A 72089-nucleotide genomic window follows, 5' to 3' on the forward strand; every position below is an offset into this window, starting at 1 on the left:
CAGAGTGGTACCCAACGCCTCCTGAAAACCACCCCAAAAACGTGAGGTAAATCGTGGGTCTCTACACTGACTATGCTCACTGGAATCCCATGTAATCGCACTATCTCCTGGATGTATAAGCATGCCATGCGATCATAAGAATACTCCCGGTTGTAAGGAATAAAGTTTGCTGATTTCGTCAAACGGTCAACAACGACCCAGATAGCATCACACTGACGTGATGTCATAGGCAAGTGGGTAACAAAGTCCATAGTCACGTGCTCCCACTTCCATTCGGGAATCTCAAGATTCTGCAGTAATCCACCTGGTCGTCGATGTTCAGCCTTGACCTGTTGACAAACTAAACATCTCGAAACAAATTGATACACACTTCGCTTCATCCCTTTCCACCAGAATCTAGTTCGCAAGTCCTTATACATTTTCATGCTACCAAGATGAACTGATAATCGACTCCTGTGAGCTTGAGATAGAATATCATTCCTGAGCTCCGCAGCATTAGGTACAACCACTCGATTAGATAGGCACAATAAACCATCTGCCTGAAAATGGAATCCAGATGTATTAACTCCATTGGCTAGACGTGCCAAACGCTGAGTCTTAACATCAGATATCTGAGCATCTCTAATCCGAGAATACAATGCTGGCTCAGACAAAATAGTATACAATCGAATCCCATTTCTCCCTTTCTTGTGCTTGAGCGTAAAACTCAATGAACATCACTCTTGAATCATATGAGATATTTCACTAGTCTGAAGTGCAGAAAGTCTCACCTGCCGACTCAAGGCATCAGCAGTAAGATTGGCAGAACCTGGATGATATTTGATTTCACAATCATAATCCTTCAGAAGATCCATCCAGCGTCTCTGTCGCATATTCAACTCAGCCTGAGTGAATAAATACTTCAAACTCTTGTGATCCGTAAATATCTCAAATTTCTCGCCATAAAGATAATGCCTCCAGATCTTGAGCGCAAATACAATGGCGGCTAACTCGATATCATGCACTGGATAATTAGTCTCATGCGTCTTCAACTGTCGAGAAGCATAGGCAATAACATGTCCATGCTGTGTCAGAACACATCCTAACCCCTGACCAGAGGCATCAGTATAAACAACATAACCTCCCGATCCAGAAGGTAGAGCTAGTACAGGTGCAGTAGTAAGACGTCCACGCAGCTCGTGAAATGACTCCTCACAATCCGAGGACCATATGAAGGCAACATCTTTCTCGATGAACCGACGGTAATATCCAGCTAGACCCAAGAAACTACGAATCTCAGCAACCGTCGTCGGACGAGACCAGTTCAGCACTGCCTCTATCTTACTAGGATCAACAGATATCCCTTCATTAGAAATCACATGACCGAGAAACACTACCCGATCAAGCCAAAATTCACACTTGCTCAATTTCGCATACAGCTGCTTATCTCGTAACGTCTGTAAAACAATCCTCAAATGTTGTGCATGCTCATCCTTGTCATGAGAATAGACAAGAATATCATCAATGAAGACGATGACAAATCTATCCAGATACTCTCGAAATATCTGATTCATCAGATTCATAAAGACTACCGGTGCATTCGTCAAACCGAATGGCATCACCAGAAATTCATAATGCCCGTATCTGGTCCTGAAAGCAGTCGTAGATATATCTGAGTCTTGTACCCGCATTTGATGGTATCCAGATCTCAGATCTATCTTAGAGTAAACAGAAGTACCCTGTAGTTGATCGAACAGATCATCAATCCGCGGCAAAGGATACTTATTCTTGATGGTGACACGATTCAACTGCCTGTAATCAATACACAATCGCATCGATCCATCCTTCTTCTTGACGAACAAAACAGGTGCTCCCCACGGAGAAACACTCGGACGAATATATCCCTTATCAAGCAGATCCTGTAACTGCTGTTTCAATTCCCTCATCTCTGACGGTGTCAGACGATAAGGTGCTCGGGATATAGGCGTAGTTCCTGGTACTAAATCAATACCAAATTCAACCTCTCGCACCGAAGGAAAACCAGGAATCTCATCAGGGAATACATCAGGAAACTCGCTGACAACCGGTAACTGATCAATACCCGTACTACTCGTGGACATATCAACTTCATAGATGAGGTAGCCCTCCCCACCTGACTCCAAGACATGACATGCCTTCAGAGCCGAAACAAGTGGCATCGGAGGTCGCGCACCCTCACCATAAAAATACCAGCTATCACCCTCATCCGGATGAAACTGTACCAGATGCTGATAACAATCCACAGTAGCGTGATACAAAGTCAGCATATCTATTCCCAAGATACAGTCAAAATCTGCCATCGCTAATATCATCAAATTAACTACTAACACATTACCCTCAAACTCCAGAAGGCAACCCATCACTAGACGCTTAGTTACTATCTCTTGCTCCAACGGAGTAGATACAACTAAATCCATATCTAATGATACATAAGGTAATCTATGTCTCTTAACAAATCGACTAGAAATAAAGGAATGCGATGCTCCAGTATCAATTAATACAAGTGCAGGAATACCACATAACAGAAAGGTACCTGCCAACATGCGATCGCTTCCCTCTGTAGCCTGCTCCTGAGACAGAGCAAACACCTGCCCTTGAGTCTGGGGATGATAACCAGAAGAACTCTGTGGTGCTGGCTGCTGACGTGGAACAATAGAAGCCTGAGATCCAACCTGGGATCCCGATCCACTAGCAGAACCCATGCACTGAGGACAATCTCTCCGCAGATGTCCCTGCTGACCGCAAATATAACAAGCACCAGTAGCTCTCCGACATGAAGCTGCAGGATGCTTCCCTCCACAATGACTACAAAATTCTTCCTTCTTCTTCTTCTTCTTCTTTTCTGAAACGAAACATACCTCGTGAACCGCGAGATCCAGATGAAGTAGTAGGAGTAGAAGAAGACGTAGGTCCAGATTGCACAACAGATTGAGCTCGAGGCTCAAAAGATCCACTAGGCTGTCCTGGCATCATCAACTGTGCCCGCCTGTTGCTAGTCTCCACTGTTGGAGAACGCGGCGATCAGATCAATCAGGATTGATACCCGGTGCAGCGGAAGTTTAAAAATTTTATATGGAACGATTCCATAATGGGTATCAACCTTACGATTAAATTGTGTGTGTGTAAAAATTAAATAACGATTATAAATTTTTACCTCCAATCTCGAAGCGAGATTATGGACACCAACAGATTGCTCTGCTCTTGTTGTATATCCCTGGAACTGATGGACGAACTGTTCTTCAATCAGGTCCACGAACGGATATTTAATCCCTCTGATAGATTGCACTAGAAAATCTATCAGAAGTTTCTACGAAGAGATTAACGAATTTGATCCGTTAAACCAGAATGTAAATCAAAATTCACAGACTGGATTTTCCGAGCAGAGGGGAGAAAGGGGGCGGCCACTATTGAGAGAAAAATACTAGGGTTTTCGAAAATTGTGACCTGTTGTGTGTAATTTCTGTACTGCAATAACTTATTTATAATGTAGGCCACTAACAGCTTAGGGCCCATTAGTCATAAGTTCAAGCCCGACAAGCAAAGCCCGCATGTTCAGAAATTAATATAAAATTCATCGTGACTCCGATTGATAAACCGATTTCACCAATGTGCACAGAAACCATTTCTGCACCTTTTAAAGTCAAGATAAATTTTTCTGAATCCGAATTCAGTGATTTCCAAAAATGCCCATCGCTATGTCATTTTAGAAATCTTACTCCTCTACTCATAATTAAGAAGTCCAACTTCTTTGTTCATTAAATTTAACTCTTTAAATTTAATTATCTCAACGGGGATTAAAAATCCATTACTCTGTGTGACCCTCAATGGTTCAGGGATACAGCTAGCCGTGGGCTCACAACTCCTTGTGACTCGGAACAACAATTTCCGACTTGCCCATCGAATCATGGTAAGAGCGCCTAGCAACATCGCCTCATGATTCCCTAGATATCACTGATAGTGCCTGCAAGAACCAATAGATTTTGGTTAGCGTACAGTACGGTCCCTTCATCCATATATCCCGATCGAATCAATAACCATTGGTATATCGAGAGTCGTTCGAGATTCGATAACTATGCAATACATCTTGAAGATCAAATAGTGACATCGCATGTGTTACTAAGAAACCATTTCTTAAAACACATCATGTACTCTGGCCAGAGATTCGTCACACTAATATCTCCTCAGATCGCATAGGATATCCACACTCGCAAGTATGTGGTGAATCCTTGACAACAAAGCATCGACTCCTATATGTGTTGTAACTGTACCCAATCCCGACACCTGATGACCCCAATAGAGTCGGTAAACGAGTCAAAGCACAGTACTAGCATATAGAGTCTCAATGATGTTTCAAGTAGTAAGGACTAATGGTGTACAACCAAAACCGCGGACTTTATCCACTCGATAAGTGATAACCACTTGGAAAGTCCGGATAGGGTAGTTCGATCATTCATCGTATGAATATCCATTTGCATGCTTCGAACATCTCTATGTTCCTTACCAATGAAACGTGGTACTCTGCATCGCAAATGCTAGTCTCAAACTTGAGCGATCCTTATCCTCATTATCGGACGGCTCAATCGACTAGGAACAGTTTAGAATATACAGTGACTATAACATGTGTTTCATGATAGACATCTCCATGTTCTACCACATCTTACATACACTATAGTATATTCAAGGTCTTTATCAAAACAACAATAGTATATCACAATATAACAATATGAAGAAAGATAAAGTCATTGCCATTAATAAAAGTGTAAATTATATTAAACAAAAGATTGTTTATACAAAGAGTCATCAAAGCCCTTAGCCACAAGTTGGCTCACTGGGCACCCACTCTTTCAATCTCTCACTTGCCCTAAAGCCAACTAGTCATACTACGTAGACCCATTGCTTCGCGATGTTTGTCAAATAATGGTCCTGGCAAGGGCTTAGTAAGTGGATCAGCGATATTGTCTGCAGAGGCCACTCTTTCGACAGTGATGTCTCCTCTTTCCACAATCTCCTGGATGATGTGGTATTTCCTCAGTACGTGTTTGGATCTTTGATGAGACCTTGGTTCCTTTGCCTGAGCAATGGCACTCGTGTTGTCACAGTACACCGGGACTGGACCAACAACTTCAGGAATGACGCCCAAATCTTGGACGAAATTCCTCATCCAAACGGCCTCTTTAGCAGCAGCTGATGCTGCAATGTATTCTGCTTCAGTGGTGGAATCCGCTGTGGTGTCCTGCTTGAAACTCTTCCAAGAGACAGCACCGCCATTGAGCATGAACACAAATCCAGAGGTTGACTTCGAGTCATCCACGTCACTTTGGAAGCTAGAGTCGGTATAGCCTTCCAATTTTAGTTCTCTTCCTCCATATACCATGAACATATTCTTAGTCCTTCGTAAGTACTTAAGAATGTCCTTCACGGCTTTCCAATGCATTTGACCGGGATTAGCTTGATATCTGCTCGTGACACTCAGAGCAAATGCTACATCCGGTCTGGTAGATATCATCCCATACATGATACTACCTATGGCTGACGCATATGGTACATGTGTCATTTTCTCTATCTCTTCATCCGTCTTGGGACACATAGACTTGGATAGAGAAACTCCATGACACATGGGTAGATGTCCTCTCTTGGACCCATCCATTGAAAACCGTTTCAATATGGTGTCGATGTAGGTTGATTGAGTGAGTCCTATCATTCTCTTAGATCTATCTCTATAGATCTGTATCCCTAGAATATAGGATGCCTCACCCAAATCCTTCATCGAGAATCTACCTGATAACCATATCTTTGTTGACTGCAACATCCCTACGTCATTCCCAATGAGTAGGATGTCATCAACATAAAGTACTAAGAATGTCACAGCATCCTTAACTACTTTTTTGTACACGCATGGTTCCTCCGGGTTCTTGATGAAACCAAAATCCTTTATTGTTTCATCAAATTTCTGGTTCCAACTTCTTGATGCTTGTTTTAGACCATAAATTGATCTCTGAAGCTTGCATACCTTATGCTCGCTTCCCATGGATGTGTAACCCTCAGGCTGCTTCATATAGATTTCTTCCTTAATGTCTCCATTAAGAAAAGCAGTCTTCACATCCATTTGCCATATCTCATAGTCATACCAAGCAGCTATGGCAATAAGGATTCTTATGGACTTGAACATTGCAACTGGTGAAAAGGTTTCATCATAGTCAACTCCTTGTCTTTGAGTATAACCTTTCGCCACCAATCGCGCCTTGTAGGTCAATACCTTACCATCAGGCCCAAGCTTTCTCTTGTAGATCCATTTACACCCTATTGGAACAATTCCATCGGGAGGATCTACTAAAGACCAAACTTAGTTTGTATGCATCGAATCTATTTCCGACTGCATAGCTTCAAGCCATAAATTTGAATCCGCATCAGAAATTGCTTCCTTGAAGTTTCTTGGATCACATCCAACATCGGGTTCATCTTGATCCCCTTCAAGAAGAAGACCATATCGAATAGGAGGTCTAGAAGTCCTCTCGGATCTTTTAGGTACAGGCGTGTCTATCAATGGTTCCTGAGGTGTAGGATCGTTATTTTGTATTTCAGGTTCTTCTCGAATTTCTTCGAGTTCCATCATCTCGCCTTTCTTATCCAATAAGAACTCCTTCTCCAAGAAGGTGGCATTCCTTGAAACAAACACCTTTGTTTCAGCAGGATAATAGAAATAATATCCGATTGAATTCTTCGGATACCCTACAAAATAACATAAGCTGGATCGACTATCCAACTTATCTCCCACTGTCCGCTTCACGTAAGCAGGACATCCCCAAATCCTCAAGTACGAATACTTAGGAGCTTTGCCATTCCATAACTCGTATGGTGTTTTGTCCACTGCTTTAGTGTGGACGTTGTTCAACAACAATACCGCCGTTTCAAGCGCATAGCCCCAAAACAAAGGTGGAAGCTCAGTGAAGCTCATCATGGATCGAACCATGTCCAACAAAGTTCGATTACGACGCTCCGATACACCATTCAGCTGTGGTGTCATAGGAGGAGTCCACTGAGAGAGAATCCCATTCTCTTTTAGATAGTCCAAAAACTCGGTACTTAAGTATTCTCCACCTCGATCCGATCGAAGTGCTTTAATACTTTTATCTAGCTTGTTTTCTACTTCAGCCTTGAATTCTTTGAACTTTTCAAATGCTTCAGACTTATATTTCATTAAATATAAATACCCATACCTAGAATAATCATCAGTAAAGGTAATGAAGTAGGTGTGGCCATATTGAGTACCAACTCTAAATGGACCACAAACATCTGTATGGATCAAATCCAACAGATTTTGACTACGCTCAGGTTTCCCTTTGAAAAGAGATTTAGTCATTTTTCCCTTTAGGCAGGACTCACAAGTAGGTAGAGAGTTAATATCAGACATATCAAACATGCCCTCTCCCACTAGCTTGTTCATCCTCCTTGAGGAAATATGACCTAGCCTAGCATGCCAAAGGTTTGCCGGGTTTTGACTATCGTTTTTCCTTTTAATTGTTGTTACCGGTTTATCAACATAATTAATTGGAACGTCTTTTAATTTTAATCTATATAGATCGTTTTCAAGTTGTCCATTTCCAATCAAACATTCATTCTTGTAAATATTGCAAATCCCATTCACAAAATTGCAAGAATAGCCATCTCTATCAAGCATAGAAACAGAAATAATGTTTTTAATCAAATCCGGAACAAATAAAACATCTCTCAAAAGTAACTTAAAACCGTTCTGCAAAATTAAATAAATATCTCCCACAGCTTTAGCTTCAACTCTGGAACCATTTCCGAGCCTCAGCTGGGTCTCACCCATTCTAAGCCTGCGACTTCTTGTCATCACCTGCAAATCATTGCAAATGTGAGATCCACATCCGGTATCCAATACCCAAAAAGTAGTATTAAGTGAAACATTTATTTCAATATAGAACATACCCTTCGCAGTTCGCAACTGCTCTAGATATTCCTTGCAGTTCCGCTTCCAATGACCGGGCTTCTTGCAGTAATGGCAAACATCCTTGGATTTTTCCATGTTTGAAGCCTTTGTCTTGTACTTCTTCTCGGGTTCGATTTTCTTGGGTGGGGCAGAACGTTTCTTACCCTTTGTACTTGGCCCCTTCTTAGCAGAAGAAGAGGAGCCCACCAAGAAAGCCGGTTTATCCTTCTTTAATGTGGATTCATATGTCACAAGCATATTGACCATCTCTTCAAGGGAGGCCTCTATCTTGTTCATATTGAAATTCACCACAAATCCGTCAAACGAAGAAGGAAGAGACAGAAGTAGTAAGTCCACGTTGAGTTCATGCTCCAACACCAAATCAAGGGTTACCAACTTCTGTATGAGCCAAATCACTCGTACCCCATGATCACGGACCGAAGTCCCTTCACGCATGCGACACGTCATTAGCTCCTTTACAGTAGCGAACCTTTCAGCCCTCGATTGAGCCCCAAAAAGTTCCTTGAGTTGTACGTGAATGTCAGCAGCATTCACGGTGTCCTCAAATTGCCTCTGCAGTTCATCAGACATCGAGGCTTGCATATAGCATTTGGCCTTGATATCATGGTCCCACCATGTATCAAGTTTGGCTAACTCTTCCGGACTTATGTCAGCTGGTGCTTCCTTCGAAGGAGATTTTTCTAACACGTAGAGCATCTTCTCCGAAGTCAAGACAATCTTCAACTTACGGAACCATTCCGTATAGTTTGCGCCAGTCAACTTATTTTGTTCGAGGATCGAGAAAAGTGGATTACGCGAATTCATCTTTATGAAATACTGAAAAGAAACAGACAAATATCAGTGATTGTTTAAGCAATTTACTAAGACATAAAATAGGCGAAATTTATTTTATGAATCTCACTCCCACTATTTTAACGATTTCACTACCCTCTAGTGAAAACGGGAAACTGTTTTCCTTAGTGAGAACATGGAGTCCAATTGACAAACTATGGTCCCGAATAATATCAGCCAACCATAATTTTCAAAAGGTAGAGCCCAATTGCTTCCAAAGCAACCTCCACGTGTTTACCTCATGTCCAATAAGGGCCCAATAATATAACGCCGATTATTGTGACATGTCAAGATGACCCATCAATATTAAGTTGTGATGGGCGGTCGCCATGTGGATCCCCCAATAATATGAGCCGATCCCATGGGAGTTCCACCCAACTTACAACATGTGTCGATCCAATGTACAGCTTTCCGACGAACGGGCCCCCCCAATAATATGAGCCGGACCGTATCCGCGGGTAGCATCTCATACATTGATCGTTGATGGAAGGTAGGAACATTTAAACAAATTTAAATTTCCTTTATTTATCTTGATATCAATTTTAAATCATATTTAAAATGAGGGATTTTAATTTTGAAAATTTGTCTCATCATTTTTAAAATTTTGTATGCTTGTCAGATTCACACAATTTTGTCTAAAACATGCATACAACAATAATATCATATATTATATAGGATGATCGATTCCATTTCTAATCGACCCGTGGTTGCCAATCACGAGTCTTAGTCCAATCCTAGGTAATATGCAGTATGCAATGCAATCCTATTACATTGTGCTTCCAATTTACATTTCTTCGTCTTTATTGTCTACTGGGCCCACCTCCGTCTTCAAATCTTCATCTCCCACTAAATCTAATGTATTTACAATAAATAACAATGACAAGTAGGGGATACATTTTCAAGGGGTGGGAACGGGCCATAAACCAAGCCCACTTTTATTACATATGACATTCATATTGGGCCATAAACCAGGCCCATTAATAAATCCAACAACAATAAAAACAAATGTAAATTCCTAACATACACCTACAAAATTGGTCATGGCAATCGATCATCCTTATCCAATAACATTTAATTCAAAATTAATTTATTGGATAACATGCAATTGCAATTTAAATTTAAAAGGATAAAATCATATTTCATACATAAAATCTCATTTTACATACAAAATCATATTTTATCTTTTTATCAAATAAAATCATATTTTATCTATAAAATCCAATTTTATACATAAAATCATATTTTACTCAATATATCCATAAGATCATATCTTATCATCAATTGTACCAAAAATAATTAATTTCAAAATTCAATTTAACGGATAAAATATTTAAATTTTCCAAAAATTCAAATTTATCCAAAAATCAATTTTAAAATTTTCGGACTCGAACAATTCGATCCGACACCTCGTGGACCAATCAAAAACAATTTTCGATCGGACCAAAAATAGAATTTTAACATATTAAAATTTAATTTAAAAATTAAAAAATTAATTTTTTTCCTGCGGGCCGCCCGGGACATTCCCGGGCTGCCCGCGCCCTAATGGGGTCGGGCCGGGCAGCCCGGCTGCCCCTAGGACAGCGACGATCGCTGCCCTGGGCAGCGATCACATCGCTGCCCATGGGCAGCGCCGTGCGCTGCTTGGGGCAGCGACCATCGCTGCCCCCCCGGGCAGCGATGCCCGAAATTTTTTTTTTATTATTTTAAAATATTTATTTTGTTTCAAAAAACCGAGGCTTAAAAATTTTTTGTACAATCGATTAATTTAATCGCTTGATCTGAGCAACCTGGCTCTGATACCACTGTTGGAGAACGCGGCGATCAGATCAATCAGGATTGATACCCAGTGCAGCGGAAGTTTAAAAATTTTATATGGAACGATTCCATAATGGGTATCAACCTTACGATTAAATTGTGTGTGTGTAAAAATTAAATAACGATTATAAATTTTTACCTCCAATCTCGAAGCGAGATTATGGACACCAACAGATTGCTCTGCTCTTGTTGTATATCCCTGGAACTGATGGACGAACTGTTCTTCAATCAGGTCCACGAACGGATATTTAATCCCTCTGATAGATTGCACTAGAAAATCTATCAGAAGTTTCTACGTAGAGATTAACGAATTTGATCCGTTAAACCAGAATGTAAATCAAAATTCACAGACTGGATTTTCCGAGCAGAGGGGAGAAAGGGGGCGGCCACTATTGAGAGAAAAATACTAGGGTTTTCGAAAATTGTGACCTGTTGTGTGTAATTTCTGTACTGCAATAACTTATTTATAATGTAGGCCACTAACAGCTTAGGGCCCATTAGTCATAAGTTCAAGCCCGACAAGCAAAGCCCGCATGTTCAGAAATTAATATAAAATTCATCGTGACTCCAATTGATAAACCGATTTCACCAATGTGCACAGAAACCATTTCTGCACCTTTTAAAGTCAAGATAAATTTTTCTGAATCCGAATTCAGTGATTTCCAAAAATGCCCATCCCTATGTCATTTTAGGAAATCTTACTCCTCTACTCATAATTAAGAAGTCCAACTTCTTTGTTCATTAAATTTAACTCTTTAAATTTAACTATCTCAACGGGGATTAAAAATCCATTACTCTGTGTGACCCTCAATGGTTCAGGGATACAGCTAGCCGTGGGCTCACAACTCCTTGTGACTCGGAACAACAATTTCCGTCTTGCCCATCGAATCATGGTAAGAGCGCCTAGCAACATCGCCCCATGATTCCCTAGGTATCACTGATAGTGCCTGCAAGAACCAATAGATTTTGGTTAGCGTACAGTACGGTCCCTTCATCCATATATCCCGATCGAATCAACAACCATTGGTATATCGAGAGTCGTTCGAGATTCGATAACTATGCAATACATCTTGAAGATCAAATAGTGACATCGCATGTGTTACTAAGAAACCATTTCTTAAAACACATCATGTACTCTGGCCAGAGATTCGTCACACTAATATCTCCTCAGATCGCATAGGATATCCACACTCGCAAGTATGTGGTGAATCCTTGACAACAAAGCATCGACTCCTATATGTGTTGTAACTGTACCCAATCCCGACACCTGATGACCCCAATAGAGTCGGTAAACGAGTCAAAGCACAGTACTAGCATATAGAGTCTCAATGATGTTTCAAGTAGTAAGGACTAATGGTGTACAACCAAAACCGCGGACTTTATCCACTCGATAAGTGATAACCACTTGGAAAGTCCGGATAGGGTAGTTCGATCATTCATCGTATGAATATCCATTTGCATGTTTCGAACATCTCTATGTTCCTTACCAATGAAACGTGGTACTCTGCATCGCAAATGCTAGTCTCAAACTCGAGCGATCCTTATCCTTATTATCGGACGGCTCAATCGACTAGGAACAGTTTAGAATATACAGTGACTATAAGATGTGTTTCATGATAGACATCTCCATGTTCTACCACATCTTACATACACTATAGTATATTCAAGGTCTTTATCAAAACAACAATAGTATATCACAATATAACAATATGAAGAAAGATAAAGTCATTGCCATTAATAAAAGTGTAAATTATATTAAACAAAAGATTGTTTATACAAAGAGTCATCAAAGCCCTTAGCCACAAGTTGGCTCACTGGGCACCCACTCTTTCATCCACAAGACGGTAATGGTTTACCAAAGTCTCAAAAGATACTGGGTCATCACAGACGACAACCTGAGAGTAGATATCTTGGTTCAAACCTTGTAGAAAGATATCATACTTCGATGCATCACTCTCATTAATATGAGGACTGAAAGGTAGCAGATCAAGAAATCGTTGCTGATATTGATCAATAGTCATTGATCCTTGCTTCAGAGTAAGCAACTCCATAGATCGTGCTTGGCGAACAGCCGGAGGAAAATACAATTTCTGGAACTCCCGACAGAAATCCCCCAAGTCACCTGTCCTCTCTCAGTACGTGCCTGAGCAGCTTTGGCATCCCACCAAAAACGTGCTCGATCCTCTAGAACAAATTCTAGAACTTCCAATTTCTGATCTTTAGTACAATCGAAAGCACGAAAAGTACTCTCGAGTTTAGACATCCAGCTTCTAGCTTGTTCAGGATTCTCGCCTCCCACCAAGGGTTTCGGTCCTACTTGCATGAATTTATTGATAGAGTAGCGACGTCTACCCTCATGATGACGATGATGATCATCATGATGGCGGTGATGATGATGATGATGACCACCTTCCTGGCCAACACTACCGTGACTCTCGTCAGCCATATCCTGAAAAGAATTGCATATTAAAATCCCAAATGCGCAAGAATTACTCAAGACTAAACTAAATCCCAAGTACTAATCCCAAAATCTAAGCATGCTCTGATACCAAAAATGTAGTGACCCTGCATGGTATCACCTACTAACTGGCAACTAATAGCATGCATTAAACTTAATACAGCAAAATAACTTAACAGAGTAAACATGCGGAAACAAAACCATAATTTACATATCAGCTTAGTAACATAATCCAGGCTTAAATCTGTAGTGATACAACCAAATCGAAATCTTAAACAGTAAACATTATACAGCTATATCGAATCCTGCTGTATAGTAAAATCCTCAAGGCTCCTGCTCCCTAGTCCTGCCTTGAACTACCAGCTCCGTCCATCCTGCGACCTGCCCCATGGAATAGGGTGTCCAAGATAACAACTAGGACGTGAGCGCTAACGCCCAGTACATAGACATGAGTAAACATATGTATATAATGCATGCAACATGATGACTGCTACAGGGTCATCTGAAAAGTCATGCTCAGAACCGGCGCCACATGAGTGCTGCCACCGCACGGATCAACCTCTGGGTGCAACCACACTCGTCTAGTACACCAGAGTAGACAGACATAAATGCCCCCGTCGTCGCGGTACTCTCAGTTACAGACTATCGAGTATAGAGATGAGCGACTCTATAGTCAGGTATAACAAGGTATAGGCTCAACGTGTATATGCACATGACATATAGCGGTAAATCATATATCATGCCATATAATAATGCCAAATAAATGCAACATATAAACATGTATACTCGCTGGTAATCTCAGTCAATGTGTACGTACCTCTAGGCTAGTTCAAGTATAATAGGGTCCTAGGTTCCAAGCCTATATTCAAAAGTTCGTTGTATCACTACACAAGTTCTAAAAGCCTTAACTAAGCTAATAAGTACTCCCAAAACGTAAACAGATTCCCGGACCATACTTTCGTCCGTAGTTAGCCCTTTGGAGTCGCTAGTCCCGGATGACTATAACCACACCTTGGTTATTCCAGAACTTTTATTATAACCGATAGGGCCCTCAAATGTATATCTCACACTATATAACTGAAGAAAGAAACTCGGGAATTCGTATTTCAAAATGAAATCGAACGAGCCTTATTTATAGGCAAAATTCCCGGCCAGGATTGGAACTTCCGATTTCGGGATCGGAGCTTTCGATCCAGCTCATTGCGTGCATGCAAGACACGCCAGGATCGGAACTTCCGATCGCCCGATCGGAGCTTCCGATCTGCTCTACGTCCAACACTTGTCAAAACTCGCGGCTGAGTCATCGAGCATTGTTGGAAGCTGGAGATCAGAACTTCCGTTCCTGGATCGGAGCTTCCGATCTCGGTGCTTCCGCTGAGCTTCCGAAGTGGCTGGGATCGGAGCTTCCGATCTGGGTTCGGAGCTTCCGATCCGGCCCAAAGTCAAAAGCCCAAATTCTCTTCCGAAGTCCAATAACACTCCGAAATTACTAATCCTTAATCATGTTTAACATATTATTATCTTAAAATTGAACCTGGGTTACTACAATACTAGTGTCTATCGTATCCGATAGAGATCCGAGATTCACATCCGCGTTTTGGAAGAGTCTGCATACAGCATTGGGGACCAGATTACTGTTCAGCACAGCTTTTCATCCCCAGACAGATGGTCAGTCTGAGAGGGTGATACAGGTTCTTGAGGATTTACTGAGAGCCTGTGTCATCGATTTTCAGGGCTCATGGGAGACGAGATTGCCGTTAGTGGAGTTTACCTATAACAATAGCTTTCAGGCGTCTATAGGTATGACTCCTTATGCAGCTTTGTATGGGAGGAGATGCAGATCTCCTCTTCATTGGGATGAGGTTGGAGAGAGAATCCTATTGGGTCCTGAGATAGTGCAGCAGACTGCTGATATTGTGACCCAGATTCGGGATCGCATGAGGACTGCTCAGAGTCGTCAGAAGAGTTATGCAGATACTCGACGACGAGATTTGGATTTCGCTGTAGGTGATCACGTATTCCTGAAGGTGTCACCTATGAAGGGAGTAGTGTGATTTGGCCGGAGAGGCAAGCTTAACCCTAGATATATAGGGCCATTCGAGATCTTGGAAAGAGTTGGCACGTTGGCCTACCGTTTAGCTCTACCACCAGGGCTAGCGGCAGTGCACAATGTATTCCATGTATCCATGCTTCGGAGATACATCTCGAACCCGTCACATGTGTTGGATTTTGAGCCTCTTCAGTTGACACCGGATTTAGCATTTGAGGAGAGGACTATACGGATCTTGGCTAGGGAGGAGCGCAGATTGAGGACGTGGGTCATACCGATGGTCAGAGTCCAGTGGCTGAATCACTCAGAGGAGGAAGCTACTTGGGAGACCGAGGCAGACATGAGGACTCGCTACCCGGAGTTGTTCGGGTAAATACTTTAATTTCGAGGACGAAATTCAAATTAAGGGGGGGAGAATTGTAACACCCAGTATTTTTAGCACGTAAATTCGCATGCATAATTAGGGAATTTATTTATTTAAAATTTTAGATTATGGGTTAAATATTTATGTGAAATTATTTGTGCATGTTTTAAGTTATTTTCAAGCATTTAACCCATAATTAGTGATTTTCACGATTTATGGAAAATTAATTATTTTATCGCGTAGACGGGACCGTGGACGGACGAGATACCAAAATATTTAGCCAAAAATATTTTATGAGTTTTATGAGCCTTAAAATAATATTTTAAAGTATTTTGTCAAGAAAATTTTAGTATTTAATTATATATTTATTTAAGGGTTGATTTTTAGCCAAAATAAGTCATTTTATTGGCTTTTATTAAATTTTAAAATTTGCCTATTATTTTATTTCGGGATTTAGGAATTTATATCAGATTATTATGTATTTTAAGAGTTTAAAATTTTAAATATTATGTTATATTATCTACCTAATTAGTTATATTATCTATTTAGCTTATATTTAAAGATTTTATTCCTAATATCCTACCCAATCCCTCCCATATCTCACGTCTAACTCCCTCAGCCGCCTCCACCAGTTTCTTCCCACCTCCATCACGCCAATTAGCAGAAATCTTCAAGCCTCCATAGCCAACTTTTGAAGGTTTTGTCAAGTTTTTCGTCCGATCGTCGTCCCGGAGTCCGTAGACGCAATAGCCTTCGTTTTTATTCATTAAGGCATGTCTAAATCTTTCGTTTGGCCACCATATAAGCTATTATGCATGCATTATGTTTTTATTTTCAGAATTGTTCTTGAACATCTCGAATTTCATGTAAGTTTTGATGTATGTTGCATATTTGATGATTTTCCAGCCATGGTTCACGTTTTTAATTGCATGGCTCGGTCCAGGAGCTAGGGCTCGGTCAAGGGGTGTCCTAGGGTGCCTTAGGGTTGAGCAGGATCAGCTGGCTCGGACTGGTGTGGGCTGGGTTTGGTCTGATGCAAGGGTTGGTCAAGGAGGTGACAGTCTAGGGTTAATAGGAAGAAGCCTTCGGCTTCTAGGTGTTTGGCCATGCTCGGGCTGAGCCATGGTGGGTTAGGACCGCCCAAACGTGGGCTACGTCTGGGCGGCGACGCTCCGGCCAGGGGCGGCCGGAGCTGGCCGACAGCAGGCCAAGAAGGCCTGCTGCTCGCGGCCGAGAGAGGAAGAGAGGGGGGGTTCGGGTTTGGGGTTTGGGGGTTGCTGGGTCGGGTCTGGGTGATCTGGGTCAGGTCTTAGTGGGTTGGGTCAGGTCGGTCCGGGTCCGGGTTAGGTGGGCCGGGCTCGAGTATTTTAATTTTTAAATATATTATGTTTTAATTGGTTTTTTTGGTCCAATTAATTAGAAATAAAATTATTTGGGCTTCTAAATAATTTTATTTGGGCTTTCAAAATTGTTTTTTTAGTTAGCCCAATGATTTTTATGGGCTCGTGGGCCCATAGGAATTTTTGGGCCAGTCAGTGATTTTATGGGTCAGCCCAATGAAATTTTTAGGAATTAATTAGTTAATGGGCCTAAATATTTTTATTTAAGCCCAATAATAATTAAGTATTTTATTTTAGTAAAAAAAAATTATAATTTTTAAAATAAGTTATTTAGTTATGGGTTTTAAGTTATTTAATGGGCTTTAAGTCAGTTAAGGGGCTTAGTAGTGAGACCAGCAGTCTGGACCAACCCATGAAAAATAAATAAGTCCGGAATATATATTTAATTATTTTTATGCATAAAGTCTATTTTAAGTATAAGTATATTATACTATGAAAAAATTAATTAAATATATATTACGGACATATTTTCAGTGCATGCATTTATGAAATAATTTTATGGCATGATTTGATGTTTAAGGTTGAGCTAGAAAATAATTTTTATGTTGGAAGTTGAAGTAGTGTGACAATTTAAGGGGGACCAGTCCCCACATGTTAAGGGCAGTTTACTGTCAATTTAAGGGTAGTTTACTACCATTAAGAGGTGATTCGTCACCGCCGCGTACGTTGGTTTTAAGAAACTGATCAGTCGAACTTTTAAGGTTAAGGTTACACTACGGATATGACCATGCGATGTTAGAAAATGTTATGCTCAACAATGTTATGTATGTATTATATGATTATATCTAAGATCAAGTTTAAGCAAGATTTTCAGTCATGATTCATTATTTTTAAGCATGCTCATTCATGTATATGATATGTATTAATGTAATTATGTGATGCATTATTTTTAATCTTGTTATAAAGGATTAGGCATGTTGAGCTTCTAGGCTTACTACACTTATATGGTGCAGGTGAGTACGTAGAGGAAGATGTAGTTCCTACCGGTGGTGAGGACGTATGAGCGGACGCGCAGTGATCCCCCGTGACCGCCGGCTGAGTCTTCATGGATATTTTAAGAATTTTAAAACTCTGTTTCTTTTATGTTTTGTCAGTGGTGAATTTTAGTATTATTTTTATTAAGTAATTTTGTTGCATGCAAACTTTTAGGTAGATTGTCTGACAGTATTTTAATTAAGTATGACTCAGTTATTTTAGTAAAAATGTTGCGTTTTATTTATGTTATTTTTAAATCTGTTTATTTTGTGCATATATGTATGGGCATGTATGTACATCTATTTTACTTAGTATTATTTAAAAAAAAAAAAAATTCCGCATTTATTAGTAGTAGATGTTTCATTTCCACTTCTTCTTGGTAATTTTTCTCCAATCCTTGCATCTCACAAAAACAACAAATACGCATAATATCCACTCGATACATCACAAAAGCCAAGACAAATCATATATAAATTAAGTGCATGAATTGCACTTATCAAATCCCCTCAAACTTAGACTTTTTCTTGTCCCGAGAAAAACAATAATGAGTAATATAGTCGGCCTCCGAATTTTTTATATTCCAAGATTCAATCCATATGTTCGCTAATTTTATCAAGAGTTCTCGTGTGTGTGTGTGGTTTACCAATCTTGTCTATCCTCATCGCTTTTGATACACTAATGCAACAAGTTCGTTTCAAAAATTCATCAATTTTGCTCTCTAGTTTCAAAACACTCTCCACCAAGTTCAACTTCTAATCACTAAGATCAAAAAGACTTTTCAAGATATATCAAAACTTTTTCATAAGGCCAGATTTTGCACCCACTTTTATTTTAGCCCCATAAATTACCCGCAAATTTAGCTATAACTAAAGATAGGATTAGAATTTCAATCCCCTCGTCTATAGCCTGGATGGAGCATCAACCCCATTTTATCCGCAAACTTAGCCATGGATTGGTGATTAGGATTTCAATCCCTTTCCAGGCCCGGATGGAGTTGTTAAAAAAAAATCTCTGTTGCTTTTGCAACTTTTTAGCTACTCATTAAAATTGCCTAAATCATTTTTAAGATCGTATTAGTCTACCTCGGTTTCCATTATGAATCACCAAAGTTAAGGATCGAATCATCCAATCCACTCACAAAATCACAAAGCTTCTCTAATCACTAGTGTCAACAATCAAGGCATTTGTGCATATGAGTGAGAACTCAAGATTAAATATAGCTAGCATTGACCTTTTAGCACAAAAAAGTATCTTCATCATAGGCCAATCCAATTACTTATCATGCCTTTAACTCAAACTAACTCATCAAAAAATTTTAAAATTTTTAAACACCCCCCCAAACTTAAAATGTGCATTGTTCTCAATGTACAAAAGTAAAATAAAAACCAAGGACACGTACCTTGGGTACCAAGCGTCAGTACTCGACGCCATCTTAATCACTCAATGCTCTTCTTCAGGGGTTTGTCTTAAACTCTCACTGCTTCACATTTTTCACCTACATAACTCAAAATTATTATTGATGTCTAGTCTCAACATGCACAAAAAAATATAATAAAAACGATAACAACTAAAAGAAAATAAAATAAAGAAAATAAAATAAAAATACTAGTTTAAGTTGCCTCCCAAAAAGCGCTTAGTTTATAGTTCATAGCCCGACTATACTCTCAATCTAACCCGATTTCACTTTTCTGGAGGTCTTTCCCTTCTCTTCCACCCTCCAAACATATTCAACAACCCTCTTGATCTTTGCTTTCTTTCTCTTCTTCTTCTTTGATGCTTCTTCCTTCCTTTTCCATTCTACTGCAGTAGTAGTTGTGCCACAACATTCCTTCTTCTTGGCTTGTTCAACCATGAATACTTCCTCCGTGGACGGAACCTTCTCCTTGGGTGGGTTTCTCGCCTTCTTGAACATATTAAAAATCACTTTGCATCATCTACACCCATTGTCAACTCACCTTTCTTGATATCAATCTTGGCATCAGCAGTAGCCAAGAATGTTCTCCCAAAAATCAATGGATTGGCTTGGTCTTCTTCCATGTCCATAATCACAAAATCAGCCGAAAAGATGAATTTATCCATCTTGACTAGCACATCTTCTACAATACCACGTGGGTATGTGAGGCTTCTATCCGCCAACTGCAATGTGATCGATGTCGATTTCATCTCTCCAAGCTCCAAGGCCCTGTAAATAGACAATGACATTAAATTAATACTGGCCCCTAAATCACATAAAGCAGTAGTAATATGAGATCCACCAATTGAATAAGAAATAGTAAAACTCCCTAGATCCTTCAGCTTTTTTGGCATCTTCATTTGGAGCACGGCACTACACTCTTCAGTCAAATTTACAACCTCGTTCTCTTGCAGTATTCTCTTCTTAGACATCACATCCTTGATAAACTTTGCATAATTCGGCATTTGCTCCAAGGCATCAACAAATGGGATGTTAATATGTATCTTCTTGAAAATCTCCAAGAATTTTAAGAACTGTTCATCCAGTGCATTTTTCTTGAACCTCTGTGGGTATGAAAGTGGTGGCTTATACATCAGTTTAGGCTCAGGTTCAGTTTGCTTCTCCTCAACTCTCTTCTCTTCAACTTCCGAATCTTCAGCTTACTTTGGCTTTTCACTCTCTTCTTTTCTTTCTTCGTCCCCTAATTCTTTTCCACTCCTCAAAGTGATAGCATTGCATTGTTCCTTTGGATTTACCTCTGTATTTCTTGGAAACTGACCTGTTATTATCTTTCAATGCATTTTCCAGCTGCCCGATCTGAGTTTTCATAGATTTCATCATGGAGCCCATGTTGACCTCATGTGTCTCCAAACTATCAAGATGATTTTTAGTTCTTGTCATCATCTTACCAGATTCCTGCACAAAAGTACTAACCACGTCCTCCAAAGAAGGCTTCCATTTTCCTTTATTTGCATAAGAAAAATTTTCATGGTTACGCAATTCAGGATGATAAGAATTAGGAACAGGGTTACCTCGATAGCCTCCATAACCTCTTTGGTTGATGTACTGAGCTTGTTTAGGAAGATGAGATTCCTTGACGGAAACCGACCCACTTGTTGAATCTGCGACATTCACCTTATTCAATGCAAGCACTTGTGTCTTCAGAGCGGATAACTGAGCAGATATAGAGGTGAGAGGATCAACTGCATATGCTCCGACAGATTTCTTGACTCCCATACGTTCAGACGGCCATTGAAAACTGTTGATGGTCATTTGTTCCAGCATATCATAGGCCTTAATGGGATCCTTTGAAAATATAGTTCCTCCAGCTGCCGAATCCACTGACATCTCGTAGGCGCACTCAATCCATTTTAAAACCACTCAATTTGCTCCCAATTTGCAAAATTATGGTTAGGACAACGCCTCAACAAATCTTTATACCTATCACATGCCTCATATAATTGCTCTGCATCCAGCTGCATAAAAGTACTAATCTCGATTTTCAACTGAGTGGACTTGGCAGGTGGAAAATACTTTGATAAAAATTTAACATCCATGTCCTCCCAAGTAGTGATGCTTCCTAGCGGCAAGGACTGCAACCAGCTCCTAGCCTGATCCATGAGAGAAAAAAGAAACAAACTTAAACGAATAATATCTTTAGGAATACCATCCATCTTTACTGTATCAGTAATTTCCAAGAAAGTTCTCAGGTGCAGATGAGGATCAGCTGTGGTTCTCCCATTAAATTGGTTCTGTTGAACCATATTAATCAGTGCAGGCTTGAGCTCGAAATTATTGGCATTGATAGTTCCACGAGCTATTCCAGAGTAGTGTGTATGGATCACTGGTTGAAAGTGCTCTCTGATTGGCACCAAAGGAGCCTTCGTTTCATCATCATTCTCAGCCATGTTCCTTAATTCTTCTCTCCTTGCTCTTCTCAAAGCTTTTGCAGTGGGTTCGATCTCCGGATCAAACAGTAGAAAATCAGCGCTTTGAGATCGTTGCATGAACTGCAATCAAGAAGAATAAAATCAAACAGTAACTAAAAAATAAAATAAAAACTCTAAATTAAAATCTAGACTAATTGGTAATAAGGCTAAAATAAAATCAACAAATTACTCCCCGGCAGCGGCGCTAAAAACTTATTGCATAATTTTGTGCCCGCAAGTGTACGGTGTCAAGTTTTAATAAAGTGTGAGTAGAGTATTGTTCTCACGATTAGTAATATTGAAAATTATTAAGTACTTGTAATTAAAATAGTGCGAACTTTATTTAGAAAATCAAAGTTTGAGAGATTTGCAGAAAAATTAAATAATCAAGAACTATAGCTAGTACGCACACAATTTCAAATAATGATCAATGAGAGAATAATGGTCTAGAGGTTCAGATTTTACCTGGTTTTGACAACAACTACTCCTAATTAACTCATTTTCATGAATTCCATTTAATTAATAGCCAAGAATACTTAAGTGTATTATTTTCCTCTCCTGAGTAACAAATAATATGCATCAACTAAGATTCAATTCCAATATCCATATTAAAAATCTAGTCTTAATGATATATGTAAAACAATGTTCTTCCTAAAGCTCTGTTAATGTTATATACTCTTCCGAGCTATATAAACAATTAATATTCAAAATCTCCTCTCCCGAGCAATGATTTCGAATAAATATGACAAATAAATTAGTGATCAATTAATTGAAAAGACAATTAATACTAGAAAAAACAATTAATCTAGGGGAATTCAATCCAATAAAATCAAAAATTCGTAGACGTGTCTACAGCAGGTTCCATCATCCCTCTAGACTAATGAAATTTAGTTCATGCTCAAATATAAATAAAACCAATTCATGTTCAAAAATCTAGACATCAATTCAATAATAAGTTTGAAAGAAAGAAAACAAATCCGAATATGCGATGTCATGTCCGGTCGATCGATCTTCGTATTTGTTCCAGTTCTTCACGTCTTGCACAAATTTCTTCTCCCAAAATCTCACGATTTTTCTTTATCAAAATTCTATGATGTGTTGTGGCGGATTCTCTCAATTGTGTCTCAAAATCTCTTTTTATATGTGCCTCAAAATCGTCCAAGAAAAGCCCAGAAAAAACCCAAAGTTTCCTTTCTCGATCAAACTCTAACTTCAAAAATTCGCGGCAGTGCGGGCTCTCAATTGGATATGCGCGGGCGCGCATGGTGCTCTGTCTACCAAGTTCAAAATCCACCAGTACGCGCGGGCGCGCATGCATCTCTGTCCTTTCTTTTCCACAGCTTCCCACCTGCAGCCCTATTGCACATGAATCAAGCGCAGCTGCCTGCGCTTCAACAACTCCGTCCAGCACTATTTCACACAATATAGCGCTATTGCTCTTCTCCTTTGCGCAGCCGCGCTACTGCTCATGGTCCAGCACGCGACAATTTTCAAAAAATCATATCTCATAATCTAACCATCGGATCGAGCTGAAATTTTGACAGCAGCTTTAAAAATCCTAAACTTTATTATGAACGGTGGAGATTGGATTTAGATGTCTAAAATATTCCCAGTAATTTTCTGAAGTTGCTGCTTCATATTTCATCTGTCTGCTTCTTCTTGGTAATTTTCATCCAATCCTTGCATCTCACGAAAATAACAACAAATACGCATAATATTAACTCGATACATCACAAAAGCCAAGCCAAATCATATATAAATTAAGTGCATAAATTGTACTTATCACGTGCAGAGCTAAACTGGATTATCAAGATTGGATAGTCACCTAGAGTGATCAGTTAGGAAAACTGACCAGTTGACCAAACTACGATTGAAGTCATGAGTCTACCTCGGTGATTGGATAAAATTTTTACAAGACTGATACCGCCGAGCTACAGAAGCATCAATGTATTTTGTATCAGAAAAGGTACAATGTAGCATACAAGTCAAACCAACGGCTAGAATTTGAATGAGGTTACCGTTGGAGTTGGAGGCAATAAATAGAAGATCATTTGTGCTAACAAAAGAAGACGGAGAGTGAACACAACAAAAGATAAGAGATCAATTAAATATCCATCAAGATCACTCCCGCACCAAGAAGCAGCTCACACCTCAACTGATATAACACTCACTTTATAGAATTAATCAGAATCGAGGTATAACATCTTTGTAATAGTTCAACTGAGGTGCTGCATACCTCTTTGTAAGATGAATCAGTCGAAGACCGCATTCAGTCGAGTTACTAGGAGTTTTGGGATAGACAGTTGATTAAGTTCTATTTTTGGAGTGGGTTATTACATTAATTGTAAAGTCAAAGTCTTTTAGTGGAAATCTTCCAAGGAAAGAAGGGGTGACGTATGAGCAGTTGAGTTTCCGAACATCCAGAAAAAAATACCCAAGTTCTTACATTTCAGTCGACCCTTCCCACACCAGTTTAGTCATTTTGATACATTGTTCTAATCAGTCAGTTGACCTCTTTTCTCACATTTATATATGTATAATGTATAATATATATTTGTTGGTCAATTGATGTGTACAGTTGAGAAAAGAGCGGTTATATTGCCAACCACAACTGAATTCGATTTGACAAGATTAGGCAGTGGCATCTAAACTGATTCTCACATATATAATAATAATAATAATAATAATAATAATAATAATAATAATAACAACAACAATAATAATAACAAAAATAAAAATTTTAAATATAGGAAATATATTTTTTAGAATATATATAAGAAATAATTAAATTCTAAAAAATAATATTTAAAAAAAATAGATGAACTGGTTTAACCGGCCCGACTAGTACTTTAACCGGGTTTTACCGATTTTGAATGATTTGATCTTTTAAATGGTTTTTGGGCTTACACCAAACAATTTAATTATAAGTTTGCGATCGAACCGGTCAATTCGATTTGATTTTTAAAAACACTAATTATATTATTAATAACCTAATATATGAATCATTTAAGACAAAAACTCTTGTAAGTCGATTTCCAAAAGATCAACTCTTTAACAGACACCCAACCTTTGCAGATTTGATCAAACGATTAACTTATGTATCAATTGACTAAAAAAATAATTTCAATCAATTTTTAAGGAAACTAATATTTTTTGTTTCATTAATTTTTATATTTTGACCATCGATCTACTAATTTTTCAAATTTAGTTTTAAGACACTAACTCTGATTTCTTTAGCTTTCAGATGGAGTGAGAGTTGAGTAGATGCTACCCGCAGGATAGTGCCCTGCGGGTGACGTGGCGGCTCATGATTGGTAAAAATCAGTGGGTTCCACGTGAGACCCACTAATTTTGACCATTCATAGGGTTACACATTACCCGCAGGGTAGTGCCTTGCGGGCGGCATGTACTAAACCGCTAATGAGGTACCGAAAAATACTCAGTTAACATCATATATTGTTGACGTGTCAGATTTCATGTCAGCAATTGAACCAAAAAATTAAAAATTAATATTTCTAAATCAAACTTTAAAAATTTATATTGAAAAAGTCCAATATCCAATATTTAACAAGTCGACTTACCGAAAAAGTTATTTTCTTTAATTTTTAATAAATTCCTTACTTATTCTACATGTTTAAAAAAAATCGTAATTTTTTTCCCTGATCTTTGAGAAAATAATTCAACCAACGCGATTTTTCCTTTTGACATAATCTAAACATTCCTTTGATAGAAGTAATTATCGAAGAGTCTATTTTTATAATTTTCAAATTAAGTGTCTAATGAATGCTTGTTGACTTTGTTAATTTCGAAATTCAATACTTAACATCAACATATCAGTTTCCAAATTAAATACCACATATCAGTTTCTTTGATATTAAATGATTTTTTTAATATATTTTGTTTTATTTATTATTTCAATTATTTAAATAATTTTACAACAATAATAGTTCTTTACTATTAAGCAAATAATCAAATCAAAATTATTTTATTTTAATTTTAAAAAATACCAATAAAAATTGAATCTATTCATGATTACATAACATCGACCCATCCCATGATTCTTATCAACGGATTCGTCGAAGTGAAGAGCTCGTTCTAAACTTAAATCCATTTGAGAAATATTTCATATAATTCTATATTGGAGGATTGAGTTGACATATTTACACAAAATAATAAATAACAATAATTACTATAATAATAATAATAATAATAATAATAACTATAACTATAATAATAATAATAATAATAATAAAGATTTTAGTAGCAGAAGGTATTCATTCATTCATTCATGTGCAGGCCAGGTCCAGCGCCTCTTTTATCAAGATTTGCCCAAAGTTGCTTCCTCCTCAGGTAAACTGAAAACCCGCAAGAATTCACATTTCTGTGCTCCAAGAGTTGGCATTCCATGTGTTAGAGTGAGCGTTCATGCTATTACGATCAGAAGAAATTGCAAGTTATGCCACTCTTGATTTACAGGGCTTCATTGCTAATAGAATCGTTGCGTTCTAATTTCAGGGGTCGGCAGTTGGGTGGTGATTGAGGCTTCTGCATGGGTGTTTCTTGGATTTCTCGACTTTGAGAAGTAAATAGGCAAGTGGGTTTTCCAGCTTCTAGTTGTTGCCGGCCGGCCGGCTTGATCCAATCTGATTCGGCCTTTCTTGTGTTCTTGATTTGGCGCTGATTGTGGAATACTCAGGCGAACGATGCGGCGTCGGGCAGCCGACTATCGCCGCCCGATCCGTAGGAGGTTATCGTATTGGATCTGCGCACTTCTCGTGGTATTCTCTTTTGTTGGATTTGTTTTGTTCATTGTTCATCATAACCATAGTGATGAGGATCGCGCGGAACAGCCGGTAATGGTAAGATTGCTTTGATAAAGTTATTTTTTGTTGACATTTCTGTTTCGTTTTTGCTTCCGATAATCTCCCTTCTCGTGGGATGTGAGTTTGTCATCTATATTCGGATGCAGAAATGATTTTCTTCTGCTTTCAAATGAGGAATCTGATTTTCATAATTTGGTTTACAATGTTTTCCATTGATGTTGGAAGTTTTGTACCATGGTACTACCGTACTAGATTTTTCAGTTTGTTGTGCAGCTTCTCATGATCCTCGAGACTGAACTCTTAAAAATGACCACGCTTTTATAGGGTATGACTATATTGAGAGTCAGAAGTTAACCTCATATTTTAGAGTTTGGTGATTGTCAGAATTTAACCTCATATTTTAGAGTTTGGTGTTACAAGTTCGGTCTGTTGTTGATGGACGTCCTAGAGATGGATGGAGTAGTTCGGAAATAGAGTGAGGAATCAAGTTATATGTGCATTTCTGACGCATCACCTTATGTACGATGAACCTTCATCGTCGAAGTGGCCAAATATTTGGATATCTCTGTCCTCACCATGTAGATTTATCTGGTATGAATATTTGAAAAAAAAAAATTAGATTTTGTATCTCTGTCCTCACCATGTAGATTTATCTGGTATGAATATTTGAAAAAAAAAAAATTAGATTTTGTTGGTTAGCTGGCAGTTTGTGTGATATGAAAAATTATTTGTTTGATGCTCATGCATGTGGTCTTTCGCTCGAAGATTTCATAAATTATGTGGGTTGAAAAAACAAAACAACATTTTATTATTATGGGTCTTTAGGTTCTTCAACTGTAATTATGCACACTTGATGATTTGAGATGGAGTAAAACAATTGTCCACAATTTTGCAGTTTTATGATTTGTTTTTTTGTGTATATTTGTTCGAAAAGAGTTAATTAACCTTCTGCTCTACTTTTACCTGTCTTGTCAACTAACTTCATATCTGCTGGAAAAGGATTCAGTTCATAGCAGGATAAGGATCTGTTATCTGACTTGTCTTTACTCTTTTACATCGAGAATACCTAATTTTATGTTACAGATATGTGACCATATCCATGATTATGGGGAGAAAGTTAGATACTGAAAGATCATGTTGATAACTTTGAACAGAGACAAGAATATCACGAGTGGAATTAGAAAAATTGAAATTGCAATATATTCGTTGTCTAATTTGTCTTATGCTAGAATGCTGTGCTTCCTCCCTTACTCTTAAATCTAAATCACATCAGAGGTAACACGTCTCTTTTACGTGGCAAGTGTATTGGACTATTGGTTGTTTTTTCACTTAAAAACATGGGGATTTGTAAAATTTACAGTTCATTCTGTCCTCTTACTTTAATTTGTGATAATTTGTTGTAAACAGTCCTCTGTGCGAGCAATGTGATTCTACACCACAGTGCCACATATTTAGTGATGTATGGATTAGCCTTCCTTTGTGAACTAGTTTAAAATGTTACGTCATGTATTATTTTTCAGCGACAATGAATAATGATGCACATATCATTTGTATTTTTATGGCTTCAAACAAGTACTTTATGTTGTGTGAATATTCACTCCTGGCAAATTGAATCTTGTTCAGAAATTATGCTATGCCTAGAACTAATTTCTGGCTGAACCCAACAGGCATCTCCTGAAGATTACTCGTGGTCATATAAATATAACAGCTCCATGATTCTTTCAAATGGTCAAGTAGATCATTCAAGACATTATGATTGTTTTTCGGGATTGTTTCATCTTTGCTAAGAGTTTGGTACAAGCATGATTTATGCTTTTTTTTTTCCTTTTGCATGAACATTAAGAAGGCTTTATTGTTGATTTCCAGTTTTTCCCTGGTCCAGCTTCATTGTTATGTACATCGAGTAAATTACACTGTTATATTTGTTTGGAAGTATTTTATGCTGAGATGAAATTAAGTAGCATCATGACCCCTCTCTACCCACCTCTACCTTTTCCCAACCCAACCCCTGCCCCGGCGCCCCCACTTGGTCACTGGAACACACTCAACTATCTTATGGTGCAACTGATTGCAACTCATCGAAAATATGAGAGAGACAATGTTTGTATTATCAAAATATTCCATTAAAATAAAATGATCTCTATTTACATAGTGGTAGAACAAATCCCGCCCCCCCTTTCCCTGGCCGTACATCAAAGAGTAATCAATTAAAACTCAAGTAGCATCTCTGTGAGATATAGGGTGTACTGTGACATTCTTTGCTTTTAGTTATTTCGCCCTAGGTTTGCCTTTTCGGCCCAGTTCAATGAAACAATGCTTTGGCTGTTTTGAGTGCTGTTCGAATTGGCCGAGGGTTCGTGGACTAAGTTTTATTTTTCGTAGACTTAGTTAAATGTTATTTGGGACCAAATTACGACATAGTAAAAAGCTGAAATGAATTCGTTCCCTGACACAGGATTTGATAATTTTTTTATTTTGCATTTGATTCATTTCCTAAACTTAAGTTAAGGGTCTAGTTTATAAATTGTTATATTGAATTCATGAAAAATCAATAATCAATAAAAAGAGAAGTTTTCCTGTATCATCTCTCTTACAGATACTTTTAACCTTGGATAAATTTATGGTAATTTCAATCTGAGAATGTTAAACTTCCAATTCATGGGGTTAGAAAAATATAGTTTACCTGGAAAGGGAAGATCTTTAGATAGAAGAGCTCACATTTTCTTTCAAGTGCTTGGTTTTTTATTTACTGGATTTAGATATATTGGAAGTTAAACATTGTGAAACATTGGAAATTACCATAACGTTGGATGACGGGAGTGCTGATCCCACTTTTTCCCCGATCATTTTAATTATTGGTTGTGAATTGCACACCTAGCTGGGCATAGGTTACAGTTTTTATAAAAACTTTACCATTTTATATAAGGCAAGATGTTGTATACCTATGTTTTGACGCATCTGGTATCATTTTTTGGTTTCTAACAGGTTTTAAAAAATATATAATGGCTTTTGAAAATTTATCTAAATTTACAATTTACCACGAAATGAAGAATAACTCTATGTAATCGAGAATAGTTCACGGTGTCCATTTATTTGTTTCTTTAACTTATTTCTCTTTTCCAGGAGGTAAATGAGTTTAATGACCATGTAATTCACGAGAATCGAAATTTTACTGAAGATATATCAAGTGCCAGATCATATGCCAGACAGTTAGGAGAGCAGATGAACCTTGCCAAAGCTTATGTTATTATAGCCAAGGAACATAATAATCTTCATCTTGCTTGGGAGCTGAGTTCAAAAATAAGAAGTTGCCAATTCTTGCTCTCCAAGGCCGCAATGAGAGACGAGCCCATAGCTCTAGAGGAGGCCGAACCAACCATTAAAAGTTTATCATCCCTGATTCTTAAGGCGCAAGATGCCCATTATGATATTGCGACCACAATAATGACCATGAAGTCTCATATTCAAGCTCTGGAAGAACGTGCAAATGCCGCAACTCTCCAGAGTACTGTATTCGCACAAATGGCTGCTGAATCAATACCCAAGAAGCTTCACTGCATCGACATTAAACTCACTGCCGATTGGCTTCGGAACAAGTCGATCCAGGAGCTTGCAGATGAGACTAGGAACTCTCCTCGATTAACAGACATCAATCTTTACCACTTTTGTATATTTTCAGATAATATTCTGGCTGTTTCAGTCGTCGTTAATTCTACAGTTTCTAATGCCGAACATCCAAAGCAACTTGTATTCCATGTCATTACAAACGGAGTAAAATATGGGGCAATGCAGGCTTGGTTCCTCAGTAATGATTTCAAAGGCGCTGCAGTCGAAGTTCAAAATATTGAAGACTTTACTTGGTTGAATGCATCGTATTCTCCTCTTCTAAAACAGCTGCACGACATTGATTCACAGAAATACTACTTTGGAGCTTTGCGAGATACTAGTCTTGAGCCAAAGTTTCGTAATCCCAAGTATCTGTCTATTTTAAATCACCTTCGGTTCTATATCCCCGAGATTTATCCCCAACTGGAAAAGGTAGTATTTCTCGATGATGACATTGTGGTTCAGAAGGATTTGATTCCTCTATTTTCCTTGGATTTGCATGGAAATGTAAATGGCGCGGTTGAAACTTGTCTTGAATCTTTCCACCGCTACTACAAGTACCTCAATTTTTCGAACCCACTGATCAGCTCAAAATTTGATCCTCAAGCGTGTGGATGGGCATTTGGGATGAATGTATTTGACTTGATTTCTTGGAGAAAAGCGAACGCGACTGCAAGATATCATCATTGGCAGGAACTAAATGCTGACAAGTCACTTTGGAAGCTCGGCACACTTCCTCCTGCACTTTTGGCTTTCTATGGATTGACGGAGCCACTTGATAGGAGATGGCATGTCTTAGGACTGGGTTACGACATGAATATTGACAGCCGCTTAATTGAGACTGCTGCTGTGATTCACTTCAATGGGAACATGAAACCCTGGCTAGAGCTTAGTATAGGCAGGTATAGACCTCTGTGGGAACGGTATGTGAATCAGACTCACCCTTATCTTCAAGAATGTGTGACAAGCTTATAAATGGTTTTTCTAAGACGAGGGCAATCTATCGTCATCTCTCTTATTCTTTCTAAAGGAATCTGATTTCATAACTGTAGTGTAGAACAGAAAAATTTTGACTTGTATGGAGAAGCCTTTTCTGCGCACATGTTTCAAGTTGAATATCTGTTGAAAGATAAAACCTTTAATAGTGTAGCTTGGAACCATGTATTTGGTTAAGGTTTACGAGATTTCATTTTTGGCGGATGGGAGGATTCTTTTAGCTCCCACGTTATTGCCACCGTGATGTGATCGAACTGTGGTTTTCGTCACTTTTTCTCTTACAAGATATATTTCTTGTGTCGTCCCTTTTTAATGAGAAAGTTGTCGCATGGATCCGGTAACGACTTGATTAAACAATCCAGATATTATCGGCTCCGGTCACAAATCGTGACGTGCATCAGCTCATGTGCTACTTCTTTGAAGTCACGTTGATATATGATCCCCACATAGACCTTCAAGAAAACCTGAAACGTCGTATTTGGGAATTGGAACGTGATTGGAAGTAATTAAAGAGTCGAGGTATATAGGTAGTGTTAGGAGAACTTTTAGGAATTGGAACGTGATTGGAAGTAATTAAAGAGTCGAGGATTGCCTAGCATATATAGGAAGTGTTGGGAGAACTTTTAGGAAGTATTTCTCAATTTTTTTTAACAAAATTTTAAAATTTTATTATAGAAAAATTAGAATTGTTTCCTAAAAATTAAAAACTATCTCAAACACTATCATAACTCTCTCTCAAACACTACCATAACCCTGTATCATATATAATAATGTAGCCATTGAATTCTAATTTTTTCCTTTTAATTGGCGTGTTATCTGCCTTTTGTTTATTGACAAGGATATATAGTCATGTAGCATAATTACACACGTCGTACGCCGTAGTCCCTTATTATCAATATTTCTTTCGAATTGGTCTATACGTTTCCTAGTTATTACATCGTCATATCTGTCTAACGTAAACGAGCAAATACAATATTATGAAATACAGGGCTTGTCCAAATAGAAACAATATTTGACTAAAAAAAAGTGATACTATAATTTCATAAACTAAAGCTAAGCCGATCGTTTATAATTTATGATATGATATTTCTTACAGCTACTAACGAACAAAAATGTGGAGAAGGGTTATATCTAGTTCTTCCTCTTCTTCGACTTGCGCTTTTTGGTTTCTGAGGATGACTTGGGTGGTAATTCAGGATCATCCTCGTCTATCAAATGCGAATAATCTTCAAGGCTCGCGAAAGGAGACACTTCAGAAGTTTTGCGGGTTTTTCGTTTCTCTGTCTTTGGTTCAAAGCTCTCCTCGGAGATATTCCCATCATCTGCTTCACCAATGGCAACATCACTACCACCGTCCTCGGAACTAATTTCAGCATCCGCAATTTCTTCATTGGCAACATCCGAAGATAAGTTCATTTCGTCATCACTGGCATCCCCAATCAAGTCGTCATCATCATCCTCATTAGCAATTTTGTCCAAATCCTCATAGTCATAACCACCTTCCGTCTCCAAAGAAGGATTTCCAGAATCCAAGAGATGGTCAATCTCTTCATTTTCACTTTCATCCTCGTCTCCATCAACAACAAATATCTCTTCAGCAGCCTCGTCATCTTCTGTCTTCTTCTTTTTCTTTTTTGGTTTCTTCAAGGAGTTCATTTTGTTCAAATAGAACTTGTGGAAAACAACATCCTCAGGGGGCACATCAGCTTCAGCAAGTGATATAATTTCTGCTCCAACCAACTGGTGGTTCATTTCAAGCTGGACGAGACAGGTGAGGTATAGATTATTGTGTCACCAAAAAAATATCAACTTGCCATAAGTTAACAGAGGCATATCTAAAAGATCCACTCGCTACTATCGTCAAGCTTATCGGAAAGAAGAAAAACAACAATAATAGGGAAAAACCATAATCCAAATTGTCATATCTAAAAAATTCTACAATTAAAAATTCCTTTAAGAACACCATCTCCAACTTTTCAATAAGAAAATCCAATTTATCAAAATTAGACTATTTCTTCTCTGAGATCCCCTTGTTTCTTTGATGATACGACGATATTAATTATAATTTTGTTAATAATAAAAAAATTTAAGATCTTTAATAAAAAACTAGTCGAGGGTAGTATAACTTTTATGTTTATTTATGATAAAACGGGCTTTCTAGTACAAAGAAACGGTAGAAAAGGCTTTTAGGCAAGTTTCCCATATTAATACTTACTATCTGCACTTCTGCAGCATTATATATATTGATAAATTAGTTTCAGATGAGTAACTCGAAATAAAAGGCCATGAATAAGCGTTGACCACATCACACACTAGAGATTGAATGTTAAATTACTAAAAAGATTAGTAGTAGAATTTTGATTTGATCATAAAAAGAGAATGAGAACATGTTAAAATTAGATAATGACACTAATAACTGTGATTATTGCGAATGAATGAATAGGGCACACTGCACAGAATAGCTAACCTTCTTGGCAGGTTCAATCTGCGATGCACCATGCCATGTATTTTGCCTTGGCTTCTTTTCCATGAACTTGTCCAGGAAAGCACCAAGTGAAAGGTCATTGAGCGGATTGCCATTATACACAATATTGACCCCAGAAAGAAGGGTTCTGGCCATTGCAGCAACTGACGGGTGCACGTGAGAGGCAAGTACCCTTAGCTCCCACCAGCCAACCAAATCCGCATTACTGTTGCTCGTGGAAGTTAAAAAATATAAGGATACACGAAGAAATGAAAAGATGACTAATCCAGATAAAATTGAAATAGAACACGATAAGTGACACAATAATGACAAATTAATATCGGACAGGACAGAACTATACACATACTTGATCTTGTCCCCATTTTTCCTTACTTATGAAGGATAGCAGGCATCATTACTCATGAAAGATCCCATTTAGTCATTGAGGGACTTAAAACGCATGAACTCCCACAAGCAAACTTTCACAGAAAGTTCTAATTAAAACTTGGCACGCCACTAATCACTCAGTTTTACACATGCATTAAAACCATTCAAGCTAAAAATGCACTAGAACCAAACAGCAAGTACATAAAAATTACCAATAAGTAGGTTCCCTGTGATGTGGGTTGTACCCACTGGGCAATGTCGGACTATCATTTAAACCATGAACTTTATGTGCTTCATTGCCTGACGTAAAATTAAATTTCTCCAGTTTTTCTAGACCACCTTTCCCAAGCAAATCATCCGATTCATTCAAACTGTCATATTCAGAACTAGAAGCCACAGAATCATCTTCATCGAGTGAAGCATCACTGTCACCAAGACATTCATTATCCGTTTGCACAACAGAGTCTTTTTTGTCTGTCTTATCCGGTTTATAATCGACACGGTTGTCATCATCTTCTTGAACGTCCTCAAAATGCTCAAGATCTTCATCAGCAACAGCAGTTTCATTTTGGAGCACCACCTTCCTGCACGAGGATTTCTAATTTCAACATCGAATAAGATCATTTTATTCGATCAACACTGAAAGATTACTTCCTTTCTGAGGCAAGCTTACCAAAGAGGGGGGCGTGCTCTAAGGACTTCAGAGAGCATAAAAAGGCATGCACATGCATACTGAGGCGCCAGCTGAAGACCAACCTACTTGGCAACAGTGGAGTCAATACTACTACTACTACTAATAATAATAATAATAATAATAATACTAATAATACTAATAATAATAATAATATTATTATTATTATTATTATTATTATTATTAAAAAAAAACCATGACTGAATGTTATTGCGAATTTGATTTCAAGGTGCTGATAGCTTTTGAAGGCATGGAAAAAAGAAATGCAGCAATAATGCCAACATAATGTATTTTGCGTCTGGGTGTGAATCTCCATATCCACACAAAACAGCGGTTCAAGAACACAAATTTTGGATTGACCAAGAATTGTATTGAAAGTGAAGTTAATTTCTGCCCTGACCTGTAACAATCGCTTTGAGAAAGCAGCGACTCGCTTCATATTAACATCATTCTTCATTGACCTCAATAGAAGCCCAATAAACATTTCCTCCTGGAAAATTTAAAACAATACTTCACATAACACATACATAGAATGGTAAAGAGTATTGACTTAGGATGAGCTCATTATCATTTTTCAACTAAATTATATGCCATCCTCAAGAAAGGAAATGAAAATGGCAGAAGTAAATATCAAAGCGTGAATCATCAACCCAAAAGCCAGCTGCTATCAAGTGTTCTAAAGTTGCATGCATGCAACTGCTGTAGTTGCTTTCGCTTGGATGATCATGTAATACTGTTTATCAAGTGTGATAGGTAGTCGGTTTCTCAGAATAACTAAAAAGCACAAAACTCCGAAAAAAAATCATCCAGAGAGCTTTCCGGAATACAGAAAATTCCATGAGTGGAAATTGACTGGTTGCTTTCAGTTAAGAGTGAAATCACACAAAATAAAATATATAGCATAATACTATAAGGCAAATGATATAGAGACCTTGGAAGAATTCATTGAAGAGGGAAGCAGGAGTTTTGAGTACAAGGCACGATAATAACGATCACTGACTATCTGGTTTTTGGAAGAGATTTTGTCGAGAAGCATCAATGCTTGAACTCCAACATTAAAGTTTTTAGAATGAACCTGAAACCCAAAAATCAAATCTGCTGAGAGCCTGAGATTATTATATCGAATAAGGATAATAGTTAAAAATCAATTAACAGCTACCACTTCAATAAATGATAATTCCTAACATCCTTAGGCATACCAGTTGAAACAATAGTGGTGCATGGACCTCGATCACATCATCAGTTTCATCACTGGAAACAAAAGGAAAAGCTCTATTGACACCCTGCAACAAAAGAATGGCGAGCTTGTAAAAACTTATCTGGAATTTCATGTGTAAAACTACTTTTACTTGGATTCTTTCAGTCAATGTCTGACAACATTTAGAGTTCAACTAGACAATTCAAAAGCCAGCAATGAATATTTAAAATCCGATATTAAAAAGAAACTTTATTCTGAAGTTCAGTCTTGAGCATCACCAATAGTTTACATAAACAGTCGTTCCACATGTAATTTTCCACGGTTTACAGATAATTATATTAGAGAAACAGCTTTTACTAACCGTTAATAAAGCTGACAATAAACGTGAATCCATCTCAACATGTGCATCTGACGACACTTTTGTTTTATCCATTTTCGAGGATATGGAAGTTTTCCTGTCTTCTTTGCCCTGCTTTGCCACAGGTGGAGCTGTACTAGCCTCAGAAATCAAAATCTGTTAACGTAGGATTAGAATTCTGTTAAAATCCACAAGTGAGAGAGAAGATTTAAAAGTCACCATAATTGTGTTACTCAGGCAGAATAGTCAGGATGACATTTGGATGAAATGCTGGTATAGAACCCATAAACATAAATAAATGGACTGAAACTTCATAGAATCGATAAATCTTCTAGCAATACCTTAAAGAGAGCAAAATAAATATCTATCAACCGTTTTGCAGCTTTGGGACCATCTCCCTTGTGACTCAACCGGATTTGACTTAAGAAGTTCACCTGTGCAACAATAGGAATCAAAATACAGACAAGGTTAACAACAAAATTGACGCGATAATGTTGACCAGCTAACTATTACAGAAACAGGGGGAAAAGGTTCAACAATGGATACAGGCAACAGAAAAGCAATACTTTAGACATCAAAAAATTGTTTGAAACAGATTACGCGTAGTATCTAGAGCAAAACTGCAAGACGTTTATTTGGAATAAGTTGCATGAAAACTTAAATCAACAGCTGAATAAGAATAGTGCTCGTGGTAGAATTAATTTTAAAATGAAATGAGAAACAAATCATAAAGAGTTAACAAGGATCATCTGAAGTAAGAAAATATGGTCTCTGTTTTGTTTGCCTCTGTTCTCCTTGAAATAATTATGGCAGATTTTTCATGGCATCTTATTTCCCTTTCAAGGTCCATTTTACTTTTTTATTTTTTAGTTATAATCTCTCCATAAGTCAACATTCATGTCTTCTTCCTGATACATGTGCGCATAGCAGGTAACATCACTGTTGTTCCTCACCTTGTTTCAGTCATATAGCATAGAAATGAATAAGATTGAACCACATGGAGCGAGGATGACTCTATTAGAAACTCTCATTACTGTATGCTGCCAGGTTGAAGTGGACAATAGGAACGTAATTGAAATAATAGGCCAAAAAACACTTCAGATCACACTGACCCTCAATACTAGTCATTTCAAATCTTTACAGGAGGAAATTTCGTTTCTAGGACCATTTATAATGATCAATATATGACAGACGCAAGATTCCATGTGGTTGTGGATAGCATTCCAACAACATAATGCAACCCCAACCAGACAACACAACACATGAATACTGTTAAATCAATAGCAAACAGGTGAGGCAAAAAAATAAAACTAAAACGTACAGCATGATATTTGGCTCGTAATCCTAGACGAGGCCGAAAAAGGAAATTATCCACTTCGTCAATCACAACTGCCTGCAAAAATTCACAGGAAATGAATTACCTTCAAAGTGAGGAAATTAGAAATACAATGGGATAAGCATATCAGATCAGTGCACTCTCTCTATTTTTTTTTTTATAAGAAACACAAATATTATTAATATAATATAGGAGTTACAATTTAGGTGGACCAGAGGTCCACAAAAACTCTAATGTCTCTCTAGTATTATGCTAACTCAAAATCAATCTCCAATCCCTATACAAATCTAAGATTGAAAACGATTGGAAATCTGTTAAGATGTGTAACCAAGCTGCAACTCTCAGCTTTATCTTGTCCCAAATTTCCCCAATTGAACCTTCCTCGTCTTCAAATATCCTTCTGTTTCTTTCCAACCATACAAAATCCAGCAAACGCAATGAATTATGACTGCCCAAAGAATTCTCCCTCTTTTACCCAATGAACACCCCAAATCTGCTGCAAACATATCCTTCGTGGACTTCGGTGTAACCCACATCAATCCTAGTTCCCTCAACGCTAACCACCATAAGGACATCGTGTAAGGACAATGAACCAACAAATGGTCCTGAGTCTCTCCCGCTTGCTTGCATAGTACACACCAGTTTGGATTTAAATGACATTTCGGAAACCTCCTTTGGATCACTTCACAAGTCGGCACTCTCTCTATTAAATAATAAGGTAGATAATAATGACTAATAAGAAAAGTGTAAAAAACATCAAGCTCGCAAAGGTCAAAGCCAAAGCGATGCCTCACCAATGATTTGTAAAAGAATCAAGAATCACACCTCAATGACTACTTAGAAAACACAGAGACTCATTCTTACACTATGCACTTCCAAATAAACTATCTACTGTTTACTATTAACTCTACAGAAACCTAATCCAAAGCCTATCTATGTTTCTGACAATACATATGCTATAGAAGTTCATTACACCAACTTACAGACAACCAAGTAACTTTATGTTATTCCTGAAAGTACCATAGATGGTTCAAATTGACCCAAAAGAACACAGAGGTTGAACAGATGCTAAATTCTCAGAAGTAGACCTGTGCCAATTCATTTAGTTTTACAAGTGAAAAGTTTGCAAAACAACAAAGCTAGACTATATTTATTAAATCCAAAGAACAAATTGTAATAACGTTACAACCTCATAAGAATACCAAATTTTATTTTTTCAATAACAGTGTATCATTTGTTTGGGAACAATGGCTCCTTTGGAAACGGCGTTACCGAGTATCCTTACGCAGCATGACAGGGTAGGGACTAGCGAAAACAATAACCTCTCTGCATCAATCACTTAATGCAAGAGACAACATAAGCAATATGTATTAATTTTGTTCAAGAAAGAACTAAGATATTCATTAATCTAACCACTCAAATTTTAAGCTCGCTACACTAATATGGCTCCAAGAAAAAAGGGACAAACTTAATGTATTGAGGTTACAAAAGTACCTTCATATTTGGATGGTCAGCTAAAAGATTTGCCAAGTGATAATCTGCATTTGATGCAACTTTGTTCTCAGGATCTCCAAGCTGTAATCATGCCAAGGATAAGATCATAACCAAAATATTCATTAGACCTGCGTAATTGGATGAGAGAATAAGAAAGGGACCTTGTTCACCAATGACGATAGTATACGGCGCTCCTCTTCTGATTTACTGCTCAGCAACGAATACATGGTCTAAAAACAATGGATCAGGCATGAGAACAAAGGAAAACTTCAATAACTTTGTCTCCATTTAGTATGAGCACATAGATATTAGTCTCAAACTCGTCAAAAATTCATTAGGTCAAAACTGTTGTGTGTAGCAAAATTAAAGTCGTTTCTGTACCAAAAGATCTATATATTTTGTATAGTAAAGTAAAAGAGAAGGAAATAGCATGATTAGTTCATTATAATGCTTATTTATAAGTGTGTTGTCGTGCATTATTTTGTGCTATTTTTGAGTCGAATTTTCATGCATTTATTATGTCTTTAGAGTTGTTTCTGTTTAATTTATTTATTATTTCATGCATATGGTCTACATTTCACTTTTCCTGGTTTAAATGAAGGTACAATGAATAAATCAAGATTTTGGAGCAAGAGAAAAGCCACAATGAGGAATTACGAAGCAGCAATGGTCCAAAAATTATTTATGATTATAGAGAGATCCCAATTCGATCTCCACCGTTCAAAATGAAGTTCAAGATGCTTTGAAGCTGCTGTCCAAATTTCACTTGATCCAACGGCTAGAACTCCGGATATGAATTTTTCAAAAATGTTGCGCGTTGGGACAAAATTGGTGCGCTCGAGTGGGATGTTTCTACTGCTCGAGCGCGACTTGTGCAAGAAAAAAGTCTGGAACAGAAGATTTGGCGCTCGAGCGGGGCTTTTCTACCGCTCGAGCGCGAAAAGACGAAATTTTAAAGAACGAGGCAGAAGTTTTGACGCTCGAGCGGGGCTTTTAGCCGCTCGAGCGCGATCGCGGGGAATAAAATTTTATTTTCTCGGACTCTTTTAAAAAGGAAACAAAGACCATGGATTCTCGGGCGTATTAATACAATATTTCCATCAGATTTGAGAGAGAATCAGATTTTTCACGCAGGAAAGGAACAAGGCGGCTAGGGCTTGGAGAGAATTGAAGAACACTTCATTTTTTCTTCTTCTTTCTTCTTAGATTTTTGTTTTATGATTAAACTTTGTTTTGGAATCATGTTTCTGAATATGGAGTAAACGTTTCTTTATCGATTGAGGCCGCGAGATTGGGCCGAGACTAATTTGTGTTGAACACGTGGATTAAGTTTGAGATTTTTGATTTATTTATATTATTGATTGTTGGATTTATCATGTTTCGATTGTGAATGATATGACCAGTTATTTACTTGATTGTTAATTGATTCTGAGTCGAAAGATTAGGGATTGATGGTGTTCACTCCAAGTATTAACATATGGTTAAACCGACTAGAAATATTATTCGGTTTCAGTAGGCGGTTTTAGGTGAAACTGAATTTTCATAGTTTTTAATGCGTTTGAGTTTGATTAGAATTAATTAGAAATAATTAATCCGTCCAACTTGAATAATTTTGACAAATTCTAGAAATAGACTGTTAAACAGAATAGGAAAATTCACCGGGATCTAGATTTAACTTAAATTTTAGATTGTGCCACGTGTTTGCATAAATTGTTCGGTACCTTTGTGTGTCTTGATCGATTTACTTCAATTGATTTTATAATCCAAAATCTAGCTGCGCATTTGTTTTAATTTAGTTATTGCTATTTATTTGATAGTCAAACTTTATTTGAGCAAATCAAATCTCTATTTATTGTTTAGTCTAGATTAAGTAGAAAAGATGAAATCTTGGTAATTAGCTTCGGTCTCCTTGGGACGATCCGGACTCATTCCGGTTATTATAATTTGACCTAGTACACTTGCTAGTATTTACTGAAAAAGTCGGTCACTTATATATGTTACTGTTAAAGACTTAAAAATTATGGACATGGACCTAACTCAACTCAAAAGCTATCTTCAGGAGAAGGATTGTCCAAGTCCATATATGAAACGCCCAGGAATTTTATCCCACCGTCGTGAAACAATTACACACCCCCTCAAACTCAGGAATGAACATCTAGAGCGTGGAGATATTAACAGGTAGATCAACTATGGGTGGTCCAATACACAACGGCAAAAACTGGCTATGATATCATATTAAAGATTATGGACTTGGGTCTAACTCAAGTCCAAAAGCTACCCCGAGGAAGAGGTCCATATATGTAACTCCCAGGAATTTTATCCAACCGATATGGGACAATTACACACTAACAATTACAAATACTAGCAAATGCATGTGAGCAATCAAGGATGCGTAAACCACAAAGAGTACAACAACAATTGCAATTCAAATGCCAACCTTCAGAGCCATGTTCTTGAGCTTGTCTAGAACATCACGCGAAGCTTCCTCGAGGGCAAAAACAAAACGCCCATACCTGCAAATTAAAAAGCAAGTTTTATGAATCCAATAGAATCTATTCAACACAAAATCTTCCAATTTCTATTGCCCCAAATTTTCATGACCTTATTTTACTATTTTACACCTCACTAATAAAATGAATCATCACAAGTATCTGTCTTGGAATGTAATGAGATGATACCTTTCCTTTAAGCATTCCTCCCAATACCACAAAAGTAAAAGAGAGTAACCATCTTTTGTATCAGATAGGTGATTTAGGGGCCGCTGAAATAGTATCTTCAGCTTGCGATCTGGTAGTAAACTGGCAAAGTAATGGAGCCACAATCAAATAAACCATTAAGCCACCATATAATCGAATGAATGGTAAAGAGGATAAAGATGCGATTGTGTTTGTAAAACATACGTGGCCTAAACCGGGTACTGCATGTAATTTTTTATTGCACAGCAAACAAATACAAGGAGCTTAAGAAAGAAATTCTATAATAAATGCTACTTCTCAAGCCCCCATACTGTTTCTTTCAATGTTATTACAAAACATAATTTGGAAAAAAAATCATAAATGGACAATTTTTTCTATTGAAAAAACGAGGGGGAGAAAAGAACAAATGCTTCCTCACCTAATAAATAATTCTTTCAACACTTCAAAGGCCGTTAATGCATGCCGTTTCCCAATTTTTGATGTCACCATCCCTGCACACATATTTATTTTTTTAAGATCGGGCAATGAACATTAGCCGAGTCATCATTAAATCGGAAAATAACAGATTTGCATGAAAAGCTAAACATTTGTAGCTGGATACTATGTTAGAGATGCCCCTAGTTGAATAATTTCTTATACATATCAACTTACATCTGAAACAAATAACCGGCTATACTACCTTGAGGGACAGACCTGCATTATCACATGTTCTTCTCAGAACCGTCTAAAACATGAATTATACCCACAAAAATTGAATACTGATAAAAATGAAAAGTTACAAAACAAACTACCCAAGGATTCAAAAAACAACCCTCTCCCCGCGAACACAAGGTTATATAGATATTCTCCAGTTCTAAATCCAACCTACTGTTCACCACATACCACATACATCATAGATCAACGAAAAAACAAAATCTTGTTTTTCAGATCAAAATTCTAACAGCCAATGTAAAGCAAAGGTTACCCAAAATCGTATCAATTGATCTCAAATTCGCTACAGGATTATCCCCAACCATGACAGACAAGGCAGAAACCTTATCTGCAGCAGTCCCCGATCTTTGAGTCGCCACAAGCATCTTAATATCCCCACTTTTCCCCCTGGAGGAATCATAATCTCGGGTAAATTGCACCAACAGCCGTTCCCCCAACTCTTTCTTCTTCTCCACCAAAGTGTTCCATTCCTCCGCACTATTGAACTCAGCTCTCTTATTATCGCCAATCACCTTTCCCTCCAGCTCAGCAGCATCATTATACCACACCCCCAACGCATTAGCCTTCACCAACGGAAGCTTAGGGAGGTTCTTAAATCTTCTATCGTCCTCCCTAAACAAATTACTACCGTTTAAACCACTGTTTTGAGCGGGAGATTGCTCGGATTTGCGTCTAGGATATGATTTACTATCTTTGTTCCCAACTTTGCTACTATTCTTTTTCGGGGGCCTGTTTTGGTAGGAAACGTTGGGCGATTGAGTACGGGGTTTGAGTGGGCCTTTTTTGCGAAAGTCAGCGTCGTTGAAACCAGAGGAAGGGGCGCCGCTGGAAGGGAAGCCGAGGGATGAGGCAAATGATGCGACATCAGATTGAAGGGCGACTGCTTCCCCAAGGTTTTCCGATTTCTTACGAGCCGCCATTTGTTGCTGTGAACCTGAAAAGTAGCACTGTCGGGCGGAAGCGGTGGCGGTGGCGGTGGCGGTGGCGGTGTAACAACGATGAGGGTTTAGGGCTGGGGTTTAGCAATTTCAGATGGGCGAGCCGAAGAAATCACATCTCCATTCATTAGTTAAGCCCGTTAAGAAGAGGTAAAAGACCCGCGTGAGGTATTTAAGTCGCATAACACGTGGTGCATAAAATTTATAGAATAGAAGGTTTTGTTAGATAAGTATTTATAAAATGTTTTTATTAAAAAAATTAAAATATTTAAATAGGATAACACGTTTTTACAATTGAAAGCAGTGTGTTTTGTTTTTTATTATTGTTTTCAATTATAAAAATATTTAAAAAAAACATATCATTTGTTTTTTTGAAAACGATATTCGAAAAATATTTTTTTTAAAATATTATTTTAAAAACGTTTTACAAAAATCTTGTCTAAACGCACATCTAAGTTTTTTTTTAACTTATAAAACACTAAAATATTTTTAAAATATTTGTCCAAACGTATCCTATCATACTTAGAGAACACTTTTAAAAAAATATTTTACAAATATCTTGTCCAAACATATATTTTAAGTTTTTCACTTGTAAAACAATGCAAGCGTTTCTTTTTAGGCAAAAACTCATGTAAGACGTTATCACGAGTTGATTTTGTTGATACGAGTCTACTATTTGGGTTACTCGTGAGAAAATATTATTTGTTATGAGTAGGATTAACCCAAAGATCTGTAAGACCGTCTCACAAATAACCTGTTTTTTTTTATATATATATAAAAGTACTCGGCTCCCCATCTCATTTTATCATTCTACTTTATCATGTCATATTTGCTCAAACAAGAGACCGTCAAAGCTATGGTCTAATTTGTTGAGGTTGAGCCTGATACTTGGGAAGCTAGTCGATCTATCTCTCTTCCTTCATTTCTCCTCGTGTCGTGAGCCTTCTATCCTAAGAATTTAACTCAAGCTTTAGTTCTATCCTTAGAATTGGACTCAAGCTTTAGTTCTTGGTCATTGGGATTGGATTGGGATTAAGCATGTGAAATGGCTCAAGATAATTCATTTTATGGATGGAAGTGATCCATATAATGTAGCTAGAGTATGTCTCATTGATTTATACTTGTCGACATGGTCTATACTCTATACTTGCAATGAAAAATAATTATTTAAATAAAAAATTATATTTTTTCATGTGTCAGATATGTGTTTCACAAAATTGATATGTGACACCTACAAAGATTGAAAAACATGATGTTCTAACTGAAATTGACAACCAAGAATAGACATTTATCAATATATAATATAGACCTCACATATGAAAATAAATGTTCAACCTTAAATATACAATTGTGTATCGCCTGAACATAAAATCTTTCATGATATATATACAAACAATGTCGCGAAAAAATATTGGTAACACATAAAGAAGCTAAAATTAAGGAAATGGTCTGAAATGCATACAGATCATTTTCCAAGTGATGTCTTGCACGATTTTTTTATAGTAACTAGTGCACCAATGCACGTATCGTGTTTTATACAATTTTTTTTGTAATTAATTTATTTTATATTCAAATAAGATTAATATCATAAAAAAAATGAAACATGATACATCGGTACTGTAATTTTGAAAGTGATTTGTCAATGCTAGTGTCTATGTTATGTGCTTGATCCAAGAGCCCTTCTTTTTATGTTTGGTTGGAAAAAAAAAAAAAAAGGTGTTTGGATGCACACTTCGGACCTTGAGGTAGAGGTTTTAAAATAGGTTAGGTTGTCCGCCTCCACCATACAAAATAGGTGGGTTAGGTTAACAATTTTTCAACACGCTTAAAGGTGAGCCGGCCCACCCCGCCCTTAGGTGAATTGTGGATTGGCCCCTAAAATCTGCCATATTTCACGTATGTTAGTTGGGTTGGCCCGCTTCGCCACTTAAAATATATAAGTTGAGTTGGATTGACGTTTTTCCCATCCACCTCTAGTATCAACGCACTACTCTAAACTCGGGAGAAAAAAAGAAAAAGCAAAAAGAGAGATAAAAATACAAATAGATAATTGAGTTGGAAGGTGGTGGCTTTCTTGGGTTTCTACTTTCTCCATCTGTCCTTCCAATGCAGTTCCCGGGGTTGCTTCTGTTACACACACTTCACCTGCCCCACACCACAATAATAAAACCCTATGGCTATCAGTGCCCACCTGGAAATTGAAGTTGGAGGAGAAAAAGTCACGCACCCATCTGCATTTCATCCAATCACTTCAGCTTCAGGTATTCTTATTTGCTTTTGGTGATCTCATTTTCGGATCTGACGCTTCTGGGAATTACTTTATAGAGGATATGGAATTAGGTGTAACTGAGACTTACTAAATCTTTTTTTTTTTTTTCTTTTCACATGAAGTATGATTAATTCGTTTAAACTTATTCAAGGTTCAAGAAATTATGTCCGTTGTTTATTGGGTTGGGTTGTGTCACTTTCCAGATTACGTTTGTAGGAGTTTTGGTTTAAGTTTGATGATTCAATATAATGTTAGTTTGTGATCTTCAAGATTCTTAAACAACTTGGACCATAATAGTAGCCTTAATTTCTGAAATAAAGTAATAAATTTCCTGTCTTTTGTTACTGCATGCTTGGGAGTAATCTATGAATAATTAATTAGTCAATTTAATTATCTAATGGAATAACGTTGTTATAGATAATGCCTGATAAATGCGTTTCAGTATGAGTTCTATCAAGTAATGATTGCTGTTTCGATGAACTTTCTAGTATTGTGAGTTTTTTTTTTTGGTTGTGTTTTAGTTCTATGGAGGTGGAGAAAGCTCAACCGAGGACGTTTGATGAGGTGTCGATGGAGAGAAGCAAGAGTTTTGTGACTGCATTACAGGTAATTCACTTGCAACTGTGATAATAACTGTTTTTACTCTTATTATATTTGAGTTTTTGGCTGGAAACTTTGGATCAGATCTGGGAATAGATTAGTATATGATTGTGAAGACTTGTCTTGACTTTAGTTTGACTTCATTTTGTCTTTTTTGCTTCTTAGTTGACAGAAGGAGAGTAAATTCGAGCAACAGTTCTACGACTGGATTTGACATTGAGATATATAAATTACCTTGGTTGAGTTCGATTCGACTCGATTTTTTGGTCCCTGTATAGATCATTAATGATTATTTCTGTACAAAATTGCATGTCAGCGATGGAAAATCTGGAGTTATGCAATTTGGGATGTGTGTAATGTTCTATATCGTGTTAGTCGATTTATGTGATGATTTTGTTCAATTCTTTTTGGACAATACGATTTTATTCGATTTCGGTGATAAAAGTGTTGCTTCTTTATGATACTGGCTTTCTGTGTTTTTTATGCTCATGCATGGTTTCTATTCATTCGCAATTTTCACAACTTTAGGAAAGGGGTTATTTATTGCATATCATGTCTCTGCAGGAACTCAAGAACCTTCGGCCTCAACTGCATTCTGCAGCAGAGTATTGCGAGAAGTCGTATCTCCACAGTGAGCAGAAGCAAATGTAAGACTTCAGCAGAATTATCTTATGTGATCTTGCTCAACTCTGTTTTTTTGGAGGTCCTTCTGTGTTCAATTGGTTGTTTTTGGCACGCTTTTTTGAGGGTAATAATGGAGAAATGTGGTGCTCTCGTGATATTTAATGCGAGTTTGCATGTTTCATTGGATGATCATGTATGAAAACTTTTTTGGACAATGATATTATTCATTTTGTCTTGCTCTTTTGACGGGAAAGAGAAGTAATGTTACTTTGCCATGCCATGTGAATATACCTCTCTATTCTCTTGCTATTTATAAGGGTACTGGATAATTTGAAGGACTATGCTGTAAGAGCTCTAGTCAATGCTATTGACCACCTTGGTACTGTTGCTTACAAGTTAAGTGATGTTCTGGAGCAACAGACATTGGAGATCTCATCAATGGATCTGAAAGTTACATGCCTACATCAGGTAGATTTTTCTATTGTCTTAGTGAAGATTTTACTAAAAGATGATCGAGGCTGAAATATGTTTTTCATTTTAAGCAACTTCTAACATGCCAAACATACATGGATAAAGAAGGTCTTAGGCAGCAGCAGTTATTGGCTATCATTCCAAGGCATCACAAACATTACATTTTGCCAAGTAAGATCAATGGTTGCTTTGAATACTGCTTGCCTTTTATAAGATTCAAGTACTTTGAGTCTCTCATCAAATTCTCTATTTTTTGATGCTAATCTAGACTCTATCAGCAAGAAGGTGCACTTCAGCCCACAGATACAGACAGATCCTAGGCAACCTGTGCAAGCAAGAGGTCGCCTTTACCCTTCAGATGGTTGATTTCGAAAGTGTTTTAATTTCTCTTGATTATATTGAGCTTGTAAATAACGTCATGTTTTCAAATTGCCTGCTGATTTAGGTGCTTCTGCTGCAACTACTCTCTCTTGGCATTTAGCATCAGAAACCAAGTCAACCTTGAAAGGCTTTCCACGTGGTATTATGAGGTTAGTCGTTGAAGTTTTTTGTCCTGGGTTTGACTGAATGAAAATTTCTCCTACCCTTTCATTAAACTAATCCAGCACGAAGGATTTGTAATATTTCCCTACCCTCGCAGCACCGAGGACTCGAAAACAAGTGGAAACACATCTAGTGCATTCAACTTATCGGGTATGCATAAATCAACCATACTTTTCAGTTACGTTGTGAATATGAGTAAAAGATAATATTTCAGTACTGGTTTTGTGAAACTTGTTCCTATCAAGTAGATATGGATGACAAAGCCTGGATGAAATCCATGTCAACTTCAACTGTGGCTATGCAAGCACTGGGGGTTACACGACAGGTAATGTCAAATTTCTATAGAAGTCATTCTTGATTTCTTTCTTCATTCAATGTTAAGTCATCTGAATAATGGTAAATCATGAACTTCTGTATTTCTTGTTTAGCTTTTTGCTGATTTTGTCAAAAACTCTGAAACCAATGGAAAGAAATTTCTTTTGCAGGAGTATATGGAGGGCTCCAAACCTGTACCTCCATTTAGATCCTTTGACATTCCAAGGGAGAATTTACGCCCACGTGCACCTGGTCGTAGCAAGAGCATGATTTCAGCTTTCTTTGCCAAGCCAAAGACCCAACAAAAGTTGAAAACTAGTACATGAATTCCAGGATAGTATCACATTCACCACATATTTTCTGCTTTGTCATTTCTTGACCGATAGTATCACATTCACCACATATTTTCACCATGGTGGAATTTGTTCATATTCAACGTGCTGATTTTCATTTCAAACATTAATTAGTATTTGTTGTTTGTGGATTAATCAATAAAGCATCTAGTATTTGTTGTTTGTGGATTGATCAATAAAGCATCAAGTGAAACATGTTCGAGGATTCTCGTGAGCAGAATATTTATATAACAGTCCTTAATTCTCCACGCTGTCTTTGGCTCTTCTTATTACAGCTTTTGTGGATATATATTTATGTAGATGTGTGGTATTGGGACTGCTTTGAAGATGGCAGAAAACAGAGACAAAATGAATATTGTTGAGGCTCGGGTTGAACACGATGTCTTTAAAAAGTTTTTGCCCCGCTCTTGGTGCTGACGGAAATTGGCAAACTTCTCCCAAGATACAACAACAATCTTGTGATAATAGCATAATAAATCACAAGTTCAATAACCAAAAATGATATGAACTCTCTTTTCAGAAAAGTACAAGAATATGAGTGCAGATGATTTTTCAGAAAAGATTGAATTGCATGAATTAATGAACTTTAATATGATATTTAAAGTTGTTTTCATGCAGGTTATGTTGTTTCACCATGTGGTACAACTTTTGATCCAAAAAACTAATCATCCAAGGAATGAAATAACATCTAAAAATTCGGAGAAGGAAGACATTTTTTCATGAAAAAGCGTCCAGGCAGTATTGCGCCCCTGCACCTCCTGCTCACGTGGGCGTGCAGGAGGACCAGTGCAGGGGCGCAATATTTATTGCCCCTGTGCAATTTTTTTTCTTTTCTTCATTTCTTTTTTCCGATCTTCCTTTTTCCGATCTTCTCATTGCTTAATTTCAATTCTTTAAGCACAAACAAAATTTTCAACAATCCCGCACATGAAATGCACATGATGTCAAAGAGAGGTCACACGAAAATTCAGTGCATCAGGAGAGGTAGTTTGTGGCTTTGAACCTTCCGTAATAGAATACTATCGAATTTACTAGGCCACGAAGGGAACATGATGTCTTGAACTTCTTGGCGGTTTATGTAAAACCAGACAATAGTACCTACACAATGATTTTTCTTCATTTCTATTGGTTTTTCAGTTGTGTCCGTTTTGGCCATGGAACATATCTTGTTTTCATAAGTTTTTCACCGAGACGGCCCGTCCTCACACTTATATAGGTGCTCCTCATAAGAGTATCCTACCATATGAAAGAGTGGGTGCCCGGTTAGCCAACTTGTGGCTAAGGGCTTTTATGACTCTATGTATAAACAATCTTTGTTTAATATAATTTACATTCATTAATAGCATTTTCTTTGTCTTTCTTTATATTGTTATATAGTGATATACTATTGTTGTTTTGATAAAGACCTTGAATATACTACAGTGTAAGTAAGATGAGATAGTGAATAAAGAGAGATCACTATTATGAAACACATCTTATAGTCACTGTATATTCTAAACAGTTCCTAGTCAATTGAGCCGTCCGCTAATAAGGATAAGGATCGCTCGAGATTGAGACTAGCATTTGTGATGCCAAGTACCACGTTTCATTGGTAATGAACATGGAGATATTCAAAGCATGCAAATGGATATTCATATGATGAATGATCGAACTACCCTATTCGGACTTTCCAAGTGGTTATTATTATTTGAGTGGATAAGTCCGCGGTTTTGGTTGTACACCATTAGTCCTTACTACTTGAAACATCATTGAGACTCTATATGCTAGTACTGTACTTTGACTCGTTTATCGACTCTATTGGGGTCATCAGGTGTTGGGATTGGGTACAGTTACGACACATATAGGAGTCGATACTTTGTTGTCAAGGATTCACCACATACTTGCGAGTGTGGATATCCTATGCGATCTGAGGAGATATTAGTGTGACAAATCTCTGGCAGTACATGATGTGCTTTAAAAAATGGTTTCCTAGTAGCACATGCGATGTCACTATTTGATCTTCAAGATGCATTGCATAGTTATCGAATTTCGAACGAATCTCGATGTACCAATGGTTGTTGATTCGATCGGGATATATGGATGAAGGGACCGTACTGTACGCTAACTAAAACCTACTGGTTCTTGCAGGCACTATCAGTGATACCTAGGGAATCATGGGGCGATGTTGCTAGACGCTCTTACCATGATTCGTTGGGCAAGTCGGAAATCGTTGTTCCGAGTCACAAAGAGTTGTGAGCCCACGGCTAGCTGTATCCCTGAACCATTGAGGGTCACACAAGTAATGGATTACTAAACCCCGTTGAGATAGTTAAATTTAAAGAGTTAAATTTAATGAAAGAGAAGTTGGACTTCTTAACTAAAGGGAGTGGAATTTCCTAAAATGACATATGGATGAGCATTTTTGGAAATCACTGAATTCGGATTCAGAAAAATTATCTTGACTTTAAAAGATGCAGAAATGGTTTCTGTGCACATTGGTAAAATCAGTTTATCAATCGGAGTCATGATGAATTTTTTATATTAATTTCTATAATAACAGGCTTGGCTTGTAGGGCTTAAGTTATGGATTATGGGCCCTAAGGAGTTAGAGATTATAACTTAATCTAGTCTAAAACTTATCTATAAATATAGGTATAGTGTTCGAAAATTAGAGACATTCCATTCTTGCAATTTTCGAATTACACACAAATATTTTCAAGGGGTTTTTCGAAAATCCTCTACTCCCTTTTGAGAAAATTCGGTCTGTGATTTTTCTGAAAAATCACTTTCTGAATTGACAAATCAAATCTGTTTATTCTTTACGATAAACATCTGGTTGATTTCTAGTGCAATCAATCAGAGGGTTTGTGTTTTCTATTCGTAGACCTAATTTCGGAGATTGATCGAGCAAGTCATCGGTTCCCGAGATTTACAACAAGAGCAGATTAAATTCTGTTGGAGTCCATAATCAAGCCTTAGCTTGAAGAGGTAAAAATATTTAATTGTGAATTTATATTTTTACTTGCAAGATTTTAATCGTTAAGATTTGATACCCACGATATGGAATCGTTCCATATCGAAAAATAAAATTTTTAAACTTTCGCTGCTCCGGGTATCACATCCGTGTGATCAGAGAACGCATGTTCCAACAGTGGTATCAGAGACAGGTCGTAAACTTTGATCAAACGATTAAAATTAATCGATTGTACAAAATTTTTAGCCTCGGTTTTTGAAACAAAACGAAAAATTTTTAAAAATTAAATTTGAAAGGAAACAAGGCAATCGGGCAGGGAGCGTCGCTGCCCGGGGCAGCGCACGTCGCTGCCCAAGGCAGCGATTTGATCGCTGCCCACCTCCACGTGGGCAGCCCTGTCCCACGTGGAGGCGGGGCTGCCCGGGAATGTCCCGGGCAGTCCGAAAATTTTAAAATTTGATTTTTTGGAATTTTTAAAATTTTTGAAATTTTAGTTTTTAATCCGATCGAAAATTGTTTTTGATTGGTCCACGAGGCATCGGATCAAATTGTTTGAGTCCGAAATTTTTAAAATTAATTTTTGGATAAATTTGAATTTTTGGGAAATTTATAAATTTTATCCGTTAAATTAGATTTTATAAAATTAATTATTTTGGTACAATTGATGATAAGATATGATCTTATGAAAGGATAAGATAATATTTGATTTTATCTTTTTAATTATGATGCCATTGTATGTTATCCAATTATTTAATTATTGAATTAATTATTGGATAAAAGGATGATCGATTTTCATGATCAATATTATAGGTGTATGTTAGGTTGTTTACATTTGGTTTTATTGTTGTTGTTGAAACATCCTAAAACTCCTACTGAATTTTTTTTTTAAACAAAATTCTCTGATAATAAAATAATGAATATAAATATATATATGCCCATACATATATATATCATACATAAAAATAACTTTACTTAATTTAAAATACATAAACACAATAAATACAATAAAAGTACACACATTCAATTAAATACTTAAAATTAATTACTAAATAATCATATATAAATATTCCATAATAAAATTCCTAAATTCCATGCATATACTGAAAATCTATAATAATAAAACATATGCGGAAATAAACGTTCTAGTCTCAACGTAAAATTCATCTTAGAGCAATGGTCACGGGTTCTAGCTGCTGGATACTCATACGCCCTCGCCGCCAGTCGGGAACACATTATCCTTATTGACATTTTGCACACCTGCACCATTTAAATCTAGTGAGCCTAGAGGCTCAGCACGTTCTATCCTTATATAACAAAATGAAACCACACATAAGCACACATCATATAAAATACGTGAATATAAATATACGTGCATGATCTTAAAATTATATACATATAAACATGAAATAAAATAATTATACTGATTTATCATAATGCTAAACATGTATCATCATACTTAATAAATCTCATAAAATAACTTATCATGATTTCTTAGTTCTCAATAGGTCGTATCCATGTCGGTGGCATCATACTAAGCGATTGATCAACTATAAACCAACGTACGCGGCGGTGGGGTTTCCACCTCTGTGCTGCCACTTCACCAGCCCTCTCAGCTGGATCCATAAGCTCATCATACTTATACATCATTAGGAAGGTCACCGGGCCCAAGTATCCCGGCCTCCAACCACATCACTTTCCACCTTCACTTCAACTTCCATAAAAAAATATATTTTTCTTAACATACATTTAAAGTTATCATAAAAATTCTTACATGATGCATGAACTAAAAAAAAATCTTATTTATTTTTTTATTTCATGAAAATTCGCCCGTAAATATATATTTTATTTATTTTCTTAAAAATCATAAAAATGCATGCATGAATTAAATATATATTTACGGACCTTTTAATTTTTCAAGGACTTGTTTGAGCTGCTGACCACTTAACTTAAACCCATAAATTCCTAGACTGACACAATAAGTAATTAGCCCAACATGAACTGACCCATTAATTCTCATGGACCCCCAAATCCATGTAAAACTAATAAGCTCACTAAAACATTAATTAAATCCATTAAATTACTTAGAATTAATCAAATAAATTATTAACTAGTTCATTAACCTATAAATTAGACCGTTAAATTACTAAACCCGACACATCTTGGCCCAATAATTCTCATGGATCACATGGCCCATGACAAGTTAGTGGACTCACTTCATTAATTAATTAAGCCCATAATTAAAATTAAACTTGTTTAATTAATTAATTAACTCGAGCCCAAATTCATTTATTATTAACTTAATCTCTTATTTAATTTAAAATAAAAATACCCGAGTCCAACTAATATAACCCAAACTCGAACCAAATTAACTTGACCCATTATATTTTAGACCCGACCCGGACCCAAAAAACCAAGCCCGGCCCACCAAAACACAAGACACAACCCTAGCCTTCCTCTCCCAAAGCCCAACTCACGGCAGCCCTGAGTGGCTTCAGAAAAACTGAACGTGCCGCCTGCTTAGGCCACCTTTGGCCGTGAAACCACTGCCCATACTTATATAACATCCAGGAGGTTCTAACGCAACAAATTTGACTTAAAATCGAGCTCTGAAGAAGGAGAACGAACCAAAACAACAGAACCCCTCTGCTGATGTACGCGCAGAATGCAACTCGACACTCAGGCCGTTTGGCCGCCCAGCTCCGGCCACCACCTACCGGAGCACCACCTGGAATACCTTTCCCAAGGTCTGGCGGTTCTAACCCCACCAGAACTAGACCCTAACTCACCCTATGGACCAAGAACGAGCCATTTTTCTGAAACTGCTCAACCTGCGCCAAATCTGTCTTCTATAGTGCACCCAGCTTAAACCAGCGATTAAGACACATGAACCACCATACAATCACGACCCTAAGGACCCTAACTCAGCCCTCAACCAATATGGTCAGCCCCTCAAACAACCTTAGATCAGAATATATGAAGAAACATGGGTTATGCACCTAAAAACATGAACCATGCATGATCATGTGAAGAATTTCATTCAAAACCACAAATGCATACATAATCTGATCATTCATGTTTAAAAAGAACTGTGTAATATGATTTAAATGGTGTTCAAGAATGGATTCGAGACGTGCCTTGATAATTATTTAGACGAAACGACATAAACGACGCGTATCGGGCTCGCCGGGACGAACAAATCTTCTAAATAATCCAAAAACCTTCAAAGATCGGCTATGAGGCTGGGAAAACTCTGATGGAACGTGAAAATGGTGGAGAAGAGGGTGATGGAGGCGGCTAAGAGGTGAGGCGTGGGTTTGGGAGGGATTTAGGGTATAATATTTAGGATAATCTAGGTTAAATAATTAATAGATAATTAGGATAATTAAATACTCTAATTTTAAAATTTAAAATACATTCTAATTTGATAAAACTAAGTAAATCCCGAAATTATTATTAATGAGATTTTTAAAGCTTAATAAAAGTCATTAAAATAACTTATTTTTGGTAAAAATTAGCACATAAATAAATATATATCTAAATACCATAATTTTCTTCAAATTATATCTTAAAATAATATTTTAAGGCTCCTAAAAATCTCATAAAATATTTTGGCTGAAAACAAACATCTCGTCCGTCCACGGTCCCGTCTACGCGATCATAAAATAAATTTTCTCAAATAAATTCATAAATCACATCATACCGATTTAAATGCCGAAACAATATTTAAAACATGTCAATAAATCACATAATTCACATAATAACTCATAAAACAATTTAACACATTTTCACTTTATTTTAAAATTATTAAAATCCTCTAATTATGCATGCGGATTTACGTGACGAATTTTCGGGCGTTACAATTCTCTCCCCCTTAAATGGAATTTTGTCCTCGAAATTTGATTTAACTTAGTCGTCTAATAACATATGACTAAAAATTTTCCATAACTAATTTTCAAACTTAAATCCCAAAAACATATCTTAATTTGCAAATCTAAAATTCAATTTATATATAAAAAATTCTAACTTGTCAAACTTAAATATGCAATTCATAACTTAATCTACAAATCTAAATGTCAAACTTACATCTCATAAATTATCAAAATTAGTTTTCTAAACGTATATCATTCTAGTCATCTTCGTGTGTAATACGTCTCAAAAGCATACTGTAATTTTCGTAAATTATCCACGTAACCGCATTGCAAAACTAAGTGTTTTTAACTTTAAGACTGTCATAAATTTAAATTCTCCTTTCATAAATCGTTAAAACATAAGTCATGTGTTCCATGCATAAAACATAATTTAAATCATTTAAAACTTACAGACTGGCAGTGCGGCTTCTGAGCTCCGAGCAGCAAGCTAGTAACCCTCCAAGGACCATGGCTCTGATACCAATTGAAACATCCTAAAACTCCTACTGATTTTTTTTTAAACAAAACTCTCTGATAATAAAATAATGAATATAAATATATATATGCCTATACATATATATATCATACATAAAAATAACTTTACTTAATTTAAAATACATAAACACAATAAATACAATAAAAGTACACACATTCAATTAAATACTTAAAATTAATTACTAAATAATCATTTATAAATATTCCATAATAAAATTCCTAAATTCCATGCATATACTGAAAATCTATAATAATAAAACATATGCGGAAATAAACGTTCTAGTCTCAACATAAAATTCATCTTAGAGCAATGGTCACGGGTTCTAGCTGCCTGGATACTCATACGCCCTCGCCGCCAGTCGGAAACACATTATCCTTATTGACATTTTGCTCACCTGCACCATTTAAATCTAGTGAGCCTAGAGGCTCAGCACGTTCTATCCTTATATAACAAAATGAAACCACACACAAGCACACATCATATAAAATACGTGAATATAAATATACGTGCATGATCTTAAAATTATATACATATAAACATGAAATAAAATAATTATACTGATTTATCATAATGCTAAACATGTATCATCATACTTAATAAATCTCATAAAATAACTTATCATGATTTCTTAGTTCTCAATAGGTCGTATCCATGTCGGTGGCATCATACTAAGCGATTGATTAATCTATAAACCAACGTACGCGGCGGTGGGGTTTCCACCTCTGTGCTGCCACTTCACCAGCCCTCTCAGTTGGATCCATAAGCTCATCATACTTATACATCATTAGGAAGGTCACCGGGCCCAAGTATCCCGACCTCCAACCACATCACTTTCCACCTTCACTTCAACTTCCATAAAAAAATATATTTTTCTTAACATACATTTAAAATTATCATAAAAATTCTTACATGATGCATGAACTAAAAAAAAAATCTCATTTATTTCTTTATTTCATGAAAATTCGCCCGTAAATATATATTTTATTTATTTTCTTAAAAATCATACTTATATATCTAATAAAAATGCATGCATGAATTAAATATATATTTACGGACCTTTTAATTTTCCAAGGACTTGTTTGAGCTGCTGACCACTTAACTTAAACCCATAAATTCCTAGACTGACACAATAAGTAATTAGCCCAACATGAACTGACCCATTAATTCTCATGGACCCCCAAATCCATGTAAAACTAATAAGCTCACTAAAACATTAATTAAATCCATTAAATTACTTATAATTAATCAAATAAATTATTAACTAGTTCATTAACCTATAAATTAGACCGTTAAATTACTAAACCCGACACATCTTGGTCCAATAATTCTCATGGATCACACGGCCCATGACAAGTTAGTGGGCTCACTTCATTAATTAATTAAGCCCATAATTAAAATTAAACTTGTTTAATTAATTAATTAACTTGAGCCCAAATTCATTTATTATTAACTTAATTTCTTATTTAATTTAAAATAAAAATACCCGAGTCCAACTAATATAACCCAAACCCGGACCAAACTAACTTGACCCATTATATTTTAGACCCGACCCGGACCCAAAAAACCAAGCCCGGCCCACCAAAACAAAAGACACAACCCTAGCCTTCCTCTCCCAAAGCCCAACTCACGGCAGCCCTGAGTGGCTTCAGAAAAACTGAACGTGCCGCCTGCTCAGGCCACCTTTGGCCGTGAAACCACTGCCCATACTTATATAACATCCAGGCGGTTCTAACGCAACAAATTTGACTTAAAATCGAGCTCTGAAGAAGGAGAACGAACCAAAACAACAGAACCCCTCTGCTGATGTACGCGCAGAATGCAACTCGACACTCAGGCCGTTTGGCCGCCCAGCTCCAGCCACCACCTGCCGGAGCACCACCTGGAATACCTTTCTCAAGGTCTGGCGGTTCTAACCCCACCAGAACTAGACCCTAACTCACCCTATGGACCAAGAACGAGCCATTTTTCTGAAACTACTCAAACTGCGTCAAATCTGTCTTCTATAGTGCACCCAGCCTAAACCAGCGATTAAGCCACATGAACCACCATACAATCACGACCCTAAGGACCCTAACTCAGCCCTCAACCAATGTGGTCAGCCCCTCAAACAGCCTTAGATCAGAATATATAAAGAAACATGGGTTATGCACCTAAAAACATGAACCATGCATGATCATGTGAAGAATTTCATTCAAAACCACAAACTCATACATAATCTGATCATTCATGTTTAAAAAGAACTGTGTAATATGATTTAAATGGTGTTCAAGAATGGATTCGAGACGTGCCTTGATAATTATTTAGACGAAACGACGTAAACGACGCGTATCGGGCTCGCCGGGACGAACGGATCTTCTAAATAATCCAAAAACCTTCAAAGATCGGCTATGAGGCTGGGAAAACTCTGATGGAACGTAAAAATGGTGGAGAAGAGGGTGATGGAGGCGGCTAAGAGGTGAGGCATGGGTTTGGGAGGGATTTAGGTTATAATATTAAGGATAATCTAGGTTAAATAATTAATAGATAATTAGGATAATTAAATACTCTAATTTTAAAATTTAAAATACATTCTAATTTGATAAAACTAAGTAAATTCCGAAATTATTATTAATGAGATTTTTAAAGCTTAATAAAAGTCATTAAAATAACTTATTTTTGGTAAAAACTAGCACATAAATAAATATATATCTAAATACCATAATTTTCTTCAAATTATACCTTAAAATAATATTTTAAGGCTCCTAAAAATCTCATAAAATATTTTGGGTGAAAAAAAACATCTCGTCCGTCCACGGTCCCGCCTACGCGATCATAAAATAAATTTTCTCAAATAAATTCATAAATCACATCATACTGATTTAAATGCCGAAACAATATTTAAAACATGTCAATAAATCACATAATTCACATAATAACTCATAAAACAATTTAACACATTTTCACTTTATTTTAAAATTATTAAAATCCTCTAATTATGCATGCGGATTTACGTGACGAATTTTCGGGTGTTACAGTTGTAATAAAAAATGGGCCTGGTTTATGGCCCGTTCCCACCCTTAAATATGTATCCCCTACTTGTCATCGAAATTTATTGTAAATTTATTAGACTTAATGAGAGATAAAGATTTGAAGATAAAGGTGGGCCCAGCAGACAATAAAGACCGAAGAATTGTAAATTGGAAGCTCAATGTAATAGGATTGCATTGCATACTTGCATATCACCTAGGATTGGACTTAGACTCGTGATTGGCAACCACGGGTCGATTAGTGATTGAGATCGATCATCCTTTAAATAATATATGATATTATTGTTGTATGCATGTTTAGACTAAATGTATGAATCCCGCAAGCATACAAATAATGCATGATGAGACAATTTTCAAAATTAAAAAATCCCTCATTTTAAATATGATTTAAAATTGATATCAAGATAAACAAAAGGGAATTTAAATATTGTTTAAATATTCCTACCTTCCATCAACGATCAATGTATGAGATGCTACCCGCGGGCACGGTCCGGCTCATATTATTGGGGGGCCCGTTCGTCGAAAAGCTGTACATTGGATCGACACATGTTGTAAGTTGGGTGGAACTCTCATGGGATTGACTCATATTATTGGGGATCCACATGGCGACCGTCCATCACAACTTAATATTGATGGGTCATCTTGACATGTCACATTAAACGGCGTCATATTATTGGGCCCTTATTGGACATGAGATAAAAACATGGGGGTTGCTTTGGAAGCAATTGGGCTCTACCTTTTGAAAATTATGGTTGACTGATATTATTCGGGACTATAGTTTGTCAATTAAACTCCATGTTCCCACTAAGGAAACAAGTTTCCCGTTTTCACTAGAGGGTAGTGAAATCGTTAAAATAGTGGGAGTGAAATTCATAAAATAAATTTTGCCATATTTTATGTCTTAGTAAATTAATTAAACAATCATCGATTATTGTCTGTTTCATCTCAGTATATCATTATGATGAATCTTCGTAATCCACATGTTTCAATTCTCGAATAAAACAAACTTTCTGGCGCAAACTATACGAAATGGTTCCATAAGTTAAGATTGTCCTGAGTTCGGAAAAGATTTTCTAAGTGTTAGAAAAAGGCTCCTCCGAAAAACAGCCCCGGCTGATGTAACTTCGGAAAGGTTGACCGAACTAGAAAAATGGTAGGACCATGATCTAAAGGCCAAATGTTACATGCAAAGATGGACAAGTCTAAATAAGTTTGCCATCACTGCAAGAAACCCGGTTACTGGAAGCGCAACTGCAAAGAATGTATATCGAGTAGTTACGAACTACAAAGGATATATTTTATAAATGTTTCACTTAATACTATTTTTTGGGTATTGGATACCAGATGTAGATCTCACATTTGCAATGAGTTGCAGATGATGACAAGAAGTCATAAGCTTAGGATGGGTGAGACCCAGTTAAGGCTAGGGAATGGTTCCAGAGTTGAATCCAAAAGCTATGGGAAACATTTGTTTAATTTTGCAAAAACAATTTTAAGCTATATTTTGAGAGAGATGTTTTTTATTTGTACCAAGATTTCATTAAAACATTATTTCTTTTTCTATTCTTGATAGAGAAGATATTTCTTGAAAATTTGCGAATGGGATTTGCAATATTTACAAGAATAAATGTTTGATTTGAAATGGACAATTTAAAAACGATCTATATAACTTAAAATTAAAAGACGTTCCAGTTGATTATGTTGATAAACCGGTAACAACAAAAAAAAAGGAAAAACGATAGTCAAAACCCGGCAAACCTTTGGCATGCTAGGCTAGGTCATATTTTCTCAAGGAGGATGAACAAGTTAGTGGGAGAGGGCATGTTTGATATGTCTGATATTAATTCTCTACCTACTTGTGAGTCCTGCCTAAAAGGAAAAATGACTAAATCTCCTTTCAAAGGAAAGCCTGAGCGTAGTCAAAACCTGTTGGATTTGATCCATATAGATATTTGTGGACCATTTAGTATCGGTACTAAATTTGGACACACCTACTTCATTACCTTTACTGATAATTATTCTAGGTATGGGTATTTATATTTAATGAAATATAAGTCTGAATCATTTGAAAAGTTCAAAGAACTCAAGGCTGAAGTAGAAAACAAACAAGGTAGAAGTATTAAAGCACTTCGATCGGATTGAGGTGGAGAATACTTAAGTACCGAGTTTTTGAGCTATCTAAAAGAGAATAAGATTCTCTCTCAGTGGACTCCTCCTATGACACCTCAACTGAATGGTGTCTCGGAGCGTCGCAATCGAACTTTGTTGGACATGGTTCGATCTATGATGAGCTTCACTGAGCTCCCTCCTTCATTTTGGGGCTATGGACTTGAAACGGCGGTATTATTGTTGAACAATGTTCACACCAAAGCAGTGAATAAAACTCTATACGAGTTATGGAATGGCAAAGCTCCTAAGTATTCGTACTTGAGGATTTGGAGATGTCCTGCTTACGTGAAGCAGACAGTGGGAGATAAGTTGGATAGTCGATCCACCTTATGTTATTTTGTAGGATATCCGAAGAATTCAATCGGATATTATTTCTATCATCCTACTGAAACAAAAGTGTTTGTTTCGAGGAATGCCACCTTCATGGAGAAGCAGTTCTTATTAGATAAGAAAGGCAAGATGATGGAACTCGAAGAAATTCGAGAAGAACCCGAGATACAAAATAACGATCCCACACCTCAAGAACCTTCAGTGGACACGCCTACACCTAGGAGATCCGAGAGGACTTCTAGACCTCCTATTCGACATGGTCTTCTTCTTGAAGGGGATCAAAGTGAATCCGACATTGGATGTGATCCAAGAAACTTCAAGGAAGCAATTTCTGATGCGGATTCGAATTTATGGCTTGATGCTATGCAGTCGGAAATAGACTCGATGCATACAAACCAAGTTTGGTCTTTAGTAGATCCTCCCGATAGAATTGTTCCAATAGGGTGTAAATGGATCTACAAGAGAAAACTTGGGCCTGATAGCAAGGTACTAACCTACAAGGCACGATTGGTAGCAAAAGGTTATACTCAAAGACAAGGAGTTGACTATGATGAAACTTTTTCACCAGTCGCAATGTTCAAGTCCATAAGAATCCTTATTGCCATAGCAACATGGTATGACTATGAGATATGACAAATGGATGTGAAGACTGCATTTCTTAATGGGAACATTAAGGAAGAAATCTATATGATGCAGCCCGAGGGATTCACATCCATGGGAAGCGAGCATAAGGTATGCAAGCTTCAGAGATCAATTTATGGTCTCAAACAAGCATCAAGAAGTTGGAACCAGAAATTTGATGAAACAATAAAGGACTTTGGTTTCATCAAAAACCCGAAGGAACCGTGCGTGTACAAGAAAGTAGTTAAGGATGCGGTGACGTTCTTAGTGCTTTATGTTGATGACATCCTACTCATTGGAAATGACGTAGGGATGTTGCAGTCAACAAAGATATGGTTATCAGGTAGATTCTCGATGAAGGATTTGGGTGAGGCCTCCTATATTCTAGGGATACAGATCTATAGAGATAGATCTAAGAGAATGATAGAACTCACTCAAGCAACCTACATCGACACCATATTGAAAAGGTTTTCTATGGATGAGTCCAAGAGAGGACATCTACCTATGTGTCATGGAGTTTCTCTATCCAAGTCTATGTGTCCCAAGACTGACGAAGAGATAGAGAAAATGACACACATACCATATGCGTCAGCCATAGGTAGTATTATGTATGGGATGATATCTACCAGACCGGATGTAGCCTTTGCTCTGAGTGTCAAGAGCAGATATCAGACCAACCCCGGTCAAATGCATTGGAAAGCCGTGAAGGATATTCTTAAGTACTTGAGAAGGACTAAGAATATATTCATGGTTTATGGAGGAAGAGAATTGAAATTGGAAGGCTATACCGACTCTAGCTTCCAAAGAGACGTGGATGACTCGAAGTCAACCTTTGGATTTGTATTCATGCTCAATGGCGGTGCTGTCTCTTGGAAGAGTTTCAAGCAGGACACCACATCGGATTCCACCACTGAGGCAGAATACATTGCAGCATCAGCTGCTGCTAAAGAGGCCGTTTAGATGAGGAATTTCGTCCAAGAGTTGGGCGTAATTCCTGAAGCTGTTGGTCCAGTTCCGGTGTACTGCGACAACACTGGTGCCGTTGCTCAGGCAAAGGAACCAAGGTCTCATCAAAGATCCAAACACGTACTGAGGAAATACCACATCATTCGGGAGATTGTTGAAAGAGGAGACATCACTGTCGAGAGAGTGGCCTCTACAGACAATATCGCTGATCCACTTACTAAGCCCTTGCCAGGACCATTGTTTGACAAACATCGCGAAGCAATGGGATTACGTAGTATGACTAGTTGGCTTTAGGGCAAGTGAGAGATTGAAAGAGTGGGTGCCCGGTTAGCCAACTTGTGGCTAAGGGCTTTTATGACTCTATGTATAAACAATCTTTGTTTAATATAATTTACATTCATTAATGGCATTTTCTTTGTCTTTCTTCATATTTTTATATTGTGATATACTATTGTTGTTTTGATAAAGACCTTGAATATACTATAGTGTAAGTAAGATGAGATAGTGAATAAAGAGAGATCACTATTATGAAACACATCTTATAGTCACTGTATATTCTAAACAGTTCCTAGTCAATTGAGCCGTCCGCTAATAAGGATAAGGATCGCTCGAGATTGAGACTAGCATTTGTGATGCCAAGTACCACGTTTCATTGGTAATGAACATGGAGATGTTCAAAGCATGCAAATGGATATTCATATGATGAATGATCGAACTACCCTATTCGGACTTTCCAAGTGGTTATTATTATTTGAGTGGATAAGTCCGCGGTTTTGGTTGTACACCATTAGTCCTTACTACTTGAAACATCATTGAGACTCTATATGCTAGTACTGTAATTTGACTCATTTACCGACTCTATTGGGGTCATCAGGTGTCGGGATTGGGTACAGTTACGACACATATAGGAGTCGATGCTTTGTTGTCAAGGATTCACCACATACTTGCGAGTGTGGATATCCTATGCGATCTGAGGAGATATTAGTGTGACAAATCTCTGGCCAGAGTACATGATGTGCTTTAAGAAATGGTTTCCTAGTAGCACATGCGATGTCACTATTTGATCTTCAAGATGCATTGCATAGTTATCAAATCTCGAACGACTCTCGATGTACCAATGGTTGTTGATTCGATCGGGATATATGGATGAAGGGACCGTACTGTACGCTAACCAAAACCTACTGGTTCTTGCAGGCACTATCAGTGATACCTAGGGAATCATGGGGCGATGTTGCTAGACGCTCTTACCATAATTCGTTGGGTAAGTCGGAAACCGTTGTTCCGAGTCACAAAGAGTTGTGAGCCCACGGCTAGCTGTATCCCTGAACCATTGAGGGTCACACAAGTAATGGATTACTAAACCCCGTTGAGATAGTTAAATTTAAAGAGTTAAATTTAATGAAAGAGAAGTTGGACTTCTTAACTAAAGGGAGTGAAATTTCCTAAAATGACATATGGATGGACATTTTTGGAAATCACTGAATTCGGATTCAGAAAAATTATCTTGACTTTAAAAGATGCAGAAATGGTTTCTGTGCACATTGGTGAAATTAGTTTATCAATCGGAGTCATGATGAATTTTTTATATTAATTTCTATAATAACAGGCTTGGCTTGTAGGGCTTAAGTTATGGATTATGGGCCCTAAGGAGTTAGAGTCCTAATATAATTATAACTTAATCTAGTCTAGAAATTATCTATAAATATAGGTGTAGTGTTCGAAAATTAGAGGCATTCCATTCTTGCAATTTTCGAATTACACACAAATATTTTCAAGGGGTTTTTCGAAAATCCTCTACTCCCTTTTGAGAAAATTCGGTCTGTGATTTTTCTGAAAAATCACTTTCTGAATTGACAGATCAAATCTGTTTATTCTCTACGATAAACATCTGGTTGATTTCTAGTGCAATCAATCAGAGGGTTTCTGTTTTTTATTCGTGGACCTAATTCCGGAGATTGATCGAGCAAGTCATCGGTTCCCGGGATTTACAACAAGAGCAGATTAAATTCTGTTGGAGTCCATAATCAAGTCTTAGCTTGAAGAGGTAAAAATATTTAATTGTAAATTTATATTTTTACTTGCAAGATTTTAATCGTTAGGATTTGATACCCACGATATGGAATCGTTCCATATCGAAAAATAAAATTTTTAAACTTTCGTTGCTTCGGGTATCACATCCGTGTGATCAGAGAACGCATGTTCCAACACCATACTCCGTCATTTCTAGGCAAGGAACCATTAAAAGTTAAAACTTAACCTCACTACATTGGTAGACTGCAACACTCTTCGTCCTGGGAATGAGTTGGAAAAAATTTCTGAGTGTGTATTCAAGTTCTCATAATTTAGTTATCTCATTGAACCAAGATTTTGGGATCTCCAATCAACGAGGTTGGGTTACTACTATGAGAGTTTATTTTGTATATTTTACGCTCATTCCTTTTGTGAAGCTATACACTTGATCTCTATTCAATGCTTTTGTAAGCAGATCCGCTAAGTTATCTTTTGATTTGACATAATCAATTGTGACTCCGTTTGAGATCAATTATCGTACGATATTGTGTCTTCGATGAATATGTCGAGACTTACCATTATACATAACATTATATGCCCTTGTAATTGCCGATTGGCTGTCACAGTATATCATAATTGCAGGCACTGGCTTTGACCAACAAGGAATATCCTTTAGAAAATTCCTAAGCCATTCTGCTTCTTCTGTTGCTTTATCAAGTGCTATGAATTTAGATTCCATTGTGGATTTAGCGATGCAAGTTTGTTTTGATGACTTCCAAGAGACTGCCCCACCACCAATACTAAAGACATAGCCAATGGTAGATTTAGAGTCTTTGGTGTCAGAAATCCAATTTGCGTCGCTGTATCCCTCCAGCACCGCGGGATATCTTGTGTAATGCAATCCATACTCAGAGTATGTCTTAGATATCTAAGCACCCTTCTCAAAGCTTTCTAATGAACAACATTTGGGTTACTGGTAAATCGGCTCAGTTTATTTACTGCACAAGTGATATCTGGCCGTGTACAATTCGTGATGTACATAAGGCTTTCAATAATTTTGGAGTATTCCAACTGGAAAACTGGTTTCCCGTGATTTTTACTCAAGTGCACGCTCATGTCTAGAGGTGTCTTTACAGGGGAACAATCATAAGCATTAAACGTTTTCAAGACGGTCTCAACATAATGAGACTGAGATAGGACTATCACCTCAGAAGTCCTAGAGATTTTAATCCCTAGTATAACATTGGCGATGCCCAAATCCTTCATGTCAAAATTTTTCGTCAACATTTTCTTTGTTGCTTTTATCACATCGTGATTACTCCCCATTATAAGCATGTCATCAACGTATAGACATACTATTACATAAGAATCTCTTGTGTCTTTAATGTAGACACATTTGTCACACTCGTTTATTTTAAATCCATTTGACAATATTGTGGTGTCAAATTTTTCATGTCATTGTTTAGGCGCTTGTTTCAGCCCATATAAGGATTTAACGAGTCGACACACCTTTTTTTTCTTGATCCCGAACAACAAAAATCTTCGTGTTGTTCCATATAGATCTCTTCTTCTAACTCATCATTCAAGAATGCAGTCTTGAAATCTATTTGGTGTATCTCAAGGTTATGCAATAATGCGATTGCAATTAGTACACGAATGAGGTTATTCTTGAGACTGGTGAATAGGTATCGAAAAAATCAAGGTCTTTTCTTTGTCTATATCCTTTAACCACCAATCTAGCCTTATATTTTTCGACTGTTTCATCGACTTTATACTTTCGTTTCAGGATCCATTTACATCCCAACATCTTGGTTCCTAGTGAAAGATCCACCAAATCCCAAGTGTGATTATGCAGAATGAACTCTATTTCAGTATTGATTGTTTCTTTCCAACATGGAGCTTCAGGGCTAGACAATGAATATTGTAAAGTATTTGGTTCATTTTCTAGCATATAAGTGAGAAAATCTAGACCAAAAGACTTCACGGTTTGAGCCCTTTTACTTCGTCGAGGTTCTTCCTTATGTGCAGAACCTTTATTCACCATTTCTTCAGTTCTTTTACTAGAACTAGAATTATTCTTTTCAAAATTGTCTTTCAGATGACTAGGCAATTCTTCTTGAGAAATGCTTTTACTTGGCAATTCAATTATGTCTCTATTAGTATTCGGTTCATCTCCTTGAGAAGAACCCTTATTTGACATTTCTTTTGTTCTTTGACTATCCATTTCATGTTTCCTCTTTTTGCAAGGAAATATGCTTTCAAAGAATACTGCATTTCTGGACTCAATAGTCATCCCGTTTTTCATCCCAAAAATTTCAAATTTGTGCACTATAAATTTATAGGCACTACTATTATGTGCATATCCAATGATATGCAGTCGGCCGTCTTTGGTCCTATTCTCACTTGCTTTGGATTTGATATTTCAACCATGGCCAAACACCCCCACACTTTCAGGTATTTGTAGGAAGGTTTGTGACCTTTTCATAATTCATATGGCGATTTGTCATTTTTCTTGTATGGAAATCTTGTTCAATATGTGATTGGCCGATAATATTGCTTCCCCCACAAGTTTTGAGGTAAACCCGAACTTATCAACATGACGTTCATCATTTATTTCATAGTTCAATTTTTCCTTTCAGCAATCCCATTAGATTGAGGCGAATATGGAGTAGTAATTTGATGTATAATACACAAGGATGAGCAAAACTCATCAAATGGAGCTCCATATTATCCTCCTCTATCACTGCGAATACTTTTTATTTGCTTGCCAAGTTGATTTTCAACTTCAGTTCTGTAAGTTTTGAACGCATCAAGTTCTTCATCTTTACCTCTCAAAAGATATACATAACAATACCTAGTGCAATCGTCAATGAATGTTATGTAGTAATTCTTTTCTCCTCTTGTTTGTACAAACTTTAAGTCACCAATATCGGTGTGAATCAATTCAAGAGGAGTTGTATATCTTTCAATAGAATGGAAAGGCGTTTGGTCATTTTTGCTTCAACACATATTTCGCATTTATGTGTTGGATCAATTTTGTACTTTAGCAATAATTCAAAATCCATTAAACGTTGCGGAGTATTAAAATTTACGTGTCTAAACAAAACATGCCCTAAATCAGAACACTCAACCAAGTAAATAGAATTATCAAATTTATTGACATCAATCTTGCGGTGAACCGTGATTACATTCAACTTGAAGAGGCTCTCATCGAGATACCCATTTCCAAAAAAATGACCATTCTTGGTCACTACAAACTTATTCGATTCAAAAGCCAGCCTAAATCCATGTTTCACTAGTGATGACCCTGACACCAGATTTTTCCTTATTTCAGGAACGTGTAGCACTTCAGCGAGAGTCACCTCCATTCCAGACGTCATCTTCAAGACGACTTTTCCAACCCTCACAATGTCCGATGTGGCAGAGTTTCCCATAAACAATTTTCTACCAGAAGTTGGAGTGTATATGGAAAACATCTCTTTATCGGAGCATATGTGGCTGGTAGCACCTGTATCAACCCACCACTCATTGGGGTTGCCCACCATATTCATTTCAAATACAACTGCGGTTAAATCCAAATCTAATATATCAAATGATACTGACCTTTCTTGAGCCACATTGGCTTGTTGTTTTCCTTTCTTTGAAAGCCTGCAATCTTTTGCTTTATGATTTGGTTTTCCGCAATTATAGAAACTTCCTTGAAACTTCTTCTGTTGGTTTGATTGATATTTTTCTTTGCCAGCCATGAGCTTTCTCTTCTTTCCCCTATTGTTACTTGACTCCACGATATTCACCTTTGCTGCTAACTTCTTGTTGCTTTTCTAGGTGTTTCGATTGTCCTCTTCTATCCTTAATCTCACAGTTAGATCCTCCATCCACATCTCATTTCTCTTGTGCTTCAGATAGTTTTTGAAGTTCTTCCACAACGGAGGGAGTTTCTCAATTAGCGCATCAACTTGGAAGGACTCACTTACACTCATCCCCTCCGAATGAATTTCGTGCAGTAGTACTTGAATTTCCTGCACTTGACTCACTACAGATTTGGAGTCTACCATCTTGAAATCCAAAAAGCGTCCTACGAGGAACTTTTTAAGACCAACATCCTCCTCTTTGTACTTCTTTTCAAGCACCTCCCAAAGTTCCTTTGCTGTTTTGACTTGACAATATACATTGTACAATGCATTGTCAAGTCCATCGAGTCTGTAGTTTTTGCAAAAGAAATCGCTTTGGTTCCATGCATCAAACACTGCTCTCCTACAAGGATCTACCTCGTCTTCAGAAATATTTGAGGATCTTCCTTAAGGAACCTTGCCAAACTCAAGGTTGTGAGGTAGAAAAGAATTTTCTGTTGACATCGCTTGAAATCTGTGCCACTGAATTTTTCCGGTGTCTCCCCATGCATCGCATAAACATTTGTTGTTGAGGTTGTAACCATCTTCAATTATCGAAAAACTTCTTAAGCTTGTGGATATAAATTTATGTAGATGTGTGGTATTGGGACTTCTTTGAATATGGCAGAAAACAGAGACAAAATGAATATTATTGAGGCTCGTGTTGAACACGATGTTCTTAAGAAGTTTTTGATCCACCCTTGGTGCTGACGTAAATTGACAAACTTCTCCCAAAATACAACAATAATAAACTTGTGATAATAGCACAATAAATCAAAAGTTCAATAACCAAAAATGATATGAACTCTCTTTTCAGAAAAGTAGAAGAATATGAGTGCAGATGATTTTTTCAGAAAAAATTGAATTGTATGAATTAATGAACTTTAATATGATATTTAAAGTTATTTTCATGCAGGGTTATGTTGTTTCACCATGTGGTACATTTTTTGATCAAAAAACTGATCATAACCACCCAAGGAATGAAATAACATCAAAAAATTCAAAAAAGGAAGACACTTTTTCATGAAAAAGCGTCCGCAAAAGTACAAGTGCAGGGGTGCGATATAGAGCCTCCTGCTCACCTGCGCAAATGCCCAAGCAGTAGGACCAGTGCAGGGGCACAATATTTAGCGCCCCTGTGCAATTTTTTTTTCTTTTCTTCATTACCTTTTTTTCGATATTTTCATTGCTTAATTTCAATTCATTAAGCACAAATAAAATTTCCAACAGCTTTGACATCATATTATTAGGGACGCCAACACAAAACCGTTTTGTTTGTCTGTTGTTATATTTCATCTAGTGAGCGGAAGACCGAAAATAGTACCGGAGTTTTGAAAGCCGTGACAATTGAATTCTTTGGGATGGGAGTAAGGATGTGCAAATGTAGGGTCGATTTTGGTAAATTTTGATTTTTTAATTGTTAATTCGAAATAAAATCATTTTATTTCTGATCGTTTTTTATTGTATTAAGATTTAGTTAATTCGGTTCGGTTTTTACCGTTTGAATAATAAATTAGGTAATTTATTGCAAGTAGAAATTTGGATATTTTTTTAAAATATCTTAAAATATCTAAGATTTAATAATCAAATAAAACTAGCAATCTAAAACAAATATAATCGAATATAATAATTAATGACTTTTATAAATATCATTAAATGCTTAAAATCATATTATTATTTAACTAAAAAGTTACATCATATATTAACTAACTTTCAATTAATTTGGTGATGTATAATAAAAATTACAATTAATCCTCGATCATCTTATTTGGATGCAATAATTATCTCTGCTGGGTAGATTGATCAAATCATGACACTTGGAATGCTATGCGGTTTAAAAGATTTGAGTTTCACCACTATCAACAGCTATAGTTTTTGGTAAAACGACAAACGCTCGATCCTACAGCGATCAAACCATGATGTTTGGGTTGCTGCACGGTTAAAAGATTTGAGTTGCACAATTACCTCTAGCTATAGCTTTTGGTAAAGCGATAAACTTTGTCCTACACACACACACATATATAATATTTAATTCATCATGTCAATCTTGAAAATAACATGAAAATTAATTAGCATAAAATTTATGTACGGTCACAAGACCAAAACTCAAAGGAATTGACAGGGACCTGAACAAGAAGTGGGGCATGTGGTTTAATTCGATACAACGCGCAAAACCTTAGACCTCTTCCTTTCCAAGGTGCAGTGGCGAGCGACTTCCTTCCTCAATAATGTCGCTATCATGCGCTCAGAAACGAAATGTTTAAAATCTTCTCGGAAATTCTTACCCCATTAAACCATTTGTATAATATGTCATTTTTATTGTTTTTAATTTTAGTATATTTTATAATTTTTTACACAAATTATTTAAAACAAACAAAATTAATATGTATGCATACATCACGTGCATATAATTCATAAATCAATTAAACATTTGTATTACTTATAGATATATACAAACTCACAAAATGGTCGATTCGATTTTTTTTACTATTAGTAAATTTTAAAAACCAAAATTACCTAAAATCAAAATCGAAACCGACCAAAAAAATCGGTTAAATCGAAATTTATGGTCCCATCAAAGGGTTAGGCTTAGGCATGTGGTAGGTGCACTTCATGCAAGTTCAAGCTTTGTAAGGTAGAATATGTGGATAGTGGTGGACGTCGGGTCGGATATCGTCGGGTTTGGGTTTGTAGTAACCCGTCTCCAAATTAAGATAATCAATCGTCTAATTATGATTAATTGACTGAAACATGATTAAGAGATTCTCAAATGAGTTTAAGAAGTTGAAAAATAGATTCAAAATGATCTAAAATGGTCCGATAGAGTTGTGAGCTTCGGGAAGATCGGAAGCTCCAAACAGGGTTCGGAGGTCGGAGCCATAGTTCCAGTTCGGAATCTCCGAAGTGGGATTAGAAGCTCCGAATGTCCCAATGCCAGTTGTCCAAAATATTATGTAAGCAGTGACAACAACGAGATCGGAAGCTCCGAAGCTAGATCGAAAGTTCCGATCTATTGTCGGCAGCCAACTTTTAGAATAAGGACACGTGGTTGGTGGAGAGCGTTCGGAAGCAAGGGATCAGA

The 72089-nt window shown here is 37.0% G+C and overlaps 3 protein-coding genes across 5 annotated transcripts; 2 read left to right on the top strand and 1 right to left on the bottom strand.

Moving 5' to 3' along the window:
• The first annotated feature begins 26041 nt into the window (after nt 1-26041).
• LOC140881664 (hexosyltransferase GAUT11-like) lies at nt 26042-31436 on the top strand. Of its 3 annotated transcripts, XM_073287146.1 has the most exons (4): nt 26062-26115; nt 26281-26355; nt 26462-26624; nt 29712-31436. In XM_073287146.1, exons 3-4 carry the CDS (start codon nt 26469-26471, stop codon nt 31167-31169), a joined length of 1614 nt encoding a protein of 537 aa, XP_073143247.1. In that variant the 5' UTR covers nt 26062-26115; nt 26281-26355; nt 26462-26468; the 3' UTR covers nt 31170-31436. The 3 variants fall into 3 exon arrangements, with proteins under 3 accessions (XP_073143244.1, XP_073143247.1, XP_073143245.1); XM_073287143.1 differs by having other exon boundaries at nt 26042-26115; nt 26281-26624; XM_073287144.1 differs by having other exon boundaries at nt 26076-26180; nt 26281-26624.
• Nucleotides 31437-32094: 658 nt separating this feature from the next.
• On the bottom strand, nt 32095-43608 carry LOC140881148 (protein SLOW WALKER 2). The gene is made up of 16 exons (XM_073286218.1): nt 42779-43608; nt 42233-42305; nt 41797-41916; nt 41556-41631; nt 39280-39348; nt 39119-39199; nt 37610-37681; nt 36630-36722; nt 36292-36444; nt 35932-36015; nt 35664-35807; nt 35133-35222; nt 34715-34797; nt 34254-34625; nt 33658-33880; nt 32095-32948 (listed from the first exon to the last, which is right to left on the bottom strand). Exons 1-16 carry the CDS (start codon nt 43443-43445, stop codon nt 32322-32324), a joined length of 3027 nt encoding a protein of 1008 aa, XP_073142319.1. The 5' UTR covers nt 43446-43608; the 3' UTR covers nt 32095-32321.
• Nucleotides 43609-45500: 1892 nt separating this feature from the next.
• Nucleotides 45501-48841, top strand: LOC140883265 (protein ABIL1-like). The gene is made up of 10 exons (XM_073289665.1): nt 45501-45724; nt 46254-46338; nt 46897-46979; nt 47274-47424; nt 47499-47598; nt 47696-47767; nt 47873-47957; nt 48068-48120; nt 48219-48295; nt 48456-48841. Exons 2-10 carry the CDS (start codon nt 46258-46260, stop codon nt 48609-48611), a joined length of 858 nt encoding a protein of 285 aa, XP_073145766.1. The 5' UTR covers nt 45501-45724; nt 46254-46257; the 3' UTR covers nt 48612-48841.
• Nucleotides 48842-72089: the final 23248 nt, after the last annotated feature.

This window comes from Henckelia pumila, chromosome 2 (genome assembly GCF_033568475.1).
Source record: "Henckelia pumila isolate YLH828 chromosome 2, ASM3356847v2, whole genome shotgun sequence".
NCBI classification, from domain to species: Eukaryota; Viridiplantae; Streptophyta; class Magnoliopsida; order Lamiales; family Gesneriaceae; genus Henckelia; species Henckelia pumila.

What these genes read in the sequence shown, in the direction of transcription:
- LOC140881664 (XM_073287143.1), top strand. Translation starts at nt 26,469, where the DNA reads ATGCGGCGTCGGGCAGCCGACTATCGCCGCCCGATCCGTAGGAGGTTA. An exon ending in GCGCGGAACAGCCGGTAATG is followed by an intron (nt 26,625 to 29,711) that starts GTAAGATTGCTT and finishes TCTCTTTTCCAG; the next exon opens with GAGGTAAATGAGTTTAATGA.
- LOC140881148 (XM_073286218.1), bottom strand. Translation starts at nt 43,445, where the DNA reads ATGGCGGCTCGTAAGAAATCGGAAAACCTTGGGGAAGCAGTCGCCCTT. An exon ending in TTGAAAGAATTATTTATTAG is followed by an intron (nt 41,917 to 42,232) that starts GTGAGGAAGCAT and finishes TTACTTTGCCAG; the next exon opens with TTTACTACCAGATCGCAAGC. An exon ending in CTTCAATGAATTCTTCCAAG is followed by an intron (nt 35,223 to 35,663) that starts GTCTCTATATCA and finishes TAAATTTTCCAG; the next exon opens with GAGGAAATGTTTATTGGGCT.
- LOC140883265 (XM_073289665.1), top strand. Translation starts at nt 46,258, where the DNA reads ATGGAGGTGGAGAAAGCTCAACCGAGGACGTTTGATGAGGTGTCGATG. An exon ending in TTTCCACGTGGTATTATGAG is followed by an intron (nt 47,958 to 48,067) that starts GTTAGTCGTTGA and finishes CTACCCTCGCAG; the next exon opens with CACCGAGGACTCGAAAACAA. An exon ending in TAGTGCATTCAACTTATCGG is followed by an intron (nt 48,121 to 48,218) that starts GTATGCATAAAT and finishes CCTATCAAGTAG; the next exon opens with ATATGGATGACAAAGCCTGG.